Source organism: Anarhichas minor, unplaced genomic scaffold (assembly GCF_050575085.1).
Source record: "Anarhichas minor isolate MPS153535 unplaced genomic scaffold, ASM5057508v1 ptg000080l, whole genome shotgun sequence".
In the NCBI taxonomy this organism is placed as follows: domain Eukaryota; kingdom Metazoa; phylum Chordata; class Actinopteri; order Perciformes; family Anarhichadidae; genus Anarhichas; species Anarhichas minor.
Window position 1 is genome coordinate 2,091,851 of NW_027466526.1, and position 72,089 is coordinate 2,163,939.

The 72,089-nt window shown below is 42.4% G+C and overlaps 4 protein-coding genes across 6 annotated transcripts; 2 read left to right on the forward strand and 2 right to left on the reverse strand.

The window, feature by feature from the left end:
- The first annotated feature begins 31,020 nt into the window (after nt 1-31,020).
- rspo3 (R-spondin 3) lies at nt 31,021-44,179 on the forward strand. The gene is made up of 6 exons (XM_076081435.1): nt 31,021-31,879; nt 36,521-36,715; nt 37,272-37,415; nt 37,630-37,776; nt 37,916-38,101; nt 43,956-44,179. The coding sequence occupies exons 1-6, from the start codon at nt 31,780-31,782 to the stop codon at nt 44,177-44,179; spliced, it is 996 nt and encodes a 331-aa protein (XP_075937550.1). The 5' UTR covers nt 31,021-31,779.
- A 1,483-nt stretch (nt 44,180-45,662) lies between these two features.
- On the reverse strand, nt 45,663-47,206 carry mdh2 (malate dehydrogenase 2, NAD (mitochondrial)). The gene has a single exon (XM_076081359.1). The coding sequence runs from the start codon at nt 47,095-47,097 to the stop codon at nt 46,084-46,086; it is 1,014 nt and encodes a 337-aa protein (XP_075937474.1). The 5' UTR covers nt 47,098-47,206; the 3' UTR covers nt 45,663-46,083.
- A 59-nt stretch (nt 47,207-47,265) lies between these two features.
- Nucleotides 47,266-51,203, forward strand: LOC142938130 (E3 ubiquitin-protein ligase rnf146-like). Of its 2 annotated transcripts, none has more exons than XM_076081357.1 (3): nt 47,266-47,416; nt 48,107-48,169; nt 48,427-51,203. In XM_076081357.1, the coding sequence occupies exon 3, from the start codon at nt 48,439-48,441 to the stop codon at nt 49,579-49,581; it is 1,143 nt and encodes a 380-aa protein (XP_075937472.1). In that variant the 5' UTR covers nt 47,266-47,416; nt 48,107-48,169; nt 48,427-48,438; the 3' UTR covers nt 49,582-51,203. The 2 variants fall into 2 exon arrangements, with proteins under 2 accessions (XP_075937472.1, XP_075937473.1); XM_076081358.1 differs by having other exon boundaries at nt 47,273-47,334.
- Nucleotides 51,204-52,465: 1,262 nt separating this feature from the next.
- Nucleotides 52,466-56,324, reverse strand: echdc1 (enoyl CoA hydratase domain containing 1). Of its 2 annotated transcripts, XM_076081472.1 has the most exons (7): nt 56,294-56,324; nt 55,103-55,168; nt 54,472-54,650; nt 54,190-54,332; nt 53,451-53,503; nt 53,245-53,325; nt 52,466-53,144 (listed from the first exon to the last, which is right to left on the reverse strand). In XM_076081472.1, the coding sequence occupies exons 2-7, from the start codon at nt 55,162-55,164 to the stop codon at nt 52,727-52,729; spliced, it is 936 nt and encodes a 311-aa protein (XP_075937587.1). In that variant the 5' UTR covers nt 55,165-55,168; nt 56,294-56,324; the 3' UTR covers nt 52,466-52,726. The 2 variants fall into 2 exon arrangements, with proteins under 2 accessions (XP_075937587.1, XP_075937586.1); XM_076081471.1 differs by lacking the exon at nt 56,294-56,324 and having other exon boundaries at nt 55,103-56,284.
- Nucleotides 56,325-72,089: the final 15,765 nt, after the last annotated feature.

The window sequence follows — 72,089 nt, forward strand, 5'->3', positions numbered from 1 at the left end:
ATAATTTATAAAGCAAACTCAAAAAGAAGTCACTGGCAACACACAACACTGAAGGATTTATCCCGAGCTAAAAACACCCAGCAGGGGATTGTTTTTCAAGATTTTGGCTGACCTTCCAGACCAAAGAGCTGTTTATCTTAAATGTTAGGAAATGAAATCATTTGTGTTTGCTAGAATTATCCATGATTGGAGCCAGACATACCAAATTAGATGCTAGAAAAATGTTTCTCATTCAAGGTGAAATAACATATTAGATAAAGTTCCATTGTTTTTCCCCTCTATCTCCGTTTAGCGATAACAATCTTCTAGAGCAATTTGATATACCTGTCAAAGCAAACAAAACACATTAACATCATTCACAATTACTCTCATTATATTGATGTTTTCCTTTTAGGGGTCAAGCTGACTGAGACAAATATGTGAGTATGATTTTTTACTGCCCGTTTAAGAGAACAAGGGAAGCTGGAGAGATGGCATATATATATATATATATATATATATATATATATATATATATATATATATATATATATATGTCTATCTCCATGTAGAATTGAACATATGTTTGTGGGGCTGGCATTGTTACAACAAAGAAAAACTGGAAACACACAGGATCAAATAGCAATAATCAAGTTTGAGAAAAGTCAAATTATTTGATGTAGTGTACACAAAGAATATTCGGTAACAAGACAGATGAGAGGAAAAAATGTTTCAGGAAAATCTACACGAATCCAAAAATCAGTCAGCTTTGCTTGAGTTATGAAAGCCAGGGAAAGCCCCAGGAATTTCTCCCCACAAAGATAAACAAAGAACAGTATGTATGGGATTCCGGCAAATTATCTGGGAGCTGCGTCTACAACATATTGGAGCCGTTTCCCATTTATCATCAATTAGGCTGGTCTCGCTAACCACCTCTTACATTCCTGTCTCTTCATTCCAGGGCGTAATGAATCTCGAATATACTGCAAAATTATGTATCGGTTAATAATTCAACGCAATCGTTCATGTCACGCCGAGAGAATGATATCTGTCTAAACATTTCGCTAATGATCTACTTCACACTTTCACTTGATGGCAGTAATGCTGATGATGCCCTCTAATCTTCTTTGATTGATTGATTGATTCAGTTTGACATCGTGCATTTATTTTAAAGAATATTTAAAACAGCTTGAACATCGCTGTGAAACCAACATTTTAAGGATATGATTGTTTAGGGCTGCTTTGGCTGAGAAAGTACACTGTTGTACAGCTTTTTGTAGCTGGTAGGAATTTTGTAGGCAATCATCAAAAGCGTTCCTGCACTAAGCAAAACTAAGCTGGTTATATGAAATATTTTAGACGTTCTGTGTGTCATACTTTTTTTAATAATCTATGTGGCAGCCAAACAGGTTCCGGGCAACAACCTTACGTGATGGGAGCCAATATCACTACAATGTGTGAGTGTAAACTTCATAGTATTTTGAGGAGAAACCTGCCAATGTTTAGTTCATACACAAAGCCTGTGGTTTCTATAAATACCATACCAAAAAACCCACAGTAAAAACAGATCACTGCAGATTTTTACACTACAATATGGAAAATGTTCTCCTGTGGTACCGTCAAAACAACCTGATGTTAATTCTTATTCAACAAAGAATGCTTGTTTATTAACTTAAGGCTCTTCCCCTGCGTCTCGGTTGTTTTGCATCTTTGTTTTGTTGTCTTGTTGGCTTCAACTGCTTTGTCCTTTACTGGAATCCATTGTTCTCCATAATCCATTTTGTGGTAGTGTAACTTTCTGTGTCTACCTTGTGACCAATTGGAGGACTGAGAGAGAGAAAGGAGACACAGTTTGACTGGAGCGGCCAATGCCTGCAACATGTGCGAAGAACGGTCCTCAGAAAGCCCCACACACTCCGTTTCCCTAAGACTATTGTATATAAACCTTTGAGGCTAGCTATACAGTGAGCTCCGATTGCTATGTCAAACAAACATAAACTGATATAATGTCTGACAGAAGAAGTTTACCCTTTGAGGAAGTGTTGCAGGCCGAGTACAATATGTCCTACAGAGTGAGGGCTGCACACTGAGACAAACCTCCCATCCCAATATTGCACCATCTAATGATCACAAACTCAAATTGGCACACTATCGCTTCCTGTTAGAATGATCAGCGAGCCTGGCAATAGTTAGATCTTATCACAAGTGAAGTCGAGTTTGGACTGCATTTTAGGAAGAAACAGATGAGTGACCATTTACTGTAAAAAAAAGTTCCAGATTATTGGTGTTGCAAAACTTCAGAGGTATACAATCCAGAATGTACCTATCCTGGACGACCACAGCTGAGGGGCATAACTCTGTCAGAGGAAGTGGTTTTCAAGCCTACACACTGAGGTTAATGCCTTCAAACCTCTACATGTGTCAGTGATTGTGGTTTAACAGGGTGACGGCCCAGTTGGCTCTGAACAAACGCTCAACGATGTTGCCACACTTTAGCCTCCTACTTGACATGACACTGGGATTATTAACATGCCGAGGAGGAGGACCCAATGCTGGTGGTGAGCATGGTGAGAAACTAAGAAAGTATAGGGTAACACCATTTCTTTCAGTTCTTCTCCACACATCTTTAAAGCAAAAACACAAAGACTCATTTGTCCACCCCATACATCTGTCCTCCTGCCTATCTATTCAACATATGTTACCTGGGATAACCTTTTGACTTCCGTGCCCCTTGGACAGAGATTTACATCCTGTTGTTGTGGTAATATGGCCAATTACTCATCCATGTCCAACAGGTAAAAGGCCACACATGCAGACATTCTCTCACGTCTCCCTCGTTTAAGGCGAGGACTTCATGGTAGACAATTGTTACAGTCCGTTCAGAGGGAACCTAATGTTTGTTTGGGGGCAGTAACTGTGCAGTTGTGCCTAAATTAATCCGACGAGTTGATGTGTTTGAAACGGAGAAACATGAACACACAGAACACTGTATATTGGCCAATAAATCTGTTATTTGAATGTATAAGTATACCGTTTAAAGAGTTGGTCTCTAAAGCAGATCAGACCATACAACCATAGATGATTAGATTCCAACCAAAAGGCAGACAGACAGAGAGAGACAGGGGGGGAGGGGGAGTGAGAGAGAGGGAGAAAGTGAAACTCAACCAGGCCAATTACTGCAAAAGAGGACAACAAGTTGACCCTGTAAAACACGAGACCAACAACAAAGCTTTTAGTCAACAGCAAAACTGTCAAACACATGGAAGTCCTCATCAGAAAACAGAGAAAATATGCGTGTTTCTTTGTGCGTTTCACATTTTTGAAGAAGTAGCTTAAAAGCAGATATCCCTGCTGGCAGAGGTTGGAAGGGACCTGTCCCCCTGGATTTCCTGGTCAGACAGTAGAAGCTGTAGATATGGTTACTCCCGCAGAAAGCTGGAGGGGACTACACTGCAATTAGACTGTGCCGCTGCTGGCCTCGATAGCTCTCAATTGGAGAGGCAGATGGAATTGATATATGTATGTGTGTATTCCCATACGTGTGTGTGCATTTAACAAACCTCAACCTAGACATTGCCACAGCTTTCCAACAATGCTAAAAGCCTACATCCGTAGAAATCTAATAAAATCCATAAATTGTTCTGGTGGAATGCTGCGGTGCAATGTATGCTGAGCAGGCCACAGGAAGCAAATGAAAACCACCCACTAAAGACAGAGTGTTTGTGTGTGTGTGTGTGTGTGTGTGTGAGTGTGTGTGTGTGTGTGTGTGTGTGTGTGTGTGTGTGTGTACTTAATATGAGCACATGTATGTGATTAAGGTGCCAAAGTAAATAAACCAATTTTAATCTGTAGATAAAAGCAACACAAGTGAACACACTGCAAAAGAGGACAACAAGTTGACCCCAAGTTGTGTGTGAACACACAAGTGAACACACTGTGTTCACTTGTGAACACACTGTGTTCACAAGTGAACACACTGTGTTCACTTGTGCTCTAAAGTGTGTTGATAAAAACCTATAATGGATGTATGAGAGGAAATAACTCACCATTATCATTAATGCGTTTTACACATATTTTGTTCTTCCCAAATTTATTAAGTTTATTTTGTATTCGTGATGAAGAAAACATTGAAATGCAGCACACAATAACCATCACTTTAACACAGAAAAGTCAGATGACAGATTAAGAAAACTAAATTTGTAACCAATGAGAATAATGTGCAGCAGGTGCTGGTTCCACGATGACCTTAGTCTGTCAAAAATTTCAAATAAATATTAAATGCAGATAAAACTCAACCCTATCAGAATAAAAGAGTAAATCACTACTGTGAATGGAAACTGTAGGAACAGGAACACTAGGACAAGCTTTGCAAACGCAGTATGAACGGAGGGGAAGTGCAACTATATTGGAATACAGCCAGTACCTGAAACATTCACAGTGTTGTGCACACTGTTTTGGAATGCGTGCTGTGGTTGAAGGGATTCCATTCGTAATTCATGTGTCGAATCCATAAATTACACTGTGTAGTGCAAGCCTGGCGTAACTTTAGCGAGCGTCCGGTCAAGAGAGAGAGCATGCGAGTGTGTGACGGTAATGAAGTCAGCAGTAACGTTATAGCCGTGGACGTTGCAGCTCAGTGTGTGTACAGTTTATTTGTCAGTGAATAAATGCTACAACTCATCAAGACATTGAGGAGACCATGATCAAAGTGAAGTGGATTAGCACCGAAGTAAGCAACAACTCTGGCACACTTAAGGTGGGCCAGCTATATTCCTTCATGTGACAAGCCGCTCTTCTGAGTTTTGCTCAGTTTTTTTCTTTCATCTGTTTAACTGTTTATTCAGCACAGTATAGAAATCAACTGCAGACTCAAAACTTTTCCGAGCCAGGTAATCAATTACAGCGAATATAATGCATTTCCTTTTGTTTAAGTATTGCATGTTAAGGCACATTTACTCCAGCAATTTAGTATTGCTCTTCTAAAAATCCTCACAAGAGAAAGGTTCTCTGATGTTCCTCCTGCCGGATCATTCCTACAATTCCTATAATGCACCCTGACATCATTAGGGTTATTTTTTCACAAAGCTCTCTACAGAGCAGCAGAAGAAAAGATAAAACTATTTTTAGAGGCATAAGACAAGTACACCGACGTTTGTGTGTGAAATCTGAATGTTAGGAGTTACATTTAAAAAGCTCTATCATTCCAACCGCCTCGTGGTTCCCTGTGAAGTTGACTGCAAAGGGTATTCAGTGATGTTATTTAAGATTCCAAAATGCTCAGTTCAAAAGGGAACTGTGAACTGTGTAGGGAAGAACTGAACAACGGGCTGAAGATAACGAGCAAGATTACCCATCAATCATTGCCCCTCACTGGAGCACAAGCTATGCTAGCCAGACTAATATTGAAGTAACGGCGCTGTGTGACTTCAACAGTGATAATGTCAGCTGCTGAAGTGGTGTCTGGGTTCTTGTTGCAGGGTGTTCTGAATGGAGGTATTTTTTAGAGGGAAGTTGCCTTAACCAACATTCCCTGAACAGGAAGCAGGGAGTACCGTTTATGTAACTGTGGAAAAGAATGCAGCCAACTACATCTTTGTGTTTCTGAAAAAAATGAAGGACAGTAAGGCCCTAACTTCAAGTTCAACATCCCACTGAAACAGAAACCACAGTCTCAACAGGGCAGGGGACTGTAACATGCAGTGATATCTTTGCCTGGGTAGCAGTGACCTATCAATGTGGCATATATATATATGTCTACATTACCCATGGATAGATGAAATTTAGTCAAAAACATAGTCTACATTTGTTCGGCACGCTGGGAAAGAGCTTGGTTGGTGTCAGCGCACCAGTAGGAAACAGCTTATTCTGTCCTACAAAATGCACACTAAGCGTCTGGTGACAGCGCACCTGGAGAAATAAAAGAAAGAGACAGAAAGCTTGGCATCAGCGCACCAATAGAAAAAAGCGTATTCCCTCCTACAACACACAATAAGCGTCTGGTGACGACGCACCATGATACAGAAAAAGAAGAGAGAAATATTGGTACCAGCGCACAGTAGCCTAACATCAGACACAAAGCCAAAATAAGTAAAGATAAATAAAGGAAAATAAATAAAGAATGAACAAAAGACTAAGTAAGTACATATATATATATATATATATATATATATAAATAAAGGAGGCACTTACATTATTTGTAGACTAAGTCCATGCGCCTATCCCTCTGGACAAAGATGTCAATGACTTTGTTGTGAAAGTCTTGATAGGAGTACCCCTCAGTTTCATAAATCTCTCCTTTGCAATGGAAATGTGAGAACAAGGTCGAAAGCCTGTTCTGTTCCATTCTGTTAGGGCTGTAGGTCTTTAGGCAATTTAATGGCCATCCCCACAGGTGCAGGCATAGATGCTATAGTCAAGACCAGCTTTTAAAGCTTTGTGGCCTCGGATACAGTCTCCAGCAGATTGATCAATTGTTATCGTCCATTGTAGCTGACATCTCGGCAAATTGCTTGCAGCAAAGCTAGAATATTGTGCGGGTCTCCTTATTTATCAATTTGAGTTAATTACATTTCTTTTCGAAATGATCAAAACATTGTCAAACTGCAAACTGATTGTTTCAGGTACGCATGGTGTCTCTGACGCGCACAGAGCATAGGCCAAAGTCAACAGCTTTGGTTTGTAGAAGATGTGAAAGCGCATCTGTCGGGTTAGAAATGCCATTGTATGCCATCAGGAGAACACAGATGTTTTTGAGAACCAGAGATCACATCCTGGGGCCAACAGCGAGGGTCTCGCCATCCCAGCCATTTTAGTTTTCCATCCTCATCTCCAGTAGGTGTTGGAGGACAGTTTGTACCAACCTACTGGACTTCCACCTGACAAATGATGCTCTGGACGCAGCCTGTCACAACTTCATCCAGTAAACGTGTGCCTACAGCAGACTTGTTGAAAAATGCTGCAAGCCTTAACAGTCTTAAAAAAAATTACACTCTGGAGTGAATGTTGCTGATCGTGAAACTATTATATTCAATGTATGCACATAGCAATGATTTAATATGGCTTCAGGCACTTTCTCCATTTTTCCAAACTAGATATTTCCATGTGCACTCATCATTACTCACGTCATCAAATTTTAAAAAAGGCTTCTTTTACCTCACGTGCGGTGTTGACACTGATATTTGAACATTGTTTGTGACATCCGTGGCCTTATCCACTTCAAGAAAGGGGCTGCTTGAATGTATTTTTTTTAATATGACTCCTGATGACCTCGGTTACAGCTGCAATCAAATGTGTGGCTCGCTTGTCATCTTTTTCTGCCAACACATGCATCAGTTCCATGATTGGCAGAGCTAACGTTACTGCTCTCCCGGAAGACTAACACCAGCACTTTCTCGACAAGGTGACAGGTCACATCGATGAGGATGTTTGTTACTTCCTGTTTTTATTTACCTTTGCATTGTGCGCGCGGATATGGAGCCTGCACTGCCCGTCCAGGGCCGTGAGAGTGCGACCCTTGCCGAAGGTTTTCAAGGCGATCTGCGAGTGAATATAGGCCCCTAGATATTTCATGCTTCAGCAGAGCTCATGATAAATTGTTCAGGTCACAGTATCCCTCTTTAATCCGCATGCAGTCACTGCTGGAGGAGAAGAGTGGGCACAGAAACCAAAACAAAGTTTTGCTAGTCAGGGGCACAGCCAGTCCCTTTTTTCCATACTACTCTGTTTGGAAAGTCCGTGTAATCTTTTGCCACTTCCGCTTGTAAGATCCTGCAGGTCGAGGTCTTTATAAGACAGTGTTGAACATCTTCTTAAGTAAGAAATATCCGTGCGGAACACAGCTGTTTATATATGCACGCTAGACGTAAGGCGCTACTGCAAAGGCCGGGGGGGAGTTTATGTCAGCTGACATGAGGCAGGGTGTTTTTCATTAGTTTTTATACTTTAGCCTATAATCAATGTTAGAGAACATTAGATATTACAATACAGCAATACAGGGAGTATTGGGGAAATCACACTCACAAAAAAATGATATATATATATAGTATATAAATCTGCAGACAGGCACAGATAGCCTCTGGGCCTAGCTATACTATTCTGACTAGTATTTCAAATCCTGAGACAAACAATGAATAATTGATAATTCAATTTAATTGATTAGATACAATTCTTAAAATTATGATTATGAAGAAATGATCATGTAATCTTAACATTTCTTTTTAGCTTTGGTGAGGCACTTCCTTCCTCGCTGACTCTGTTCGCACATCAGGGAACAGGGGAACGATTTACCAGGACGATTTAACTCAAAGGAAATGAGCCGGACAGCGCAGCACATTAATTCTCTTGCAGGCTCAATCTGCTCAGCAATTCATCACAAATTTGAGCCGCGCAGCTCAGCTCAACGCCAGTTTTCCAACAAAGAATGACGGTTGGGCTTGATGCTTAGACACACAAACATCCTGATGGCCTCTCCTGTGAAATGTAGCATCGGTCAGAACTACATTTAAGGGAGGAGATGAGTGAGGAGCTCGATTCTCTTAAATGCTATTTAATCACTTGAAGCAGCAGCAGTAACCATGCAGTCCAGCACTTAGACTCCCCGTTGCTGTTTATCTCATCTTAATAATTGAGAAGAAGGTTGATGGACGCGTTTACTAGCTGGGGAGAACAAGACCACTTACAGGGCCCATCAATCTCGACCTGCTAGGGATTTGGCTGCACCTTTTAAGGAGCTTTTTCCAGATACATCAAGACAAATTGAGAAGAAGAAGAATGAGAAGAAGAGGGAGGGGAGGTGAGGGGGCGGTAGAGGTGGTTGGGGGAATGAAGGGAGATGGAGAGAGAAGATGAAGACAGAGAGATATTAATTTAAGATGGTGAGAGCTCGCTGGATTTCTTTGTAGAGCAGAGAGTGCAGTGGATTTGAAAAGAAGCATCACATCCATTTCCTCACTATGCTGCTTTGAGGTCGGGGGTACAGTCGCATGGAAAACTGGGAACAGGCAGACAGGAGACAGGAGCCAAAGGAAGGAGGAGAGAAGTTACAACTAAAGTTACCACTATCATTTTGAGCTACTGTCAGATTTGAATTAAGGCGTGTGACACTGCAGCCACAAGAGAGAACCCAGAGTCCTGGTACATTTTGTTTACAGCACAGAGAACACACTGTGCATTTCCCACAGTGCTCGTGAAAGTTGAGATGTTTTTTTTACGTCATGGTCTAAAACACAAGCACATCAAATTAATTGATTTCAAGCTGAGGGAGCCATGAATGACCTCCTACCAAGCAGCGATAAAAACCTTTACAAAAAAAGTGTACAATTGATGGAACAAATATGCAATACAAAAAAGGTAAAAAATTGAATTCTAAGCTTGATGGGACTACATGAGGAAACCCGACTTGAACGTATAGCAGCTTCATTTTCAAGCTTTCTTTTTATTGTTCAAAGTTAATCTTTGAGATGAACTAAAGTTTGGGTTATGTAATTCGAGATAAAATTTTGAAATAAAATATGTCACATTCTATGCCACATAATATGCCACATTCTTACTCATAGAAATAAGAAGTTGAAAATACTGGCAGTAAAACACCCCCTTGCTCAATTCAATACACTGTTACAGACTTATTTGTTCTGGTATGACTTAGTTTATGGTGGCTAATGTAAATTAATGTCAGCAAACTTATGTGAGCAAACTACTGTTACACTGTATTTTAACATTGACTTCTATCCTTGTCATTAAAACAATTACCCCATAAGCCACAGTTTGGATTGCTATAAAATCTAACCTTAATCATAGCCTTAACCAACATGGTTTTACTTGTCTATAACTATCTGTTGGCTAAACATATCCATCTGGAAAAAGCTTGAAGATGGTGTGTCGAATTCACCCATTATTGTGTCACAAGGAATATTTTCATGCAATCTTGCAGTCATGAAAAGCAGAGCCTCTTTATGCCTCTTTCCCACTTCATGTTTTAAAATAAACACTCTGATATGCTTCCCTCACTCGCCGCATAAATGAACTGCATCTCGGTCTGGCTGGCCAACAAATTCCACATTACTCTGCTCATAGCTCCCCTGCTCGGCTTTGCTTAGTTAAGAAATATTATGACTGTGATGATATGAATGCGACTATTTAAGTGCTGAGGTACTGACAGAGAACGAGAGTGATCCTAATCTAATTTCCTGGTTGTGCATGCTCAGGTCAACATCTTAATGATACCTCTAGTTTTTAGTGAGGTTTTTGTACATTCTGAACTAATGTTACTCTTTTACACGCATGAAGTAGAGGGGATGGAGGAGGGGGGTTATGGGGGTAGCAGGAGGAGAGCAGGGACGAACACCTGCTTGCAATTTTACACAAAAGGAAAAAAAAGAATCTTCAATCTGGGCTTGAATGGCTGGCTGGCTGGCTGGCTGGCATAGGAACACGGCGTTGTTTTTCAGATCAATCCGATATCAAGCCTACATAAACGCCAACTTCTCTGGCGAACGAGCCAAGTGTTGACATTTTTGACACATGGCTAGAGGCCCGTGTAGGTAGATCTACTCTTGAGCAGAGAAATGTGATAAATGTCTTGAACAACTTTCGCACTCTTGGAAATTCATCTTGTCCATATGTACATTCCATGCACAGCTCAGAGTCATCAAATATCAAAAGAAGACAAGCTGTCTATGCCACTGTTCAGCAGTGAAAGTATTTGATGGGATTTAAATTGGGTGGGATAATTTGTCCTCTTTTAGTCGGTCCCGACAATAAAATAGTTGTTTAATTGTCCCAGTGGGACACTGAATCCATGGTATTAAATATTAAGAATCCATTGTCTCTGTGCATCATGTTGACACATTCTATAATTATAGAAATAACTTTGCTTAATGTTCTGCAACATGCCAGGTCTTAAAAAAGAAATGAGTTCTTCACATAAAAGGGTGATTACATTTCTAAATGACATGTCAACCACTAAACCTATGAAGGCGGTCTTTACATTCCCACATTAAATTTCCAACATTCCCTTTTGGTAAGATCTGAAAACCAGTTTTGCTTTCAAAACTGGTCCTCTGGTAAACTGGTAACTCGTCCTCTGAGCAAAAACATTTTCTTCAGCTGGATGTGGTTGAGTGTCTGTATGGGTCTGTTTATGTGCATGTGTGTATGGATACTGTAATTCTTGTGGGTGCATTCATGTATCTGTGTATGTACTGTACTGTACTCTGTATGCATTTGTTTATTCGAGCATGCAGAGCCTGCTGGAGATTTGGAGATTTGAAGCAACCCAAACCACAGTGATGTGGACATCGGAGTTTGTGCTGTCTCTGTGTTTCGGGCTGTATTCTGACTTTCTGGCCTCGTCGAGAGAGAAGATATCAAAGGACCGCCATCTGGTTCTCTCAACCGTTCCTCCCTCTGTTCCTCTGTCTCTGTCTGTTCCTCTGTCTCTGTCTCTGTCTCTGTTTCTCCACATGTAGTAAGAGTACAAGTTGAGGATTCGCTGAGTTGACTTGTGGGAAGCGATCTTGTCCTGAAGTGACGATTGAAAGGACTGACGTACGTCCCTCCCTCTCTGGCGAGACATTTCACACACCATGTGAGGAAGGCCAATATCAGAAACTAAATAACAAATCTCCAAAAATCAACCTTTTTTTCAAACTCCCTGTTGATTTTGCATCTAATTGAGATATTTTACAATGAATTTAAAAGGGCTTGGTTTTCTATGCAGTCACAGCAAATAAATGTCATCTGGGATATTCAGGGATTCAGTAAAGCAAAAGTAAAACTACTTACAACGCTCTAGCGTCACTAGAGAACATGAATGAATTTGAATGGCGTAGATATTACACACAATAGTGCAGATGCTGACATCTCACAGTGTTTATCCAGGCCTTATGACCCAGCGGCCTTGCCGCTGGTACACAAACATTTGAATTCACTGATGCATGCACACACTCACAAACACATACACAGCTGTCAGACACAAATACACGCCCACAGATCTCATCTCCACCTGGAAGCAGATCCTCCACCATCCACGTGCTGAACTATGTGCAAAGCTTTCATGGTGACTGCACTTAGTGTACATTTCTCTGGAGCTGGACCACGACCTGCCTGCCGCAGCTCTGCAGTTTAGCCTATCTTCAACTGATAAGAAGAATCTCCTAGAACAAAGCGTCCAATTATGTATGAACCGCAAGGCTCTGCAGGGTGACCGAGGAGCCGTGCAGATCTGCACACATCTGAAAACAAACAACTTTTTAGGACTATTTATGCATTCCTGTTTCACTAGTTTATTTGACAGCGTACGTGTCTCTCTAATAACACTTCAGAACTGCAGTACCATCAGAGGGCAGGAGAGAGTATTCTCTGATGCTTAAGCTGATAAGAGGAATATTTTGAGCTAAAAGAAAGCTAAAAGTACTGTTTCAGTGCCAGCCAAGGATCACACAAGTTACTTTGAGAAAACAAATATGGTTTCAGGACAGACATGTTATTGAAACCACTTAATGCATTCATGACAATGTCAATGAGATGCAATCTCATGACAAATATTGGTCTCTCTTTTCTCTAATATCAGGTATATACCCTATTAGCACATAATTCAGCACCCTGGACAGCGAATATACGACTTACAACACATAATAAAAGCTAATTAAAAAGCACCCATGAAACCCATTGGAATTCATTTAAACGTACATGCATGGGCTGCACGGTGCAGTGTGGCGACTGTGGCTCAGGAGGTAGAGCAGGTCTTCTGCTAATCGGAAGATCAATGTCCCAAATTGCTCCCGAAGGTATGAATGAACACTTACATTGGTATCTTACAGATTGGCCTCTGCCATCAGTGTGTGAAAGTGTGTGTGTTATATGTTACATGTAGTGTAAAGCGCTTTGAGTGGCCCCCCAGACAACACCACCTGATATCATGATTGACGGCCCGAAACAATGACAGCAAGGAAAGTATGAGAGAGCATTGTTAAGGTTTGTTATTCATATTGTTTCATATATTTTGAAGGGCTGCCCCAGGTGGTTAATATGCAGAGGTAAGTTAACATGAAAATATAAGAAGAATACAGACAATCTTGTGTACAATTTTAGATGTTTAGGACAAGAAGGGCAGTTTATCTTTATCTTTAATAAGGTTGAGTATAAGTCACTGCTGTGCACAATATTATCTGAAACCCGACGCGCTGCACAACGTGGAGTTTTTGCTACAATCTCATCTCTGACATGAGTTGCTGTGTACGGGTCTCCACACATCTCGTCGCAGACAGAGATCTCTAAAGGCGTTATCAGTCAGAGCACTTAAACACTTGGGTCCGGGAACACTAGGTCTCCTCATAATTCTCTGCAAATCTCTACATACGGATAAACCTGTGCTAGCTTCTCTGTGTGTGTGTTGACAGACACCAGTATATGAGTAGAGATGGAAGGATAGTCTTTCAACACTAAACAGAAACAAACAGGCTGAAGAGCCAAAGCATACTTCCAAACCGCTCCTCCCTCTCTCTCCTCTCCCCTCTCTCCTCTCTCCTCTCTCCTTTCTCCTCTCTCCTTTCTCCTCTCTCCTCTCTCCACTTCCCTCCTCTCCTCTTTCCATCAGTTATGGAAGAGTCCTCCAAATCATCAGTCAGGCATGCACAGGGTTGATGCGAGGGTGTTAGCTGTTACTCAGAGGGCTTTATTTATTAACCTGGATGTACAGGATTTCCTGAATCTAGTGTAGCGCTAAATTGTTGTGTTTTTGTTTTGTTTCTTTGTGTTTGGCGTTTACGAAATAAATGGCATTTTTATTCAGTTTCACACTCAATTATTATGACTATAAAATGAAGGGAAAGCAACCATACCACCATCTAATGCACACTATCGTGTATGGATATGATTGTTGGTATATAATATAAATTTATAGTCATGTCAGGAAAAAATAGCAGGACCTAAATAACCCATAATATATCTGTGACGTTCCTGGTATGTGTTGCAGCACATGAATACAGATACAGTAGTTTTGCCGTTTTCCAGAAATGTTGGCTGCCAACAGTAGCTGACACACAATACAGCCAATAACACATTCTCCAATTGTTACTCACTGCACTTACTCATCCTGCTGGAAATAATGTCCATTTGGTTGAAGAATGTTTTTGTCTAGGGTTTTAAGAAATCTGCGTTAGGGTTAGTTTACGATGTGGCTGGTATTTCTGTTTCAATTTTTTTTCTTGGCATTTTCTAACCAATTTGGTATCGCCAATTCCCTAGAGTCTTGGTCACTGCTAACTCCTCTGTTGGCCCGGGGAGGATGAAGACACTCATGTCCCCTCTGTGACAAATGGACACAGCAACCTCTTCTTATCACCTGTCAGCAAATAAGCTTCACTGGTAGAGTGAGCAGAGGTTCACAATATTTTCCTTAGCTATCCCACCTCTACTTTGTGCAGGCTGCAAAGCCCAGCAAACCAATAAGACTCACCAGTGCAGTGCCCCACAGTTAGTGCAAGGTCATGATCCCACACTGGCCTCCCACCCACAAAGTCAGCCAAGTTTGATAGATTGCACATGGCGGGGGAGTGTGCTTTGTTTGTTTTGCTGTTGATCTAAGTTTTGCTCTTGCTGGTTAATGAGTTAACCACAAACCATTACATTCAGTTCCATACTAAATCTGAGTTTTAATTGGAATGGCATGTTTTTTGCCTGTTCATTTCCCTAAGCTCACAGTTGCAACAGTAAAAGTCACAAAACATGGATACTGGGACTGCTGGAATAAGATGGACCAGCCTTTATTACCAGATATGTATGTTGTGTTTCAGTGTAACATTTTGGATATTGTGAAGAACTGTTTAGAGGAGAGTGTCACCGGTTGGTGGGGTTTTGATGGAGGAGTTAAAATCAGATGTACATGCACAATGTTTGAACAAGGGCCTCACATGACATACACAAACATTCATAAAGACCAGTTTCTGGAGTAAGGAGTGACATACCTTAAGATGGCTTAGACATGCAGCTTTAACATCCCAGTTTCCTGTGATGCATTCAGTACAATATAGATGTGTAATAAAACAATGTTCTCTGTGGTTCATATAAAAAAGAAAACGGTAAAGAAATAATCTAATTAAACACATTTCTAAAGAATATCTAACCCTTTGCCATATTTAAGGCCTGGTCACACCAGAAAGTGTCAAAGTGAACTTCCTCCATGTGTCGTCATGTTATACGTGACTCTAGAAGCTTGGTGAGCTACTGTACACCATATTGGCTTACCCTTATATTTTTACCCTAAACCTAACTAATCTCACTAATCATGTCTGAACCTAACCAACCCAAACAGAGTCTTCCACTAAAGGCAATGAGTATACTAGCCAATCAGAGGCAGAGTAGGGCGGATGGTGACTTCGCCATCCTAGGAAAAACGATTTGGCCGACTGTTGAGCTAACCAATAACATGCTAGCCAGCCAGGAACATGCTACTTGTTCTTTGGATTCTCAAATCGTTTTAAACAAAAAAACGTTAAATTGAAGAGGAATAAAAAGCTTTCAGAGCTCAGAAACTTGCTGACTGCTCGCTAACTGTCAGTTATCAGGCTTCTTAGCTCGGTTGCCAAGAGTACAATAAGCTCACAGTTGAATTCCAAAGACGTATTTCTACCATGGACCTGTCTCATAACTGTCTGCAAAACATTCCACATTTTATGGAGCAGTTTGTACTCTGACAGACCAGGTTGAATAAAAGTGGCTCAACAAAGCTGTTCAGCCACAATAGCTTCATCCATTTTAGAATCTCTAGTCCATTAAACTTGCTTTTAATAAGCTGTGAAATTTCTGCTGAACTTTTCCTTTGGAAAATGTTGCCGCTTTAGATGCTGGTGTGATGCAGGATTCATGCAGGACAAAACCCTTAGATGCATGAGTGACTGGACCCTACACTCTTCCATAAGTGGGTCAAAAATGACCCATATTAGAATCAATGTGTTTTTATGCCATTTTTGTCATTTTGGTTAAGAATAATCACTTGTATAATATTTAGTATTATATTTAGGACCACACAAGAATGATTTCATGTTTGAAATATCTTTATTTTTCACTTTTTAACATTTTTGAAAATGTGTGTGTGTGTGTGTGTGTGTGTGTCTGTGTGTGTGTGTGTGTGTGTGTGTGTGTGTGTGTGTGTGTGTGTGTCTGTCTGTGTGTGTGTTTGTGTGTATGTATGTGTGTAACTGTCCAGTCATTGACAGTTCCTCTCTCTTTTCCCTGTTTTGCCTTCTTGTCTCATCACTGTAAGCAGTTCAGACAAACTACCTGTTTCTGGCTGTGATCATTGCACACAGGTACATTGCATTTCCCACACCTATTGTTGACTTTGCGACAATAGTCTGGGTCCTCATCATCAGAAATTTCAGACTCGGAGTCCAACCCCGTTACTGCCTCTCCATCATCCAGCATCTGTAGGACCATTTCAGCTGTGTATCTAGCAGCCATGACACCTTGGATGAGGAAACATAACAGTAATGTTTTCAATAGATCAATATGTAGCTATATAAATAAATACACACACACACACACTTACACACACTACATATAGTAATGTTAGCTAACTTAGTTAGCTAGCTAGTGTTAGCTAGTTATAAAGTAGGCTAATTTGTTGATAAATAATAATAACATACTCTTTCACACAACAATCATGAATGACACGCACACACACAATACATATAGTAATGTTAGCTATCTTAGTTAGCTAGTGTTAGCTAGTTATAAAGTAGGCTAATTTATTGATAAATAATAATAACAACAGTCATGAAAGACACACACACAATATTATATGAAGATAATACTTACACGTATCAGCTCTTGCTGTGTAAAATAATCTTCCTGAGGGGTGACACTTCTGATATAGTCTGTGTGGTCCACAGTTAATTTATTCCTGACAGCCACAGTTGATAAGAATCGAAGGTTCCCATTGGATTCCATAGAAAATGCATGCGGGTCATTTTTGACCCACTTATGGAAGCTTGGGGTAGTAATACAAAACCTACAATTTCTTAAAATGTATAAAAGGTAAGTTAAAAATGTAAATGGAAATATATCAAAAACATGTTTTTTGAGGAATACCTGGAATATGAAATGATAACAATTTTTCATTACGAAGATATTTCAAGAAAACAACCTCACCGGGTCATTTTTGACCCACTTATGCATCTAAGGGTTAAGGTATGCACTCATGGCAAGCTGTTAAAACACACCCTCTTCTCCCACCAGTTATTTCTCCTGTTAACCTAGCATTGTTCCCCATGACCTCAAAGACATTCCCACAACTTCTACACTGGCTTCATTCAGTGACTTAGACGGTCTCAAGCGCTGCTGTCATGAGGAAGCTATGAACATATGACAGAAACAAGGCAAAAGATGAAAGCGTGACACATCACTCCAGAGAGCTTCTCTTTGCTCTGTAACGCACTCCTGCTCATCAATGAATGGCTTTGACTTCAAACAGTCCCAGTCCAGCCAGAGAATGACACACAGGAAAACAAAGCACCACTTTTGATCCTGTCAGTCTCTCCAGTTCACCCAACAATAGCTTCAAAAAGGCCGCTTTTAACAACCGACATTTTTGTTTCAGTTTTGCCTGAACACTTCGTACCAAACATTTGCTGCTGTCATACAAAACACGTCTTGTATATGCAACTTTAAGTGCATATTATAGAGTAAATTTCCTTTTTAGAAGGGTCAGAGAGGGCCCTATTAAAACTGGAAGAATTATAATTATTTTTTTATAGAGTAAAATGTTTTTTTATGTTCACTTTTTTCAACAGCATGGGCATCTTTTTTACATTTTTAGGTATTACTTTAGTCGAGTCATACCTCTTGTCTGCAGGGGGAAAAGCATTTAGCATGCTTTGGTTAAAATCCAGCATGAATGAATGGAGATCTTGTTTGATTTCATTCCTAAGCAATTATCCTATTGGTACTGAAATTACGGCTTCTAATCACGGAGGAGAAAACAATTCAGACAGGATTACTACCTCCCTCCAGACAAGAACATTTCAACTGAAAGTCTATTAAATATCCGTCTGATCCTTACCATCCCCTGGCTGCTTATCTGTACTCATATTTTCCGCTGTCCAGCTTCATTTTCAACAAACTAAACCTCAGCACTAAAGCAAACCCACAGCAGTCGAAAAACAAACCACGGAACTATTTGGGTTGCACCCAAACACGGTTCAGGTTCAGGTGAGCATTTCCTCTGCGTTATCTCCTTCAGTTTGATTGTCATTTCTCTACAAAGCGAGAATCATCCCAGCAGCCAGCATGGAGGATTACTCCCTGCTTCCTAAATGTGGAACTGATTCAGGAAGCAGAGAGACATGGTGGTTGGCTGGTGGCGGCGTCACACTTGTGAGAAAGCCCATCGGTCTTATGTCTACCAACAGTAACCTAAATCAACTCCAGCAATCTCAAACCCAAACTATTGCTGAATATTAAAACTATTTTGACTTTATTTTGCATTAAACTGAGAAAGAAATTGCACAATTGCCTCCTCTGTCAGTAGTTGGTAGTCTTTTTCTCCCATTTTATCTGAAGGTAATGCATAAAACAGTCGACTGACTTAAGTTGTTGCATAAGTTTTAGCATTAGTAGTAGTGCGTGTAGTTTTGAGTTTTCAACATAGCAGTTAGTGTTGCCTTAACAGTCATGTCCCACCTTGTAACACAATACCAACACCTTGCCTGATCTTTTTTTTATCTCCTTCCACTTTTGCACCATGCAGACAGAGTCAACTTGTATTTGAATGGTTTTGTGTAAATAAGACATGTCTAACTGATTACACAAGTATCCACATCCACATCACTGCACATCATCTTTTGTGATGTTTCCCTACAGAGTTGTGCAGTCCCTCCCTGGCAACCTGCAATATAAACCAAAATGTATTTAGGGAGTGATTTGAATCATTCCGTGTCCGTGTTGACCAAGGATCCCTTGGTCAATAAAAAACACAACCCTTGCTGCCACTGAGATGTCAGGGATTCTCAGGCTCAGCAAGGGGGCCATACTACTGATTCCATGCATGCCTTCTCTGCAGGACACCTCATTTCCACATCACAGCCGCAACCACACAACAACTGCCGCTAATTTTATGTTGTGTTTGGTTTTTTCTTGCCCTCTAAGAGCTTGTCTAAATGGCTGACACTGATGAATGCATGTAAAGGATATGCTGCAGGTAGGATATGGTTACAAGCTAAGCTGGGAGGGAGGGAGGGATGAGGGGATAAGAGGGAGGAATAGAGGGAGGCATAGTTTATAGATGGGCCTGGGGGAGTGGTGGGGGTGTGTGGAGGGTCAGGATGTTTGTCTTCCAATGAGCCGTGACTCTGAGAGAAAGAGGAGGGGAGAGTGGGATGAGAGAGGAGAGGAGGGTGAGAAGAGATGAAGGGAGGGAGATTAGCGGAGAGTGCCACAGCATCTTTATCGACAAGGCAGGGGTAGAAAGGCATCAGTTTTTATGTATCGAGTATTATTCCTGATTATGTAACAATTCTGAATACTCTCTTTTTCAATCTTTATTCAATTGTGTGTCTTTGAATTGAAATGTTTCTTTGAGCATATTTTTTTTGTATAGTGTGTATTGTGTAGTGATTGATAATAATCAATAGAGAGCGAGAGATACACAGACAGCTGGAGAGAAAGTGTATGCCTGTGTTGGAGTACATGTGCCATTGCTCAGTGGGATTGTGAAGTTTGTTTATTTGTTTTTCTAGTTGGGTCATAAAATGTGAGCGTATGCCTGTGTTTGTCTGTTTATGTGTTTGAGTCTGTGCTGTGCATGTTTCCCTTAGGGCACGTACAGGGCAAAGGGAGTGTTTCCATGTAGGTGTGTAAACAGAGCATGTAGTGTACATACACACACACACCCATGGCCCCGCGCTAAGGTGTTTATAAGTCCTGAGAGTTGAGATTCCCTTTGCACCCAGAGGGCAATCTCATTCCAAACCAATTAAATGTATACCCACACACACACACACACACACACACACACACACACACACACACAAACATACAAGCCCACACAAGAGCACACAGGAATGCCGACTTAAAAAGTCTCTGATCATGTAAACACATTTACCTAAACATGATAAGAATGTGACAAACTTCGTGTCATTTTGACTTTGAGGAAAATCCCTGAATTAATTTTCACAAATAAGACACAGTAAGGCTAAGATATTGTGTCACAGAAAGTGAAATCTTTCAGGTTTTTTATGAAAACAATTGAAAGAAAATATTAAAAAAGACACAACTGAAATTGAAATATGAAAAAATATGAAATATGAAAGAAAAATAAATCTAAATCTATAATCATCAAATAAAGTACCATGTGACACACCAGCTTTTTCAAGAGTTAACCTGCCCAAGGATCAGAACTTATTTTTACCGGCCTGTCATGATATGCTTTGTTTTAGCACCTAACAGGTGCTTGCTGACTGTATCTAAGTCATGCTCTTCTTTGCTGAGAATGGTACAATGTATTAAAATGGTTATGTGCATCTGATGATCATCAATCTTGTTTCTTCACCATTCTACATAATAAGATGACTCTGTATATGAAAAACCTTATATCGTAAATATAATTTAGCTTTTTCCCGGCTTCATTTGTTTAATTGTTCTAAAATCAGTTGAAAAACAAATCTCTGCAAGTTTTGTTTTGTGCACTTTATTACATTAAGCTTAAGCTTATAACATTGTGTGTCTGTTCTGTTTGCATGTGTCATCACTATGGTGGTCATGCTAAATAAGTACATTGAGTGGTTTTGCCAAGCCGCCCTGGCACCTGTTATCCACTAACTGCACTTGGTTCAGTGTATTTGTTTACACAGTTGCTGATGAAAACACTACTGGGATGTGTTGCTGCGTAACCACTCCAGACATATTTACTGCAGCGGGTATTCCTCCAAAAGTGTATACATTCTCTGTGTGTGTTCTCGCGTACACACACCGACTTGTCTGCATAGCCGTAGGTGTTCAGGATCAAATTTATGGGCTAATATTTCTGTTCAGAGTCGTTATGACACAGCTGTAAATGAGGTGACAGATGATGAATAGATGCAAATACAGATACAGGAAGAATGGAGCTTGATAGAGAGAATGAGATCCAGAGGGAGGAAAAGCTCGACCCAAACCTGTCAGTCTCATCAACACTGCTCTGCTTTACGCAGCAAGGACTGATTTTCCGTTCTCATGCAACGCCTCTCTACACACCCATAACTCTCCGTTACTTAACTACCAGCACTAAAACATCTCTGATTAAATAGCTGGACGACAACTCCTTAAACTGCAGACTGAGAGAGAGTATCCGTCTTTAAGGCCAGTCTCCTCTCAGATTGTTATCCAGCGGGGTCGGGCTTTGTGGGATTTGATGTGCGGTTGCTAAATGTTTACTTCTCATAAATACGTGCTCTGTAATAACTGAACTTAAGTCAGTTGCTATGTGACTTATGCTATGTTGTCATCACTCACATTGGCACAAAAGGATGTTGTGGGTGTTTCATTCATTTGCGGACAGATATCATCTTTCCCCGGCCCTCTGTGTCTCTTTGTGCATTCCTCTTCTCTTTCTCATCTTTCCGTTCTGTCTCCCGCTCTTTCTCTTTCTCTTTCTCTTCGCTTGTGTCTTTCATTAGACATCGTTCAGTTGTGGTTGTGGAATTCAGAATGATTCAGAAATTGTGAAGTAATGTAAACAGTATGAATGTAAGTGCAGGGAAACTACTTTTTATGACGTCAAAAATGTTCCAGAGCTGAAAGCTTCCAGCAGTCTAATATGGAGGTATTTCTAAAATAACATTACATCCAGTTTTTTGTGTGTAATCCACCTTTTCTCAGAGGAACCAGGTAATTTTCTTCACCATCTCTGGTGTCAAGCAGTGGTTTTTCCTGGTGTAAATAATTCCAAGACCATGTTGCTCTAAAGCTGTTTTGAAGCCGATAAAGGCAAAAGACCATAGAGACCATAAATTCTTCTCAGCGCAGAGCACAGATGGAGAAAATGTTTTTACCTCCCAGAACCAAACATACACAAAGCGACAGCAGCGGGGAATTGAGCCACAAGTCTTATCTTGTAAAAAATGATTATAGCCCCTAATAACTTTGATTTAACACCTTATAACAAACACATCAATCAACTAATTCACTCTCGGGCCACAGCTGCTTCCAGCCATTTGTTCCACCATTTGTTTTTGTTAAATGACAGATTGTTTCACCGCAAAATACTGTTCACCGCTAGTCAGGCTTAAGATAAGTTATATGGTGGGCTTAGAGAGGTGCAAATGGCAAATGGAGAAGGCAGTAGAAAAGCAAAGCAATGATTCATGTGACAGAGCATACAAGAAGTTCTGTTTGGTTTAAGCTTCAGTGACTATAATCCCTCTGAGACTGAGCAAGCTGTTGTTAACCATGACTACTGCAAGAACAGCATCAATTCTCTGTCAACTGTTAATCTAGTGTGTGTGTGTGTGTGTGTGTGTGTGTGTGTGTGTGTGTGTGTGTGTGTGTGTGTGTGTGTGTGTGTGTGTGTGTGTTTTCAGTGTGAGCATATGATTTAAAATATTACATATGACATAATATAATTTCATCGTTGCATTGTATGCTATAGCAGGCGTACACACACACACACCGTCTCTGTGTGTGCCACCTGTTGATAATTTGAAAATTCCAGTAAATTCCACACGGAAATGACAATGAGTCATCTATTATGACGATTAGTGATATGCACCATATCCTGTGTGTGTGAGCGTGTGTGTGTGTTGCGAATGCAACCCTCCCCGAGCTTTTGGTAGCTCACCACAGTTTGTTTTCAGTTCAATCAGTTTCTATTTCCCAAGATAATTTTGAAGCATGATTATAATACACATACATTAGTACTAAAAGTAAGGTAAGTGGTATTTCCTGGTGTGAACCATCGGAGCCAACTCATTTCAGTCACGATCAAGGATGGGAATATCTACTGCCAAACAAATCATCCAAGAACAACAAACCTGCCCGTATCACTCGCATCCAATCACAGTCCCTCAGCGCCCCCAGATCTGTGCTGCATTAGCCCTCCCCAGCAGCCAATCCCACGCCACATGTCTGTCTATGTCCAGAGAAATTTGCGCTTTGACCTGGATGAGAGTTCTTCTGAGTACACAGAGATCTGCTGATTGAAAAAAATGGTCTATGCCAGATTTCCTGAACACTTTTTGCAGTCAGGTTCCAATCAGAGTCAATTCAGCGTCATCCAGGATCTCAGGCTTATTCAAATACATAAGGACACGTGTCTTTTGGGGACTGTGCAGAAACCATTTTAGGCTCCAACCCAAAGGGTTAAGACACTGATATAAGCACATTCAAATGAATGAATGAAAAATGAATGACTGTGGACACTGAACCCTCAGCGATGATTGTAATAGCAATTTTTGTCATGTTGTCAGCAAAACGCCCTACAAAATGAAAACCTCTCTACCATTTGGACCTGACTGCAATGAGATTCTCTAGCGTGATTCTGCCATTCTTCCACTAATACATACTTTTATTGCATCTATATGTGGTTATGCAAAATGGTGGAAAGAATGACAACCATGACCATGACCATGTTCCTATCATTATACCAGTGGTTTTAATTTCCTGACCACAACCATACTTTAGACATGCTTTAATTGCCAATATGGGGAACATTTTGAAAAAAACTGTTGACAGTCAGAATGAATGTTTTGTCTCATATGTCAATTTTTTTTAAAAGCACTTTGCAGCATGCAACAAAACAACTGCCCTATCTCACAAACTCACGAGCATAATTAGCCTACTGTTGCTTTTATGTGGAGGCCATTATCGCTGGCTATAAACAGCCACTGTAGTCAGTCGCCCCTCTCTTTTGGTCAGATGCAGAATCAGTCATGTTTTACTGGCCTCATGTGCTTCACATACGTCGAGCATGTGTGCCGTCCAGCTCCACTCAAGTTCTCTGTGGGTAAATATTGTTGGTATTTCACATCGACTCAGGGATCTCAGTCAGGAGGAATACCATTACCAATGCGGTCAATGATTATGATCTGAAACAAGATTACTTTCTGGGAAACATCACAAACAACAGAGTTTTACTTCACCATAATTGTCGTGGTTCGTATTGCTGATGTTGTGTAAAAACACATTGCAAACATTGGTGATGATTTTCTATACTTTCATAACCATTGAACCATAATATGCTTGCCTTTGTGTTCAAAAAGATTTTCCAACTTACTAACATCAGAGGTTTTTGGAACTTTTTTTGAGAATGTCACAACTTTTATTTGACTGAGGTGAAACAAGGTTGTTATTCTTGTTTCTCAAAAGTTACCGATGTTAAATATTTTCAGTACACAGTACAACAACTCATATAGTATTATTAATACATTAACATATAAGAATGTATCATATAATACTCATTGCTTTCTAATGCTTCATCATTACGTACAGTATGGCACTTATTTCTTTTCTTTGTAAATTTTCTGGAAAACTTTGGTTACGGCTCCAGTGCTTATAAACCCTGTTTGAGTTGGTCCGTGAGACCAAACCAAACACAATGCCAAATTACAATCAGACCAGCTCTGCACTTACAGGCTTGGCTCAACAACATACAGAGACACTGTGCCCTACCATATGCTCATATTTTCACCTCCAAGTTGTTCTAGTTTCTTTTTTTTTTAGTTTATCTGACTTTATTTTACTTTCTACGCATCAGCTGGATTTGCCCTGTGGAGAGTTCACATGTACTGTCCCTGCTAAACACTCCAACTCTGGTCATTAGCAAGAGCTATGGCTGTAATTATAAAACACCAGCCCTTGAATCCTGCTGTTTTATGGGTCCTGGGTATTTTTATATGACTGGTTTTCAAACATGAAATGGATTTGCTTGTGTGCGAATAATCAAAACTTGTTAATTTTCAGTGCCTCCGGCCTCTGTTGGGAGAGATCTCGTCTCCTTGCTTGGTGAACCCAACAATATGTGACTAAAATTAAACAGAATGAGAGCTGGCAGATAATTTATGTTATTTTCTTCATAAACATCACAACCTGCTTGTATTTAGGTTTCTGATTTACACAAAGATATTATGTAATATCTTACATAACGCCATAACGTAGAAACCATCTGGAAAATACTGCATGTTGTTTTTTTCACTAGCTCTGAGGCTATGTCAGTCGGTGCAGACTGAACTATCTCAACATTTCTGGGATGCATTGCCATGACATTTTGCACAAGTCCCCAGTGGATGAATCCTACTGACTTTATGATTCCCTTGCACACCATGAGGCTGACATTTTTAGTTTTTGGATGAACAACTATTGCATAGATTGCCAGTGGCTTGGTACACACACAGGGATGAATTGTAATAACTTTGGTGATTCCTTCATTTTTCGCCAAGCACCATCATCAACTCAAGATTGTGTCCAATACTTTGTTTTGTTACCAAATACCTGCAAAACTAATGACATTCTGCTTCAGCTTCAGATGCTAACTCACTAAAGATGTTGGACATGGTATACGTTATTCGTGTTAAACATCAGCATGTTAGCATTGTCATTGGGAGCATGTTAGCACGCTGACACTATTATTTAGCACTGCTGTTCACAGAGTTGCTAGCGTGTAGACTCTTAATCTTGTTCAGAAGAAGTCTGGTGGAAACTGTCTGGATAACTGCTCTTGGCTCAATATGGAAGTTAGTTTTTGTGGATCCAATTATATGGGCAATTTTGTCGTACGGTAAATTATACTTTCTTTGCAATAAGATCCTTGAATCGGCTCAAAACAATGTGGACAGAGGCAAAATCCCGGAGTTATCCCTCCAAAGTGTTCCGAGTGCCGCAGCATGATAATATGCGGTGCATTTGAGAGAGGAGCGGCATCACTCCAGCGTCTCAATGTTTGGAACATCGGAGCAGCTATTTGTTGACTGTTAAAACCACACTCTCACCAGTCTCAACAGTTCTTGAAATCAACAAGCTAACATTAGCCACCGGTAACTCCAGCAGAGCAGATTTGGCCAACGCTCAGATTTGCTGGAAGAGTCCTAATTTTTTTTCACTGGATGGAAAAATGTCTGCATTAATTTACTTCATAAAAAGACAAGTTCTCTTTCTCAGCGTGGTTCGCTGGGGTTGTTCTGCCTGGGTGAGAAACCAAGGGGTAAATTGTACTTTCACACATGTTTTAATTCAGGGTCTTTCCATTAGAGCTCCTTAGATTGAGAGGAAATTGTTCACTAGAAAAATAAAGCTCAGGCCATCTGCCTTCTTTCAACTTTCTATAGCGAGTAATGTTGAAGTTTCTCGAGGGCTGTTTCTGGACCATATGTTCAGAAAAAGTCAACAAAAATGATTTACAGTATTTGCATTTCAAACAAGATTTTCTTGAGAGATTCCGCTTTGCAAACTTTCCATAATGATAACAGTGTTCTGTATCTCTCACACATACCCATAATTCAGTACACCTACTCTCAAAGGCTCTCTTTCAGGGGGATGCCTGACACGGGTCCCCGCGGAGCTGAATGATCACAGGACAAAAGTCGAGGGCAGACGGGCCACCTGCCATAAAGAAAGAGCTGAAAGGGTTCTATCAAGGAGAAAGAAAATAGACTCCCCATGCAGATTAATAAAATAACCCCAAGGTTCCTCCACACCCTGATCTGCACTGCCGCCCACTGCCCCACCAGAAATATACCACACACACACACACATATGGAATATCTGGGGCATGCCTCACCTGTTGCCTGGCAACAACTGATGGGGGGGGGGGAGCTAGTGGTGCGCCGATGATTAAAATTTCCTGGGTAGCAGTGTTTGATCCCCAGTACGCTGCCATTGTCTCTCCACAGCTTCATAAGAGACCCAACGCTGGGGTTGCAAGAGGGAAGAGAATATATAAACTTTCTCACTCTTGTCAAGAGGTGGCTGGCTTTGCTCACTGACTTTTCCTCTGCTTTTTGGAGGGTAAAGAAGCCAACCCCCCCCCTCCACGACTCAAGTGAACTCAGGACTTTCTTTACTTTTCCCCCCTCCTGTCATACTAGTCCCTTTGACAATTCACCGGTCAGTCACATTTTTCAGAGAGAGGCTAAAAAGAGGAAATACATCAATTGAGGTCATACTAAGGGTCAGACACAGAAAGCGGTGGCCTTTCCTAACAGTCCTGGGCTCAGTTTATTTAAAGTGTTGCTGTCGAGGGGGAGAGGGAAGTGGAGACACCGCTTCGGAAGGAATGTGTAGTTAATGCCACGCTCATGGCCAAATTAGTCAGGCCTGCTGAGGGGATTCCTCCTGGGGTCACTGCCACAGTAAAGCAAAAAAAAAGTACACTTGAGTACATCACGCCCATATGAAGCAGATATCTCCACACTTACATGTGCACATACGTATTCATAATTTATAAACAAACACATATACAGGGAATACTCTGTAAAAACAGTTCCCTTCTCTTTTGACCTTCTCTATGCAAACCTCTGAGCTGCTTTCCCTCTGTGTGTACAGCTGACAGCTCTTGCTGACAGTGATTATCTGTCCTTGACTACCTTCTCAATCCCTCTTACTATGAAATGATCCCCTCAATCACCCTGGTACACTCACAAAAATGCAGCCTCACAAACATGCACACACACATTTAAGATGAGTTTGCCTCACCTGCTTCCCCAAAACATGCACCTGTCTTATCCTTGCTTATATTTATCTAATCCTGCCAGGCTCTGTGCATAATAGAATTTCAAGAATCAATGATTATTTATTAGAACTTCTAGATCCTGTAAGAATGTGTGTGTGTGTGTGTGTGTGTGTGTGCGTGTGTGTGTGTGTGTGTGTGTGTGTGTGTGTGTGTGTGTGTGTGAGTGTGTGTGTGTGTGTGTGTGTGTGTGTGTGTGCTTGTCTATTTTCATAACTTTGCACCGCCTCTGCTGCCCCGTGTCACTGTCTCTCTCTACTTGCTTCATGCTGAGAGAATGCACAGGATTGCCACCGGGCTATTTGCAGCGCTAATAGATGCAACGTCAGAAAAAAACCTGCATATAAGGCCACAGACTGCACCACTATGTTTTCACAGACCCCAGCGAGACACGCGCCATCAATTGCTGTCCACACTGAGCCCGGCCTAATTCATTAACCGATGACAGGACAGCGGATCAACATTGTCACTGACATCTGGGAATTTTATGAGTCATAGGCCGGGGCATAAAGAGTTTGGACATCACAGGCATGAGCTTTGCAAGTGTGGTGGTATGTTTGCTACTCTCATGCGTCTGAGGATTAAGAGCGTAAATGGATTTGTGCAATGTCATTTGAATATTAGAAAGTGGGCTTGTTAGCCTATGCTTGTAACCTCTGATTGTAGCTTATGCTAGGGGATTGTTAAGTGTCTGATACACTTTGAACTTCAGCCTCTCATAACAAAAGTTATGTTTGCATTAATTATTACTCACCAAAGAGCATTGTGTGTAACCTAACAAACATGTTGAACAAAGCAGGGACCCACTCGTATAAAAACTGTGCCACTGTGCTACAGTACCACCTACCCAACACCAATAGGGAGACAGACAAAGTGAAGCATTTAGCAGCTAAAGAGTCAGATAGTCCTCTGTACTTTCAGAAATTTTGAAAATGTAAAGAGTTAGTAGTTTAACTGCTTGGCCAAACTTTATGTCAAGATGATGCCGTGCACTCTTATGCCCCTCTCGTAGCTCAAGGCCTAATTAAGAGTAAGGCTAAAATAGGAATAAACGTGGTATTTAAAAAAGAAAAAAGTTGTAGTGTGCATCCATCCTTGGTCGGGAGGGTCTATGCACCTGCCCGACTTCATTTGCAGGTGTCGACTGATTCTCTCACTGGACGGTCACAGGGACTGACCAAGTGACCTTAACCTTGCGCACCCCAATGCCACATACATATACACACACACACCAACACACGCAAACACACACACACACACACACACAAAACACACACACACACACACACACAAAACACACACACACACATATTCCTACCCCCAGGGGATGGTGGGGCTAGTTCAGACTGGGATACAAAGACAAGCATTATTCTTCGACATCCCTTGCGCCAAACTGCTGGGACGGAGGAGAGAGAGGAGGGAGATTTCATAATTTCATCATAATATTTTACCATTTTTCCAATCTTTTTGCAAAAACAATTCAATTGAACACACATGAGCTTATATGTGACACTAAATGTCTCTGTCTAATACAATCTGTGCTTTTGTTCAAATATAAAGATCTTTGAAAAATGACATGACATTTTAATTTTGCATAGTCACATGCCTAACTATAATGCATCACTTAATGTCCTGGGTAACGTTTGGATTCAGCAGTCTGCCTCAGTGAAGGTGAAATGGTTTAAAACAATGCATCCATCTCTGTTACGTCTCACTGTCCTGGTCCTGAGCTAGTACAGGGCAAACAAGGAAGTATTCCCATAAAGAAAGAGCCCACACTGTGTTTGCATTGCTTTCCTAAGCACAGTGACTGATGAAAGACCAGAAGCCACAGCGAGGAGAGGCACTGGACTTGTGCATATTGTCCCCCCCCCCTAAACATCAACACACCAGTTAGACAAATGAAGCTTCAACCCCCCTTTACACTGCTCTGCTCCAATCTCCAGAGGCCGCAATTCACTAAACCTGGATGTATACAACAACGTCTCTGCATCTCTGACCAATTATCAGGAAAACTCCCAAACTGAGAAGTGACAACTGAATGATGATGGGCAATGTATTATCAATGCACTAAATAGTCCTGAATGGGCCTTCCATGTGATTTATAAGATATGCATTCTAATTGTTTTGTGGATATTTTTTATCTTAGTCAGCCTAGCAATACAAACATTTGCAAGGAAAAGGTCAAGTGTAACAGTTTACCATAACTCACTGACACCAATGCTGGTCTGTTATGACAATGTGCCTCAAGCTTTTATGGAGCTAACTCCCTCTAGAGGTAATAAGATGAGATGCTGCTGCTTCTTTGGCTGGTGTCAACTGGGGGGGTTTTCTCCCTCCACACCAAACATTCACTGTGGCTTGAATAAAAAGGTTTTTTTTTAAGTCATTGCACAGGAATAGAAAGGGATTATCCCACACAGTATCCGATAAACTACTGGTACATGAATAAATTACTCTCTGGTACACTGGCTCATCTTTAGGTGCATTTCTGCAGATCAATTTCAAATGTCATAATTGAAATTGAATATTGAAAATAAATATAATTCCAATTTCTCAATCCTTTGAAAGAACCATTTTCCTGGAGTAATATTAGAACAGTATCATACACGCACAGATGTATCCTTAAAAATCCATATAATTATAAACTCACTGTAAAGTCAGTAATATTTGTGCTAATCTTACATTGTGGATAAATCACAGTCTCAGTCAGGATAAGGAAACGACATTTGGTCACCTCTCTCTCTTTGGAGGGAAAAAGTCAAACATCAAAAGGCACAAAATGACATCAAGTTACAACACCTGCTGTCATAACGGAGCTCTTCTTTTTCCTCATTCTGCACTCATGTAATCTGGCTGCTGGGATTGTGACCAGAATCTGTTGAGCCAAATAAAAAATATTTTTAAAGTACTTTAAAAAATAACATTTCTTCTGTTAACTTTCAAAAAATACTTTTCAAACACATACCAATTTTAACTATATTGGCTATTTTTTCAGTTCAAAAAAGAAGCTGGGTAGCAGGTGAGTGCATTCTCTTCAATCATGTAATTTTTACATTCAGTTCATGTTAAAAGATGCAAATTTAAAGCATCACTGGGAACACAACGTCAGACAGGAATCACGGAGAAGCAACAGTACACAACCCTCGTTGAAATAACTTAACCTCTCTCTCTCTCTCTCTCTCTCTCTCTCTCTCTGACGCGGTGGTGCTTGCCCTCTAAATAAACTTTGGAGCTCATAGGAGAGAGAGAGAGAGAGAGAGAGAGAGAGAGAGAGAGAGAGAGAGAGAGAGAGAGAGCAGAGGGCTGAAGTCATCAGCCGGCCGGCAGAAAGGGGAGTGAATGGGTCCTGCACGCAAAGCAGAAAAGCGCTGAAACTGCGGAGATTTACTTTTGTTCAGTTGCCTGCCGCCGACAGCGAGGGAGAGGAGGTGTGTGTTTGACAGCCAACAACGAAACTTCAACTTAGATATTTCTTTGTAATACCAGTGTTGGTCCTGTGATGGCTTTTACTTTTTGCGCTTTAGCTGATGCTGAGATGAAGCAGAGACCCTCACCGCGCCTGGCACGTTAGGGTGTCCGCACACGCACCGGGACGCGCGGCGCATCTCCACTGAGAGAGACGCGGAGAAGAGGAAGGTCAATTTGGAGTCCTGCACATGGAAATGTTATCTCAAACTTTTTGATAATCATTTTAATCATAAATACTAATTCTAATTATCTTCTTGACCTACGCCAATGAGTGATTTTGCTTTCCTCCTGCGCACACCGGATGAGAATCGAGCTTTTTGGCGTGTTTTCTTTTTTTTTTCTCGAAGGGATGTTCTTTAACACAGCACGGATAGCGGATCCCTGACTCACTCTGGCTTTCTTGGCACATATGAAGATCCTATCCAGGATGTTACATGCTAAGCGGCCCAGGCATCATTGGGCCACAGTACACTACCATCACCACATATCACCACATAGCTGGGGGTCCTGCTGTGTCTAGGAATTGCCTATACCCTGCACACTCTGCCTCCGTCTGGGGGGAAGAAAACGGAATCTTGTTCCATTAGTGACTTGGTGAACATTGACATTGGCTTTACGAGTCTCATCTCTGGGCTACTATGCAATTACAACTGATTTCCTTTGTTTTGATCATCTTGCACTGCATGGATTACACTGGTTGTCAGCAGCACAGCAGCCCCAGGCACCGGCAACATAAACGTGAGTAGGTCAAAGTGCGGTTCCCAGTGTGCGCACACACTAAGCATATTCTTTTTAATTTTCTTATATATTTTTTCAGCATTTATTGGCCTGTTTTACTCACAGAGCCGTTAAGTCACAACGGTCTCCCGCCGACATTCTACATATTTTACCAACGAAAAACTGTAAATTATATATTCAGTCTATTCTAGATATTTAAATTAATGTTATTTGGAAGGTTAAAAAAATGGACTTTTTTCTCTCTGTCTCTCTCTCTCTCTATTTTATCATTTAAGATTTAAAAAAATCAACACATTTTGGCAAATTGTAAGAGTGATTGTACTGATCTTCCAGATTATTAGGAATTACCTACAATTCCTAATAATTGTACATTACCAGCCACCCTACACTTCTCCATCATGGTTTAAGCACTTCAACGCACTAAATTGCTGCTATAAAACGGGGGAGCGATTCTTCATAAAATTCCAGCGCAAACTCCAGCGCTATTAGCTCTTTGGTTGTGTAGTCCATCCATGGTATACCTTCAGTAATGTCACCATTTTTAGTCCACTTTTACGATGTTTCCTCTGAGCCTTAGTTTGATGAATGAATTGTTCTGCCTGGCTGTCACCTGAAGCTTGCAGCGGCTGCTCTTTGCGCACAGTATCTGGTTCACTTCGCTCTCTAGCGGCCAGAGCAGCAGACTTCATGCACACAGTGTGCTGCCCGGTTGTCCGGCCTGATCAATATTCAAGTGTATGTTCACAGCTTTAGATAAGTAACCGCCATGTTCAGATCACATATTCACATTTATGAAAATTGAACTCAGTATTGTAATTTGAAATCATGCCCCATCTTCTTCTTATTACTGTATCTGAGTTCGTGCACATTTGACAGTAGGCTCCATGAAACCACCAGAGATGCTCCACACTGAAAACACTTAGTGAAGGTATTTCATTTCCCATATATCTCCCCAAGGTCCAACATTATGTCTCCTCTCTTGAGCTATGGCAAGCCAATTTCCATGACACCATGAAATAAGTATTAATAAAGTATATTTTTCTACTCTTCCTACGCTCACTTTATCATTGAGGGTCTCCAGATGTGCTCTGTGACTAAGCTGTTAGAGAAGAGCATTGAAAACTGGAATAGTTGCTTGCCAGCGTGGCCGAAGACTGACTGTGATATACAACAATAGATCTCGAAGTGATGTTTTATCCCTGCCACCTGGCTGAAACGTCTCTCTATCTTTACATTTAATCATTGAGCGCAGATCTGTAGTCCGGACCAGGACGGGTTTTGCTGTCATTTCTTCCCTTGTGACCACCAAAGTGGAAATTTAAAAAAAGAGCAGGGACTTGCAGCATCCGGGGTTAACTGTGTGTTTATTATGTAGTTTCAAAGGGGTCCTGGGGTTACTTGCTCTTGGCAGCTCTGTTCAATGTAGTTTAGGTCAGACCTGAATAACTGAGTGAGGATTGTTTTACTGCTCATCAGAGAGAAACAGCCAATATAGATCTTATTTAAACTGCAGCAAACAGACATATAAATGACACCAGACAGACGTTTTTACAATAAAGGACAAGGAACAATTCCTACTGTATTAATAGGTTGATTATTCTCAGATGTTTGTGCTGTGCTAATGTAGGATATATATAGATGTTGTAGTCAGCTTTATACCCTACACAGATTCTCCCTTTTAAATGTTTATTTCCCCCTAAACAATTTTAAAGAGCCTCTTAACACAGTGTAAGAGAGGGGGGCAGGAGGGTCTATTAAGAGTTCTCAAACACTTGGTTTCTTGAATCCTGAGACTGAAAAAAAGTCTCAACAATGTGCTTTATATGAAATTACAATTTTTTAAATAAGTATATATTTGTTTTTATTCAAAAATATATGCTGAAAATGTGTTTTAAGGGCTGAAAAAGATCAAACATTGTACGATACAGCATATGCACATATACTCAGCCATGATGCAATGCTGTTGTTGGACGGCAGCACCAAAGCATTAATTAATTACTGTTCAAGCTGAAGGTTTAGTTCACGAGGAGACTCCTGCCTTTCCAGACTGACTCAGTACCCATTAATTGACATGTGCTAAGAATCCAAACTTCCTCCAAGGATGCAGATAGCTAACACTTGCAGAGATATCAGGGAGGATGGAAGGATTAGTTGGTGAAGGGTGAATGAGTTCACACTTCAGAAGGAAAGACGCGGGTAAAGACTGAGCTGGGAGTCAATGACCATTGAGTCAACTAGCCAAAATTACGATGCAGGGACTGAACCCGAGCTCCAAGCTTCCTGTCTGTGATGATGCATCCAAAAGTGAAGGCATGTGGGTGCCTGGGTATTAACAGTGGAAACCACGTATACTGGATAGTTTATCAGGTCGGTTCGGGGCAGGATGAAGATGGGATGATTTAGATCTTGAACGTAGAATTATAAAAATGTGTCACATGATGGAATCCTATAAAGTGTTAACCATCCAATACTTATGGCACATTTTTTCACGATATTTCTATTTGTTTGCACAGTTCTATTTTCTCCATGAACCATCTGTGTTTGCGTGTGTGCAGGCACGTGAATGTGTTTGTTCATATGTGACTTTGTTGGTATGTTATGCAAGTCCAACTGAGGTTTTGTTGGTGCGAGTGTGAGGGCAAGGCCAAATCCCTGTGTGTTAAGACTTCTGTGAATCAGGGCATCTTGGCAGGAACACATCTGGGCAAATGGACAGCAGTTGTAAAGATTGTCGAGATATTTCAAACAAAGTATCCATGATCTATGGTAAACTGTCAGCCAAACCCTGAACTTAGAGGGCCAGCTTAATGCAGTGGCATGAGATGCCAAGGCTGGAGAGGAAAATCAATTCCTTGGACGCTTACAGGGATTGCATTCAATTTGCCTACCATGTGTGACTACTGCAACATTTTCCAATCAGTGCCTTTGAGAATGGAGAACCAATGTGCCCTGGGTGCACAAGTATGTAAAACATAGAACTTCTGTCATGTCTATTGACTACATATTGACTCTATGTCACAGGTGTCGCTCCTATAGTATATATATATATTTAATTAAAGGCTGTAACATGCCCGTCCCTAAAGCCCAGTACAACTTTCTGGATTTAACTCTACAATAGTATTTCTAACAGAGGAGAGATTTAAACTAATTTCCTCATAACAACTGTTATACTGTTACTTAAACATCGGGACCAGAAGCTAAAAACATCCTCTCTGAACTGCCCAACATCATGGAATCTGTCAAGCCACCATCCAACCACCCAAAACCTCTTTATTACTGTTTTTGTCAACTAAGTGCAATCACAACCTGAAAAGGATGATATACAACCGTTTCCCGGAAACTGACTGCAAGAAATCACCCTGAATTGAATTCTTCTTTAATACAATTAGTTCTTTAAGACTTTAAGCCCTTAGTGTTGATCCTTTTAAGATTTATTTTAACACAGAGGCTGTAAGTTGGAAGAAATTAAACAGGTCTGTGACAAACTGTCAACATACAATTAAAATGATTAAAACTTATATTCCGAGCTTTCATCCAGGGCAGACAACGTTTGGTGAATCATCCCACAAAAAAGTGAAGAGTGGGGGATGAAAACCCCACTGTAAAATATATCAACATGAAGTAAACACTACAGTACTTATGTACATATAAACAGGGTTGTAGACAAAGTGCAATCAGCTGTCATTGGCACTGTGCTAATAAGGCAGTAGGTGATTATTCCTCCGATACTGGAAATAACCATTCATGATACAGATGACAATACTTGAACTAAACTTGACTGAAAGATTTCAATACGTAAAACAATAAACTTACATTTTTGCCAAATGTTAACAAAAAATAGATTTCTTTGTTTTTAAATTATCAAGTCATTGTTACTGATTGTTTTTATTTTGAATTTACTGAAACTGGTTATGGAACTCGATACACACACTGATACCATAATGCAACAGTGTTGCTCCACAAACATTAAAGCTATCGCATCTCATTGATGTACTTATTGTGGTATTGTAGAGTCAAGCAAACATAGCATGCACAGTGGTGCCACAGGACAGTCTGACACCTGCACTGTTTTGAAATGTATAAACCCTCATAACAGTCTGGGTTGTAGTTTGTACGTTATGTTATCAGCCTAATCCTGATTAGTGCATGGCAACCTAACAAAAAAGACCACTTTAACAACAACACAAAATGAGATTTTCCATTGTACTCTGCACAAATGACATTCATATCATATGGCAGACATCAATAGGAGGGACTTTATTTTTCAAGTAGTTGCAAGTACATGGGAGGAAATTCTCTGTTCATTGGCTGTGTTAGGTAGCAAGATAAATATTTTAAAACCTGCAGGTATATGTGTTAAATAGGCTGGTATGAATGGGATGAAAAGCTAGAGCAGTTTAATATAGTAGGGCTCAATAAGGTTCTGAATTTTACCACTTGGTGACTTATTGTCAAGGACTAAAAATGGGACTCGTTGGACTGCATTGGGTCCTTGGCTAAAAAAAAATAGTGGTGCATATTTAGCAAGCTATCCATTAAGATCAATTCAACTTTCATTGTTTAATATGCCCCAAATAGTAATTGTATATGATGTGAAATTCATACTTAACCTAACCCCCCCATCACTGCTCCTGTCAACAGAGATCTCTGGTGTGAGCTCAGGGTGCCAGCAGGGTGGCTGTCTGACCTGCTCTGACTACAATGGCTGCCTGTCCTGCAAGCCGCGCTTCTTCATGCATCTGGAGAGGATTGGGATGAAGCAGATCGGGGTGTGCATGACTTCCTGTCCTCCGGGCTTTTATGGCACGCGCTCCCCAGAGAGAAACACCTGCACGAGTAAGTAACAAACTGCATTTGTAGTAGCCAGGCTTTTGTGTAATTAGGTTCTCCCTGAATGGATGGGCAGAAGTATTCAGCATAATCCTCACTTTTCTGTGTCTAACAAGCACACATAGAAAAGTATCTCAGCCTTGTCCTGAGTTAAATGTGGCCTCTTAACAGTGTGTTTTACTTAGATGTGACAGGCACAAGAAGTCTAGTCGGCTCCAAGACATTGTCAAAATACATGTCCTCCCTTCTTTACAAACAACAGTTTCATAACCTGCTTGTGAAAGATGGCATTATTTATACTTACAGTATGAACTCATATAACTTGATACCTGTTAAGTACGTTTCCTTTTGGCGACTTTAAATGAAACCAAGTGTTGCTTTACTTAAAATCATAAATCCATCTGACTGCGGTGGCCTATATATTCCTGACTGTATTCCCAGTGAGACATGCACACACAAATGCACACACACACACACATTGACACCCTGTATATTTAACACCAGGACACACACGATAACTTGTACAGTTTAAATAAACGCTGGCGGTGGGTCTGTGTTTCAGAGTGCAGGTCGGAGTGCGACTCCTGCTTCAACAAGAACTTCTGCACACGCTGCCGAGCAGGATTCTACCTTCACCTGGGCAAGTGCCAGGAGAACTGCCCTGAGGGGCTGGTCCGCAGCGACACACAGAGGGAGTGTGTTCCCAGTGAGTGTTTAGAGTTCACATTCATCAGGGACAGGGATACAATGTGGGGTTTGCCCCTTATTCTACTCTATTTACCTCATATTTATCCTACATTCATCATGCAGAGTTTACCGAACAATTCTGACTTTGGAATGAAGCGCACATAAAAACATGTTTCGGTGTTATATTTGGCCCCTCTATTCAGAGATGCATAACTGTGCTTTTGTCTTTACAGGGTGCCCTGTGGAGTGCGAGGCGTGTGTGAACAGTGAGACATGCGCGCGGTGCCGGCCAGGCCTGTACCAGCTCACCGGGAGGTGCCACCATGTCTGTCCAGAGGACTACGAGCCCAGTGACAAACTCATGGAGTGCACACTACAAGGTCAGTCCAGTGTGTGGTTGTGTCAGAAGAAAAGACTATCGCGATGGCAGGGGAAGGGGGGGGGGGGGGGGGGGCTTGTTGTATAATGGCTAAGCACTTTCTCACCCTCACTTCTCTGTCTCACTTTTTCCCCTGTCAGTGCACTGCGAGGTGGGTGAGTGGAGCGAGTGGAGCCCCTGCTCTCGGTCCGGGAGAACCTGTGGGTTCAAGCGGGGCCAGGAGACCCGCACACGGCAGGTCCTCCAGTACCCATCACCCTTTGGCAATCCCTGCCCCGAGATCTCAGAGATGAAAGAGTGCCTGGTCAAGAGGAGGAAATGTCCAGGTAAAGACAACAGTAGTTGATAATAAATAAAACAGATTTAGTTTCAAAAGGCCACATTCTAGACATTGTCTATTGTAGCTGCTGTTGACCCATCCCACTCACTGCCAGCAGCGTATTTGTGACACATGGCACAGTTTCTATGAATTCCAGACCGTGCTGCTTCAGCTTGTACAATCAAAGCTGGTCGGTCTTCCGCTCAGGACTACGACTGTTTACTCAGAGGATTGTCATTGTGGTTAGAGTGAGGACAGTGGGGGGAACACACATGTGTGATGTTGCAATGGGTATGTTGTGTGTGTTCCCACGAGACCTCTTTGGATATTTGAACAGTAAAAACTGCTTTCCTTGCTCCTTGTAAACAGGGGAAAACGATCTAATGAAGAGAGTTAAAACTGCTCTCAGACGGACTCGTCTCTTTGTAAAAACCCAATGCTGCGGTGCATTTACGACCGCTTCGTGTTATGTATGTACTGCGTGTGTCTGGTTACTGAGCTGGTTGGCGGCTAAGGCTGGTTGTTTTTTAGCCTGGCCTCTGTAGTGTTAAATGACAGATTGTAGCCAGGCTAGGAGGCTGAGATCCAGCCCCCTGGGGCCTCACACTTACAGAACAAACAGTGTGCGTGTATATTTGTGTGTGCATGTTTCTGTGCATGCGTGTGTCTGTGTGTGTGTGTGTGTGTGTGTGTGTGTGTGTGTGTGTGTGTGAGATGCAGCAGAAAAGCAGTTGACTCTGGAGCAGAAACAGCCAGCTCAACATCAACATCCTCCCCCTGGGAGGCACGCGGCGACCAGGGGATCAGTATTGGTTTATCCTCACAGCTGCCAATACACACACACGCACGCAAAAAAACACATGCACACACCCAAGTCCAGATACAGATACACCCACTCGCTTGTGCACCCCAAACACACACACACGCACACACAGATACACACACATACCATCTTTGTCTCACTAAAATAACTAAACAGCCGTTGCTCTTGGTGGTAATTTGTGAAGAGAGTCAACTGGGTCGACGTGATTTGTAAGGCAGACTGTGAAATGTGCCCTCTGTCACCCCTGCTATCCCTCTCTCCCTCACTTTCTATCTGTATCTCTCTACTGATCCATTCCCCCTTCCTCGTCCCCTCCACACACACAGGCACACACACAGGCACACACACACACACACACACACACAAACACACTCTCTACCACACCAAAGAAAACACAGACCCCCATATAAGCTCCCTGTTGGCGCTCCCAGTCAGTCGGGTCGGGGCCGAGACTTTAGTGCGGAGTCGACGGCTCTGTTGATCTAGTTTGAGCCTGGTGGGAGGAGGGGGCTCAGAGAGAAGGGAGGTGAATGAAGAAAGAAAGAAAGAAAGCTGTCTGTAGTCTCACACCCAGTCTCACAGACTCACAGACCCAGTTTGTCGATGTTGCCCCTGCTTGTGATTACCCGGTTGCCCTCACTCCAAGAGCATCCGCAGTGAATGAAGAGCTAATTATCTGCTTCGACGCTTCCTCCCCTCGCTGTTTACGTTCTGCACACGCTAGGGGGTCAGTGGTCCGACCTCAGAGAGCCCCCTGTAATCCTCCAGCAGCCCTCAGACACTGATACATCCGCCTCCTTTTCCTTTCCTCCTCTTTTGCACTCTCTCCTTTTTGCCTCCTCCTCCCTCTCTGTCCCACCTCTCCTCCCATTATGTTCCTTGCTACATCATTTTACTCCTCCACATGAGTCTACTGAGTGTTTGCTCATTTCATCCTCTTTCGCCATTGGTCTGTTCTAACTCATTATTCAATCTTTCTTAACAGCACCTTAAAAACCCAATAATGAACATGTGTCTTCTTAGTTTAATCCATTCTCAAACAAAAAAATAACAAGTTGTTGTTTGGGACTTACACAATCAAACTATTAATTGTTGTTGGTGGGTGAATTCTCTGGCAGGTAAAAGAAACTAGCTTGTTTCCACTGCTTGAGGTCGTTAGGCTACAGTAATCTTCTCCTGGCTCCAGTTTCATATTCAATGCACAGATATGAGAGTTGTATCAATAATCCTTGACAGAAGATGTTGATCTATTGCTCCAGTTCTATAGAAACACTGCAAAATCTCAACTTGGTTGGTGTTGACCCCCCCCCCCCCCCTCCCTCCAAACAATGTTTTAAATTACAGATATCACGTCAGAAAAGTTGTAAAACTGTAGGAAACACACTGACATATTCTGGCTTATAGTCAGAGAAACTTGGCTCTGTTCCCTCGTTATCTGCAGTTAGAGATTGTGAATGTTTAGACATGCATCCTCATCCGCCGCTGTCTCTCTCAAGTTAACGCTGGCTAATTTGTCCTTCGATCGACCTGCCGTTCACCTCTCTATCTCTGTGGCCAGATAGACTGCGTGCCCTCTGCAAACATTAGCCTCCTTTAATAACTCATACACACAGACCTGGCTATTACACAAGCCAGTCAATGAGGCGGGGGGGGGGGACTGACACACACACACCCCCAGAACCCCCCCCATGACATCCTGGCGGCCATGCGGCAGGCATTCCACTTGTGGGACAGCCCATAGCCTTTAATCCCGGCCTGGCTCCCGCCAAAAGCTCCCCGGACGACAGAGCGCCTGCCACGGAGGATGTGCCACCATAAAACACACAGTGCTCCTCCAACCGCACACACACGTGCGCACACACACACACACACACACACACACCTCCCCTTACCCTCAGTGCCCCTCTCTCCCATTTCATCTGTCTGTTTCCTACTCTCATCTGTTTTTTTTTTTAGTTCAATAAATACCATGAAAAGGATTAGCTAGACGTTATAGCAAATGTTCTTCAGTTGTACTGATGACAAATACTTGTCATCTCTGTCCTGAATGCGGCACTAATTATACGTGGAACCTAAGAGAAGTTACAGACCAGTCTTTAATTGGATCCAGATTCACCATAATTTGAAATGAATGTCAATATTTGTCCAGTGTTGGTCATAAAAAATCTTTTACAGAGTATCTAGTCTTACTACAAACGACAACATCTAGTGGAGCATGTATATTAGAGTATACATGAGTGACCACAGAGATTTACGAGTGCTCTCTTATATTACACCATTATTCGTGTTGTATATTTGTACTCACTTTTATGAGCTTTTGCTACACAACAAAATAGACAGTGGTCAAGGGCTTGAAATTAAATAAGTGTTTCAGTAGCTTTAGAGTTGTGGCGGTTACGGCGAATGAAACCACATTAAAAGGAGTAGTTTGACATTTTGGGAGATGTGTTTTTTTGCAATCTTGCAAGAATTAGATTAAAACGATAGACTCGATTCTCACATACGTCTGTTCGGTACTGAGCTAGAGCCAGGAGACTAAGACTAAGAGCCTTGATTTAGCACAAAAAATAGTTTAAAAGCCCATCTAGCACTTCTAAAGCTCTATTTAACACATTGTGCCTCTGTTGCTTATTCTGAACACAAACACAAACGTAACAGCAACATTTTGTGGATTCACGGGGAGTTACTTGCTGCAGCTATTCCCAGGCAACCAGTGGAGACATTAGGAAGTCACTGCACCCGGCTGCTGGTCGCAGAGAAACGGTCACAGTCTTAACGTGATGATGCATTATTTCTCTTTTACTGCATTTTCAGTAATTCAACTTGTACCAACAGGAAGCCCTTACAGCATACATGTAATAGTCCAAACACAACCATTTCACTTGATAAAAACAGTGTTTACATAATTAGTCACTACAGTGACTTTTGAATTTATATAACACAGTATCAATGCATTTCTTCATTACTCATGCAATTACCTAACATCAAACACTGAATACAGCCTGTACAAATGCAATATCCTACTACGCCTACTTCCAGTACCCCAAGTGTAAGTGATAAGTAATGGTTTAAAACATGTGTCTGTACAAAGCAAACTGTGCCAAATATTTAGATTCCTGAGCAATTGGAAGACGCATTTGTTCCCCTAAAAACAATTTTACCAAGTGTTGTTAGAACAATCTATTAAATAAATCTATGTGTAGTACTTTTGCATTCTCACAACATATAGCACACGTCTTGGCCAAAACAGGACTAATAGGTGATCTCCTCCACTTTTTATGAAGGCAAACAAAGAAGCTTTTTCGAATGATGCTATATCACCGCAGGTACAGGTCCCAGTTCATAAAATCACTGGAGGATTTTCATGTGTTGTCCCTAAAGCCAACCTCTCACTAACTGCCAGTCCAACATTATTCATTAAAACTTGGCTCTTGGGAATGTGCTTAATGTCAAAAACCTCCTAAGGTGTCTCATTTGGGGACCATTACACACATGTCACTAAACAGTTTACAAAAAGTCCATCGGAAACAGTTCCAACTAACCAAACGCGGCTTGGTTTGATAAACACTCTCCTAATCATCTCAACACTGGCATGGATTAGGTTTCTCCTCTGGCTCGACAAAAGCACGGGGGCTACAGTATGACTAATCCACTGAACTTGTAAATAGTTGTAAATGGTGTCTGGACAGAGAAAACAATGAGAGCGAAGGGGACTTCCTGTGTTTATAGAGGACGGGGGGCAGACCCTGAATGAGTCAATGCACCAGATTACCCCATCCATCCATCCATCCCTCCCTGGACCCACCGATCCTTGCAATCTTTGATTTTGATTCTTTTTCAGTAACTTTTCACCGTCTTGCAATCAAACTATGCCGTCCATACCGTGTTTGAGCACATTGTTCACACATGCACAAGTCCATCCCCTGACCTCCTGTCCTCTTTCATTATTTCTAGAGGAAGATTAAACACAGTGGCCAGGTAGAGCTCGTTATCTTTAGCCCAGAATGTGTGGGTCAGGCATGGCCCATGGTCCAACCCGAGCCCTGGCTTGATTAATGAAAAGACAGAGAGCGAGAGGATGAGCGTAGGGGGCTAAACGGGAGAGACACAGAGAGATCTCTTTCTCTCCCTCCCTTTATCTCTCTCTCCCTCTCTCCCTGTGTCTGTGCCTACTGCCTACTTCAGCAGTTTCACAATCCCCGACTAGCCAGCCACCCAGCCAAGCAGGCCGTGCTGCTCCGTTCCACTCACACATGAACAGCAGCAGTACAAAAACAGGAAAGGGCCTCCTCTGCTTTCACTTGCAGGTCCCGTCTCCAACCTCCCTGGGGGTTGATCTTGTTATTATCATTAATAACTGTAGCCCGAGCAGAGATAAACCTTCAGCATTCCAAAACTCTTGGTTTTGTTTATGAGATGATGTTGCAAGAACAGATAAATTGGGGGCTTATTTAAAGGTTTTCTATTTTGGACAAAGGTCCGCTCGTCACAGGGAGAGGGGCCGCTGTCTGTGGGTAAAGACTGGCATCTAGTGGTGAACACCGAGCATTGCGACAACCAGTGGTTTTCATTACTCACAGGCGATGAATCGATTATTTAAGGCTATGAACCCCAGTAACTACAGTTAGCCAGACAAAAATCAACAGCAGCTTTAGTCTTTTTAGCCACAGCAAAATACTGTAAGAAGTCATCTTGGAACATGTGTGTTTGAGGCTCCTAAGCTGAAATATTGCATACATTCATTACTACATTACCATATATGCCACTTGTACACTGACTTCTTAAGTGGCAAACGCATAATAATTGTGACTACTTGACTTGTAAACCTGTATTTTGGATGTTTCTATGGCTGTGTTAATTGCATTATATGATACAACATTCTTATTGAAACATATGGATAAGCAGTATGAAAATGATGCAAAGTAAAACGTTTATTCACTGAATACTACCTTGTGACGTTGTTGGGGGAGGGAGATGACGAGCTTCACCCTCTCCCCTGCTTTACTAATCTTTGTTACGTCATTTTCTTAACTTCCAGGAGGACGGAAGAAGAATGAGCGAAGGGAACGGAGGAATCGCAACAACCGGAAAGATAAGGAGAACCAAGAGGGGCGACGGGAGCGGAAGAGAGAAAGGGAGCAAGAGAGGGAGAGAGACACAGGTGAACGCGAAGACTTGGATAACAGGAACAAAACTGAGCACAGACATCGCAGAGGCCATGACACAGACCCAGTCTCCCCCGAAGACAGTCTTGTACAGTAGTGCTCTGGACAGAAAGTCCAGCACCTCCCCAACCTCCGCCTGTTATCCTCCTCATTCCTCCTTCTCCACAAACTCCCCATCCTCACCCACTGTTCACCCCCCCTCGACCCCTCTCTGCAGGGGTGTTGCTGCTACCTGTATGATTTGAATATAATGTTTATGCACAAGCGGGATAGGGCACATTCAGCCACAAGGCTTGGGCCACTATGGACTTTAAAAAAAAAGTATGTTTTTTTTCTACCCTGTAGCTCCTACTCCTTCACTTCCACCACTGAGAGAGTGGCTCTGTTGAAAAGTGCAGGAGACACTGCTGACGGTACTGAAGAACAAAGTGAGAAATGTCTGACTGTGTGGAGGACTGGCGTACAGACGGACAGAGCGACAAAGACGTTATACTATGTGCTTGTTGATATGGTTATTTAATGGGGCCCTGGTACAACATTGCGCATCTTGATTTTTTGAATGTAGATTTTGCAACATTATGTAGAACAATTGTTTATTATTGTTGTTCCTGTTCTTTAGATCTTTTTACCTTATTTTATTTGGTGCAGAATTTGTAAAGAAAAAAAATGTAAAAGTGAATTTGTTATTGTCATCTTGTGACATCTTCATAATCACGGCAAGTGACAGATGTAGGAGAACCTGCTGAGAATCAAAGCAGTACGGTCACAAACTGAAAACCATTAACATGTGTTCTGTCTCGGACAAAAGCTAGTTTTATCCAGATAAGTGAGGAATCTAATCTACCATTGGTTTTTCTTTTTGTGTAAATGGAATCTGTGCTTTCAGTAAAGCTCCTCGACTAGGAACCAAAAGCACCTGTATGTCAAATAAAACTATAATGGGTTTGTACCGGAGTCTGTTTTCTCATCCAACTGCCATCTTGTGCGATCCACTTGAACTTGCCTAAAACCTTCAGAGTAAATGCAAAGTGAAACTCACGACAGTGTGCAGCTATCGATTGTTGATGGAGAAGTTGCCACGGGCTGTTTCGTCTATGGCAGCAAGGAAGCCTGCCACTTTTTCCATAACAATTATAATACACCAATAATGAGTTGTTCCACAGCACATAATGTGAATCATAAAGCATGCAGACTAAAGAAATGAGTAGTGCTGCCTGCCGTCATTATGAAAGTCAAAATGAAGTGATTATTGTTTTGTTTTTGCAGGGACAATAGCCCCGTTTCCTTTTTCACCAAAAAAGCAACTACAACAATTACCTAACCTGTAGCTCAAACTTCCCTCAACTATAATTCCAAGTGTAAAATGACTTTGAATCGCTTCCCTATTAGGTTTTTATTTTAACAACCCATATCTATACTATTTGAGTGCCAATGAACCAGATTTGACATAAGAAATGAAGGCGATCCCTTTTATCTGGATTAGTTTCATGAAAAATTAACAGCCCTAAAAATGTGGTCAGTGTTTCAGCTGTACAGTCAAACTATTTGTGTAAGAAAAAACAAGAAATAAAGAATCCGGGTTTTTTTAAGCTAAACTGTTTATTGGTGGAGTATTTTGCTTATCAGTTTCTCAACATCTATTTGCATCAACAGGCATGACAGTATTTCCTCCTCAGTCATTAAGCAGATAAATCCCTGTTAATACAGGCTTTACATGAAAATATATGAAATTTTGTTTAAATTTGACATTTGCAAAATATATATATAAGTCACAGTACAGTAATCATAGTGCAAGATAAAGCCATGTTTGAAAAGGTAAGGAGATGATATACAGGACCTTGGTTAAAACCAGGATTTCTGAATAAAGATGACCAAACAAAAACAAAAGGGGAAACACTGTGACAGATCTTGAGATTTACCCAGATGCCGTTTAAGTTAAGACAGAAAAAAAAATATCATTCACAACAGCTCTTTGTTTTCAACTAACTTAATGCCCCCTGTTCACTTCATATTAGCCACAAAATCCTCGCCCTTCTTGATGGAAGACTTCAGCTCAGTCATGGCATCGGCAACCAGCTTCTCCTCGAAGGCAGTCAGCTTGCCCAGCCCGAGGTTCTTCTCAATGCCGTTCTTCCCCAGGAGAAGAGGTGTGGAGAAGTACTTGCACTCTGTCTCCTCAGATCTGACATACCCACATTCCACCACACCCTCCTTTCCGTTCATGGCGTCCAGGATAGAGAAGGTGAATCGGGCACCAGCATAGGCCATGGAGAGGGTAGCAGATCCAGCGCCGGCCTTGGCCTTGACCACCTCTGTGCCGGCCTCCTGGATCCTGCTGGTCAGAGCAGCCAACTGGTCAGCAGGGAACTCCACTTTTGGTGTGCACTGGGAAATGAGGGGAATGATGGTAATCCCAGCATGACCTCCAATGACCGGTACATTGACACGAGCTGGGTCAAGGCCTTTAAGCTCTGCCACGAAGGCGTTTGCTCTGACAATGTCCAGGGTCGTGACACCAAACACCTTGTTGGGGTTGTACACCCCATGCTTCTTCATGACCTCTGATGTAATAGGTATGGTGGAGTTGACAGGATTGGCGATGACGCAGATCATAGCCTCGGGACAGTTGCGGGCGCAGGCATCGGCCAAGGTGGCTACAATGGTGGCGTTGGTTTTGAAGAGATCATCGCGGGTCATGCCGGGTTTTCTGGGCACACCGGCGGGGATGACCACAACCTCGCAGCCCTGCAGAGCAGCGTCTAACTGATCGAGACCCATGTAGCCGGTCACATGGGCCCTTGTTTCGATGTGGCTGAGGTCTGCAGCCACCCCGGGGGTGTGGGCAATATCATACAGGGAGAGTTGACTCACCAAAGGGCTATTCTTGAGGAGCAGAGAAAGCGGCTGGCCTATGCCGCCTGACGCTCCAAGCACCGCAACCTTGGCGTTGTTCTGTGACGAGGTGGATAGGCTTCGAGCCAGGCTCACGGTCGGTCTCACGGTACGGGCAAACATTTTTGTTTGTTGCTTCTTTTCTTGCTTTAGTGGAAAGTAAAAACGCTTGCTGAGCCCCTCTCGTCTGTGACACCAACGTCCTCTAGCCACGAGCCAACAGGAAATCAAGCTAACTGTCATGCGCAGAATATAAGGGTCGCGTGATTTTACGTCAGACTGCGTCAGCGCGTACTCTTACGTCGTCGTCTTTATCTTAGCTCCTTTTTCGGAGGAAAACAAAGCCTGCTAACATTGGAGGTCGGTGAACTAGCATTAGAAACCAGCGCCGTTACACGAATACTTGTAACTGCGCACAAGACTAACACAGCTACATTTAACGGTACGGTACCCACGCAGTCGTTGCATTGTCTCTGTCGTGAGAAAATACTTGCAGTTTGTGTCGCCCTGTTAAAATAAGCTAGCGCCGTCATATGAACTCCGTCTATTTGCTGGAGTCAGAGTGCTACCATAGCCTAGCCAGCGTTAGCCACAACAGGTCGTATTGTTATGATCCCGCTGTTGTGTTGTGTTTATACTGAAGGTTAACAACAAACTGCTCGGCTTTTCGTAGCTGTTTTGTATCTAACATTAGCTAAACTAGTTTGCTAATAGACTGTCACCAATTACCTGTTGGTGTCAATACTAGATCGTTAGCAGTGGGTTTTTACTCGAGTATCGTTAGCTGTGTCCATAAGCCAGCTGGGTATGCACAAACGTATAACAGTTAGCTAGCTAGTTAGCTGACACAGTTCACTTGTAGTGGTCAGACAGTTGACAGAGCAGCCCTTTTGTTCCACAGACTTAAGTAACATTTCAGTCATAGCTAGCGTTAAGTTAATTAACGCTTATTAGTAGCTAATGGTAATCCGTTTTAGCATCTGGTTAAAAGTCCAGCTTGTTTGTCACATAAGCTTCCGTTGTCGGATAACGTTTACATAAGAAATGGCTTGATACTGTTTATCATAATTGTACTTACTTTCAGTCTGAAAACAAATGACTACATTTTCACCACCTGCTCCTTTCCCTTTAGGCAGTTGCAAGCTTGAAGGTCCATCAGCTCTCCTCATGATAAATCAGTGTTAAGGCACTTCTGGTAAGTATCAAATGTCAGCCTTGTTTGAGGTTAAAGATGACATATAGATTATAGTATCGTTTGATATTTAGAATTCTTAGTTTGTTCATCCTTGGACTGTTTACTATTTAGTGACCGTGACCTACAGTTGAGTGTTAAATGTGATCATGACACCAGCAGTAAAATAGTGCTATCATTGCAGATTATTTATCTAACTATACTTTATAATCCTAACATGCTCACTATAAAACATATTTACAATTGTCCCCTTTCCTCAGTACTTCCTAAGGATGGCTAGTTGTGGAGAGGTAGACCACTCTGTCAGCTCGCTTCCATCCAGTAAGAAAGGCAACAACAGTGGCGGTGGAAGTGGGAACAGTGCAGAATCCTCATGCTCTGGCTCCAGTAACTCATCCCCAGCCCTGCCTGTACCGGAGTGTGCCATCTGTCTGCAGAGCTGCTCCCACCCAGTCCAACTGCCATGCCATCACGTCTTCTGTTTCCTGTGTGTGAAAGGAGCATCCTGGCAGAGCAAACGCTGTGCTCTCTGTAGACAGGAAGTACCGGACGACTTCCTGGAAAGGCCTACACTTCTCTCTCCGGAGGAGCTGAAGGCATCGGCGGGAGGTCGGGGTGGGGCAGCAAGTGATCACGCCTGGTATTATGAGGGCCGTAATGGTTGGTGGCAGTACGATGAGCGAACCAGCCGCGAGCTGGAGGACGCTTTTTCCAAGGGCAAGAAAACCGCTGAAATGCTGATTGCTGGGTTTTTGTATGTAGCTGACTTGGAGAACATGGTGCAGTACAGGCGCAATGAGCACGGTCGTAGGCGCAAGATGAAGAGGGATGTTTTGGATATCCCCAAGAAGGGAGTGGCGGGTCTGCGCCTCGACACTGATGGTGTTACTGCGGCCATTGGGGCAGCCGGTCGAGAAAACTCTGCTGATGGGGCGGATATGACAGTGGCAGGTGTACAGCAGCAGGTTACAGGTATCCCCCCTACTGTTATAGCCCCTCCAGCCACTGCCAGACCTCCCACCTCCCTTGGTGGTCAGCCTGGCAACAGCAGCCCCACTCTCGAGGATACTCTCTCCCAACTGCAAATCAGCACTAGGCCCACACCTTCTCATGAGCGGTCTGAGGGTGGGGAAGGCGAGGAAGAAGATGAGGAAGAGGAGGCCTCACCCTCCAGGTCCTCTGACCCTCACACCTCTGTGGATGAGTCTGGCTCTGGAGACTGGAGCGATGATGAAGAAGACGAGGGGGGAGATGGAGAGCGTGTAGAGCCCTCTGAGGACAGGCCGCGGGGGCAAAGACTGAATCCAGAGGACAGATCCCCTCCTGGTGCCGAGTCTGCCTCGCCTCCTTCTTCATCCAGTAGCAGTGGAAGGTCCAGAATGCCCGATGGCCAGTGCACAGTGACTGAAGTGTGAAGTCATCAACGATGCCATCGACACCAAATTGCTATGTTCCATTTCATTAATTTATTCCTCACTGTATGCTGTCGTTTACTCTGTCACGGATCAGATGTGGGTAAGAAATTAAACATAACGTACTCGCATGTTGTTTCTTAGGTAAACAACAATATTTTAGCAATCAAATTTGGTGTCTCTATTTTGCTCACAATAATCTGGATGTATCTGTATGGTTTGTTTTCAGCCTCATCCACTATATAGAGCAGTAGAAGTATTGTTGCGTGTGCAAGTACTGACGGGAGGCACGGCTCGTTAATGAGTCGGGTGGATACAACATGTTGTTGTGAGCCGGGACATCTCATAATTGTCTATCCAGCACATCATGTGAGGTAGCATACTTATTGTGGTGTTCAGCTGCCATCAGTCTGCTCACTTTTTGCCATTTGGTTGCAGGCATATCACGTTTATTTGAAAAATTTCACAGAAGTGGAAGTTAAAAGTTTAAAAATGACTTTCCACTCTGCGTCTGCCTATCCAAGGTAGTCTGGTGTTGAAATTGATTCTCCTCCTACCCAGAGGGGTTTGTGGGAGTCCAGTCAGGTCTGTGACAGTCGAGGGAGAAAGCATAAATGGGGATGTTACTCCCGACAATGGATCTCTTTATCATGATCACGAACAGCTGCATTCTAATCATCTACACTTTAACTCTCTCAGCTAACATTGCACACAGAAATGGGCTCGTTAGAGCTCAAGTCATCCAACTACTCTTGCAAAGAATTTAATCCTTGATAATAGCTAGTTCCCAACCGCCACTCTACCCAACTGATTTCTCTTACTTCAGATTGAACTAATTATGAAGGCTTTCCTTCAGAATTCTGACATTTATCCGCTGACTTTGGCAATTGTGTTGTTTCAGAGCAGATTGTGGTTTGAAGAAAATCTTTCGGTCGTTTATCCAGATAAAGAAAGGAAACATAAAAGTACTTTGCTATTCAATTAATGTGCTACAACATTGTAACTCAAGAGCCCACAGGATTATCTGGCTACCTGCTGATGGTTTGTCTTTGATTTGATTGCAATTAACCTAAGGCTACTAAAATCTGTATTAATTACAAATCCTGTTTTAAATGAATGTGAATTATAAAAGTACATCTTGAATTGATTTTAGCCTTTCCCAGCTTTAAATAATTGGCATTTTAATGTGAAGTGTCAGTGTTTTCATTTTGAGAGCTGTTGAGGCCTCTGTAGCCTCATGAGTATTCTTATTGTCCCTGACTCAAGTATTCTCAATTGGTGTGTTTCTAAAGTTTTGTGATTTGTGCATGTTTGAAGAGAGAGTTACTTAATCACTACTGGTCAGCAGGATGATGATAATTGATATTTTTGTGTTGAGTTTATGTTTTTAATTTGTTTTTTTGTGTCTTATGGTTGTAAATCTGTATGATGTCTGAGGCAGTCAGAGAACAGTAACATGACGCTATTGGCCACACTGCAGAGATTTCAAGTTGTCCTTTTTATATTTCAGTCTTAGACTTTTCATTCTGAAGAATAAAGTTTGTGTAACAGTTTTTGCTTGGCAACTTTTTTGTTACATGGTTTGTAATTTAAGAATAAATTGTCATTTCATCATCCTAAAATTATGTTTGTGCTCTTGTCCGATTATTGGTATATTCTTTGTCATTTACCGTGTGATAGGGTACATGTCAGTTTTTTATATTTAGTATTAAGTGTTGCATAAGTAGAACTATCAATGGGCCCATTGTAAGTCAGATTTCACCCCTTTTTCTCCACAGTACCACCAGGATATTTTTATAGGGGAAAATAAATCATCCTTCCCACTGCATACAGGGCTGAAATATTCAACAGCTATTCTTTTAACAAAGCATCCAAAATAAGACTTTGATTAAGCACACATACTAAAACTGCTCAGTGCCGAATTAGGCAAAGTCATTGTGGTTTCCTCAAGTTGCTTTAAGCACATGATCAAAACGGGTGTAACAAGATACAGTTGGTAATCCAATCCATAGTGCCCACATTATGCAATACAGCCTCTCTTTATCTCATTGGACACCATATAAAGTGTTTATGTGCTGTACATGATAACGACGCCAACTCTTGATTTTCCCTCCCTCACCTTGAAGGTATTTGGTATTCTGACCACGGCAGCTATCAGCACTCCAGCTGGGTGTCTGCCCAGGAAACATGACCTCTGCAGGGGGAACAGGAGATAAAGGCCGGGCATCCTCCAGGGATCCGTCCTGTTCTTGACATTTCAGTCTGTGCAGTTTTGTGCTTTTGCAGTGTCTCACTTGCGGAATGGGCTAGTTTTAAGTGCGACATGAAAAATGTGCCAAACCTTACAAATAAATATTTGAACTGTCTAATGTATCCCTGTGCCTCAGCATCTTTCCACATGCATCGACAAGAGCCATTGTGCACGAGTACTGAAAATCAGCCAAATAATCCCTCTTACCTACAGCTACAGTAAGAACCTCCCATTAGAGCGGAGGGAGAGTGGGGATGATCAAGGCCACAAAGAAACGCCAACACTAACATACAAAACTGCAGTAAAGAGGAAAGAAGTGCAGCAGGATTACACTCACACGTGATGCCTCATGCTTGTTATTCCTCATCAGTATCTAACGGTCTGCTTCAGTTAGGCTCAGCCTGGCCATGATCTAATTATTACCATAATCACATTTTCTGCAGACCAGGAGTTAATTTGCTTGACTAATGAGGACAGAAGGGATTTAGATTGAGAACAGAGTTATTTGGGTCCTTGCTTTCATCCATACTGAAAATATAAAACATTAATACCCATTGAATCATATCAGCATATTCACAGTTATGTTGGTATGATGTCACTTGAAGAGAAAAAAAAATATCTCAAACGACGGATCTCTTATTATTGTATCAGAGGCAATGCCCCAGCTGATTTATTGAAATGATAAAGTTCGTAGTCCTTACCAACAAAGAAGAAACCTTTCATCACGCAACTCCTTATATTCCCAGAGTCCACATTACATGAGCAGCATTGTTACTGTCTTCAGCACATCAAAGGACTAAGTTTGTTGATGTAAATTAAGAGTCAGTCTGTAGCAGTTCTCAACACAATTTTGACCTGAACGGGGCTTCTTAGCTGATCTGAGAAGCTCTTAGGAGCTCATCTGTGTTTGGACTTGTTAGCCAGAGCCTGCAGGTTAGCCTGACCGCCCCACACCGTCCCAAAAACATCCTTCTCAGTCCTCAGAGCCTCATACAGAGGGAGCTCTCTCCCTGACAACACTACCTTCTTCACAGCCTGGATCACTGGGGCAGCTCCTTCCGTATAGTGGCTGAGCCAGTTCTCAGCCTGCTGTAGGACAACCCCTGCACCTTCCTCTGCCCGGGGGACCTCCAGCACTCCATCCACCAGACCAATCTGCAGGCCAAGTTCGGGATCCACTTTTAGAGAACCACCAAGCAGCTTCAGGGCGTTCTGGCTTCCGACAATGCGGCTAAGTCGAGCGGCGCCGCCCCAGCCTGGGACCAGGCCCATGTGTTTATGGACAAACTGGATCACACTGCCAGATGCCATTAACCTGTGAGACGCAGATGACAGACGTAAGTCAGATCATTAGAAAACCTTTGGATGAAAGGTGAAGGTGTGAAAGAGATCCTCGGGTGTATTCTTTTATTTACCTGAAATCACAGGCAGTGGTGAGTTCTGCACCTCCTCCCAGCGCCTTCCCCTCCACCAGAGCGACAGAGATCAGAGGCAGCCTGCACTGAGGAGACTATTCTGTCAGCATACCGTAGTGCACATCATGTAACAGCTACACGCTAACTCCTTTAAGCTCAAACTGGTTGCTGCTGATTTAGTTGAGAGGAAAATGAGAGCCCAATACCTGAGTAGTCTTGTGAGAGCATTCTGCATGAACATACACATCTTCATCCCATCCTACAAGGCAAAAGCAGAGAGAGAGAGAGATGCAGGCAGACAGACTGACTGCATCAGTATGCAGATAGCAACAGCAAAAAGATACTTTAATTAAAGCAGTGATTCTCACAGTGGGCCTCTGCCAGGGGGTCAGCCAAATAATTAGCTATAAATTCATAAATTGTGCTGTGTCATTAAAAAACGCATATCTACAGATGATGACAATAAAACAAGAATATTGTGTCCCACCCACATTAGCCACGGTAGCTTTGCACCGTTCCTGCTGCTGCTTAGCTTGCGGCAGTCCACATCGTGAAGTGACACTAAGCCCAAACTGGCCACATTGAGGAAATATGATGACAGTTAAATAGAGTTTAGTTTTTTTGGGAACAGCGAAGGTGGACCAAAATATGTCATGAACGAAGCCATGAAGCCAGCCAGGCCAAAGCAGCATCTGACTACAAAGCACCCGGAACATGAGGGCAAAACAAAGTGGCATTAACCTGATTTAAATTGAGATGGCGCTCTTTTAATCAGTATGAAAAAGGTTTGAATTATTTAGATTGAGAAGCATTAGAATACAAATAGTTCCAATGGCATCTAAGAGTACAAACGGTAGTAAGCATACCCTTAGGTCTTTGGAGAATGTTCTCCCCCCCAACATGTTTGAGAACCCTCTGCTTTAAAGAATAGCTCTGCTTTGCTACCTGTGGGTTAGATATCGCCCTGACAGCAGTGAGGTCCGATCCAGAGCAGAAAGTTCCAGCAGCGCCCTGAACAATGACGCCTTTACCCTCCATCCATCTCTCCAGCTGGCTCACCCTCTCCTCCAGTTCCACCATCATACTGCCTGGGGAGGAAGGAAAAATACAACTGGGCTGTAATGTGTTTATGTTTGTGATTGTGCACAAATTAGTTTCATACTGAGAATACTATTTCTGCACTAATCAATGGGGAAATATACAGTGTTAAATGTACCGTCGCCTTACCGGAGACGGCATTCATGCGGGAGGGGTAGTTGATGGTCAGCACAGCGATGCCAGACTCCTGTTTGAGCAGGTCAACGGAGCCTCCAGGAAAGGCCTGCAGCTTCCCTGTGATCTCCTCCTGGTTGAAGCCATCGGCGCTGGAGTACACACAACCACCGCTCTGTCTCTGCAGCAGCAGCCTTCGAGGAACAACATGTATAAAGTTCATCAATATACAGATCCAGCTCTTACAGATGGTAATAGACACACAGGAGCAGTTTGTGGATGATTCATTTAACTGCTACAACAACATACTTATGGTACATTACCAGGAGGTTTAGACAGCATAAATGTCCTCTGTCTTTACATGATCAGATGGCATGGTACACAGTCACACAAAGAAATTAACCATCTGATTATGACTCATTTTAGTCATGAGTCAGAATGAGAGAAAGTATTACTTTCATATACTGGCATTTTGCATATCCAAGCACCTTAGAAATGCATTTTGGTTGTTAGACTTGTCCCTGTTTGTGATTTGTGAACAAATAATGTGGGTTCAACTCAGTAGACTTGATGTTCTTGTATTCATGACTTTGTTTACTGCCACAGTCCGGCATGGTGGTAAACAACGCTGGTTCGTCTCCCTTACCTGGCCCAGACTGCACAGCTGCTGCTCCTCAGGAGCTGCCGCCTCATTGCACAGAGTACCATCCTGCTGCAGCATGGAGACGGAGAAATGTGGGAGACAATACTCACTTTCAACTCCACTGCTTCACACATTTTACTCTATTAAAAAAAGGTGGCGGGCATATATGAGGAGGATCAACGTTTGAGGACAGGGATCATTGCCAAGATACTCTGCTGACTGGCCAAAAACAAATCAGAATCAAATAAATCCCAACAAGCTTTGACAGAATTGGGACAGTTATAGATTTTTTTCTTTTCACCGCAGACCTTTTGACTCGTAATAATGGGAGAAGTGTTACTAATAACATTAATGACGGTTCCATTGTCCGTAAGCCACGACAGCGTGACAGTGAGTCAGCATGCACAACACCAAGACCCTGGCACTGACGCAGTTAAATAGAATTCAAACACTTTTATTAGCACCTGTGTGCTGCTGTGATGCATCTGTTCGCTCACAATATCTACAGGATAAACAACCGGTGTTTTATAAAGACGCGCTTACTGTGAACAATATGCTCATTGCAGCATTTCATGCTATGAATGGGAATTATGATTCATCCACTACACACAGGTGTTTTCACTTAACGTTAATTGTGTCGCCTACTTAGGCCTCTTAACCATAGACTGTATCTTAACACACAGTTTGGTGACATCACGCAATTACCAGTATAGCTCCACCCAACTTCAACCTGACTCACTGAACCACAGTGATGAACCACAGTTATTGAGGGGCCAGTGAGACCATGACCTCTGACATCTAGAAAGTTAAGTATGTACGTAAATATTTAAGGTAGCTAGCTTTCCTTAAATATGACAAACTACTGTACTGTACTGCTATAACGTTACATTCATCTTAAATGGAAAACATCCATCATTCATGTCTTAATACGTTGCTGGTGAAACTACGGCTATAAGGAAGCAATCTTACAAAATCCATTCATAAGTAGCCTTTCATCTAAGTTTTCAACAATTTTACAATTTCTTGTTTTGCAGTAACGTTACACCGTTGAATGTTGTTTGGAAAAAAAATGGATGTCATGCGATGTTTAAGTGTCCATTTGATCCGTAGAAAAATAATGCATTTCATAAAATGTTTTCAATTTGACGCTACAACAATTTCAAACCATTTAGCAACAAAAATGCAAGCACCAACCTTGCTAAATGACGGTCGTGTGGTGTTACTCTGAAATTCGTCCGTCTGGAAATTGGAGCTCTTCGGAAGTAGACAATGGCAACGCACACATGTAGTTCCACAACGTTCCCACGGGGGGGCGGAGTAATACCGTCACGCAGCAAATGTGATTTGGGATTAATTTGTATTCTGCCAATTCTTGCATAAAGGCAGATATATCAATTAAAATGATGTAATTGTGATATTGTGTCACATACATTTGACACAACACTCTTCAAGCTATAATTTATTGTCAGCATGCAATCTTATTTATCATGGGCCAATGCACTGCACAGAGAGATCTGCTCTTTGTCTGTCACAAGTCTGTAAACACAGAATACTGAGGAACTGGCTCTACAGACATGTCCTTATTCAGTAGTATTGACAGAGGGCTTTAAATAACACCTACGAGTTATAATAAAGCATTGGCAGAGGCAGCTGACAGTAATATTAACATAGCCTATTGTCAACTGAAGTTTTCCTTCTGTGTCTGTGTGAAGGTAAAACAGCAAAATAGCAGGTTTTGTTTGCTTGACACCAGTGAGCTGATTGAATCTTAAAGGTGATACATTTTCAAGTCTAACACTGTGTTGACATCCAGTCAAAGAAAATATATATGTGTGCTATCAAATATTGGGTTTGGAATTATATCAAAATGAGATTAGGATTTGTTTGTTATAGCTTTCCACTTTTGCCATTAAAAAGCATCCTTCGAAGATGCAACTCATCTTTGACAAATGGTCTTGTTCAACTCTTCCTAGAAACATATATATCATATGAGAGATTACCACCTTTCCCGAAGGCAGTAAAAAGTGTGAATTGCTCTGGGATCACATTTCGCCTACTGTGCAAACAGAGATACATAAACTACCACAGACTTGTGTTATTGAAATAATTTGTCTGAGTATAACCAAAGCCTCCGTGTGAATACTGAGGTTTGTAAAGATCTGTACAAGTATAGGTGGAAAGTGAGATACGAGATAAGTGTAATGCTCAGTGAGTGAGAGTAAGAAATGAGAGCATTCAGACAGTGAGACCAACTTAAACTCACATGAACAAGAGGATGATTTATAGACCAAGAGATGTGCAGGAAAAGGAAGGGAAATGTGCCAAAAAAGAGGGACGTTGAGACACTTCCTGTCCTGTGATCTGATCGATGGTTACTGGGAGCATAAATGCTTCTCTTCAATCCACACATCCTCTGCTGCTATTCACAGCCCTAAATATATATGTGAAAACAAACTTTGACGATTCCAGAGACATGCTGAGAAAGTCTAAAATATATTTAATGGTGACATATACAAATACAAATGCAAAATGCACTTTTTCTTGGTTTTTCAAAATAAATATGTGTCTAGAGACCCTGAAAGTATGAGAAAAGACCATTTTCTCTCTGTTTCTCCTTTGCTAACTATCAGAAAATGTTTGTAATAAGTGAGACTAGCAGTCAGTTGTGATCCAAGACACAATAGGGGCCCAGACAAAGAAGCTCATCGAGGCCCATTGTGTGTGGACGTGTATGTGTATGAGAACAGTGTATGTATGGTTGAGGTAACTAACTGACTGTCCTAATGGTATCCAGCTGCCATACAGTAGCTATAAGGGGCCCCAGATAGTGGCTTTATGGGAGCTTTAAGGGGGTTTATAGCACAAGGCTTTGAAGCAAATTATTACACAGAGGCCAAACTGTGGAATTACAGCTTCAGGGTTTATACATCCATGGGAAGACTGGAAAAACTGACCAATCAGAGCAGACTGGGATTTTCGGCAGGGGGGCCTTAAAGAGACAGGCACTCAAACGTTGTTTATCAGACAGAGGAAGAATACAGGCGCTGTAGCAATGGGCAGTATGAGAAATATATATATATATATATATATATATATATTTTAACATTTAAGCATGTAATCATGTTCTTGTAGAACCCCTAAATTAAATGCATGAAGCTGGAAATGAGCATTGTATCTCTCCTTTAAGTGTAGCAAAAGTGATTGTGTCTTGTACTGTATTCATATACCATTATTAACTGGGATTAGACACAGTGGCACCATTGTAAGTGATTTGATCATATACAATATATATTTGTCAAACCAATTTGATTCATGACTGTACCACAAACATGAAAGGACACGGTTTACTGCATCCAAGACTGCGATAGACTCAAAAGTACCTCTCTGTTCTATTTAAAAGTGGGGAAGGAATTCAAAAAGGTCGGTGTGAATCATCCCAGGCAGGCATTCCAGACACGCTGACTCTCCTTCTTGCTCTGAACAGTACTTTAAGCTACGTCAGCTAGCCTGCAACCTGTCTCTAAATATCACTCTGACAAGTGCAGCACCTGGAAGACATGGTGGCTTAGCGGAATTTGCATACATAGTAGTCTTTAATGTGTGGTAGGTGTGTGATGGAATGGCTTTCTGTCCAGACAGTTTATTATTTTATAAAAGTTCATTCTTAAACCATTATCTCACTGTGCCTGTCCACTTCCATTCATCCTCCGCTCAGCATTGTCTGTTTGATTAAAGTCAGCCCTGCTGTTTTATGATCTGTCTGGATATCAGTGATGCAGCCGCAGACTCCAGCTGATAATGGAGGCCTGTCTGAAATTACAAAGTGACTAATGGTTAGAGGGAGAGAGAGAGAGATGCATGCACAAATGTCGTTGCTTGTATCTCTCTCTGTGTGTGTTTCTGTGTGTGACTGTGTGTGTACTGTATGTGGCCTCTAAAGTGATGCATCAGTGTACTGATCGATATGCAGCTGTCTGGGGCTCCACAGGAAGTCAGGAAATGCGCTGCGGTCAGCATGGCTCTATACCAATTTACCGAGATAAGAAAACACACACACACACACGCAGATGAGTGCCAGTAAGGATCTATTTCAGGGCAGGAAGAATGGCAGGTTGGCAGGGGCCACAGACTCTCAGGGGCCTGGAGGTTTCCTTTGAGGAGTGTAGGGAGCTAGGTCAGGGGAGGTGGAGGGCCAATGAACACTTTTCCACCGCGACATGGTTGTGTCGGTAGCAACTCACATTGCATAACCATTGAACCACAAAATGTGACTATTTACTGTAATATGTGTTGTGTATTTGAAACCAAGCCAAAACTTTGAAAACATCACCATAATATGGTGTAATACACCAAAAGAGGTATGTGCTTATTCATTAACAACTCAAAAACCTCAAAACCCTTCTTAAATAATCTAACATGATCCTAATCTCGGTTGACATTAGAGGGAAATAATCTGCAAGGATACACCCGATGACCAAATATAACTTGCTAGTCATGTTTGTCTATGCACTGCAGGGGACAGAGGGCTAATGAGCTTCCTTGCAGGCTAGTCAAGCTTTACCATTATATTGTTTGGGGAGAAAACAAACAAGGCTGTGGACACGCAGAAAGCTGCAGGCCAAAATGTAGGCTTGACACTAGTCAACAAGCAAAAGGGCACAACTGCTCATTAGAATTATTATGCATACCATAGTGAGTGAAAATTGTATCTCAGTTCTTTTGAATCAGGCTGTAAAAGGATGAGGACTACAGAAAGGACCTGTTTTGGGCTACACCAATCAAATCAGATCAAACCGTGTACGTGGCCAATGAGTGTTGTGTGTCTGTTTGGATTTGGAATTTTATTGGGGGCGTCAATGGCTGTATGTATACAACAGTCTGGTTTAGACCCCTGTCTCTGGTTGGACCTGTGTTCTATGTTTTGCATGCTAAAATATTGTTCCATATACACTTTCCATTGTGTTTTCAGCCACATTAGAATCAAAACAGTTTGTACTGGTTATATAATGGTTTCAGCATCTGGAAACCTCCAGACTTGAGCACAGGCCAGCACTGGGAATCCACGCTCCGGGCCAGCCTTGACACAGGAAAACAGTGTGAAGCAGCCAACACAGCGCAAAGCTACAGGCATCAGGAAAGGATGACAATATTTATATTTATATCAGCGCCAGGGTAGGATTTCTGGCACCATAACATTGTTGCACCTGTTATTTCAGTCAGCCTGGGGGTGCCAGGTTTCAGGGTGAGGGGTTAGGTGTCCATGCCTCTCAGGGTAAGGATGTGTATGGTTGTGTGTGTGTGCCTGTCCCTTAATGTTTATGTAAGGCGATGGGCATGTACAGTATGTGTGTGTGTGAAGTGCAAAAACAGTGCAGTAAAGTAGTGTTTTCATGTTGTAGACAGAAACACAAATACACCATCTGACGCAAACAAAAATCACACACATTTAGAAAAAGGAATGCAGAAGGATTTATGGAGGAGTGCATGCATACTGAACACACACCCACACTATCAAAGAGATAGGCGCTCCCTCTGCTCCCGTCACGTAGCTCTGCAGCCATCACTCAAAGGCAGAGATCACAGTGTCACCAGAGATGTCCGCCAACAAGATTGAAGCAGCCAGACAGTCGTTTGGTTCTGGTGCTTCATCTTTGTGAGTCCAACAGTCACCTAGGACTCCTCCCGATGCAAAGATATTACTGTGCCATGTTTGATTGATGTTGAGGACTTATTGGTCCTATTGTGGGATTGAAGAGCACTGTACTGGGGCAAGGCAACTGCACAGTGGCAAGGTCGGCTTAACCTGTAGTGTGTCAATTCAATCATTGAAGATTATTTGAGAAAATCAAAACACACAAGTTAGATAAGACTAAACTGGTTTGTCTAAAGGGTCATTCAACTTCTTAAATACTACTTTATAATAATGCTCCTTGCACAGCATGACAACACCACATACAGTATTGTTCAAGTATGGTGCAACTGTAGGTATTTTGGTATGTGATGTGAAAAGAGAGGAGAAATATGTAAGTCCTTATGTTTATTACACAAAAAGAACAGCAAAGGTATCACCTTCATCATATGGTTCACCACTTTCACCCACAAAACTGACTGTACTACTCAGCTGAGTAATGTCCTGATATGTGACCATTCAGAATTAGTAAAAGTAGAAAAAGGCCTTTTAATCTGTTTTACATAAGCATCATTATTTATGTTAAGCACAAAAGCAGGCTCTCGTGAACAGTGTTTAACATACATTTTGATTGGAAAACATAAGCAATGGGTGGGACAGCAAAAATAAATGCCGTCACAAACAATGTATTTCATTTTCAAATCAGGAAAATGCAGAAAAAAAAACCAGCCTTTGGTACAAAGTTATAAAAAAGGACCTCACGTTCACATTTTCGTGTTACTGTAATGAAAAATGTAAAGCCAGTCATGAATGTAAAGCAAAGTGTTTTAGTCACAGGCAAGGTACAGTCCAGGCATGTACTGTAGGACATATTCAAGAAGGCAGAAACTAACACGGCTTAATTCAGCACAGAGTGATGCCACGGGGAACTCTCTGCTCCACTGCCTTTATCTCTATCCATGAATCCATGATGCTGCATATTGTGTATGAAACATGATAGTTTGTGCAAAAGGTACACAAAACATGTTGCGCACAAAATACAGGACGTATTTAATACATCATTCTGGATTTCATTTTGTCTGGAAGTATTTGGATCATTTGAATATGACCAAGTATGACTTTAAAGGTGTAAATGCAGTATATAGAACTAAGCAGTAGCAGAAGGTCTGTTGGCAGATCTGCAAGGCTACACTAGTCCAGGCTAGAATCCAGACCAGAGCAAAGGACATCCATTCCGATGGTTGGCATGAATGAATGACGCGTTTTCATTGTCCTCTGAGGCTACGCATGATGCCTGGTTCATCAGGCGGGTTCATCGGAGCACACTGCTGAATAAGTGAAGCTGCTTCAGATCCTTTCCTTGCATCCTTGGTCAGTTAGTCTCTGCTGGATGCCACATACATTCTAAAAGGTGAGTTGGTGAACTAAAGCACTTCTGAGTCTGTAGGAGTGGAGAAGCAGTCTGGGTGTGGTATGTACAATAGCAATGAAAAGGAACGTTCAGTGTTCTGAGGTTGTCGCTGAGGGCTTCTCGTTGGTTCAATCATACGGGGAGGTGGAGGTCAAATAATGACAGTCTCCATGTGAAAGGCGTGCGAGTAGGTAAAAGAGGAACTGTGTTTCTGGAGGGCGAAGGATGGAGGCACAACAGGGGTGGTAGAGGGAGAGGAGGAGGAGGAGGAAGAGGAAGTGGGGGAGCGGCTGACCCATCGGGAGGGGAGGCGTCGGTTGGCTGGACGGGCAGGCCTGGAGAAGTTCTTCTGAGCTGAGGAGGAGACGGAGGTCACGTCGTTCTCCTGTGGAGAAACAAATGAATTACCATTTAGGATTATCACACCGTTCCATCAACATTGAAACTCACACACTCAAGATACTTTACATTTTGTCACGTGTTCCATCTGAAGTCTTCTTGACCCTGGAGGAAACAACAGGCATATTTCAAACAGGAACACGCTCATGTGGAAAGGTCACACAAGTAGATCCTATTCTTTTAAGTCGAGAGAAAAGCATCTGAAGTGGAATACCGTACTCGGTACAGCATTGTATTTTGGACAGTACTCCTCGGTTAAGGTTAAACTAAAGCGGTGCCTCTAATTAAATTATTTTCATGAAGTCAAATGGGCTTGATAATCGCTCCCCCGATTTCTTTACCATTTGCATGACTTTAAAGCAGCGTGATCACTTCAGCTCTGCCAAGGGCATTTAGTCAGCTGGCTTCTTGCAGATACTTCTATAATTACTACACAAAGGCCAGAAAAACACTTCCACTACGAGGCCCCATGGAAGGACTGGAAGATGAAAGACAAGTATGTTGTTGAGGGTGATAAATCTCCTGTGGCAAGTACTTTATATGCCACACCGCCAGTTCCTTTTGTCACGAGCCTTTAAGCAATAGAATGGCCCAGATGCCCAGATTATAATGGAGGCTTTGGCCTGCTTCTGTCTCTTAGCACATACCAGAAATAAACAACATTCCCACCGGAGCCGTCCCCAGTCAAGGGCAATCGCTTAGTGTTTCAGAATGGAATGAGACAGAACGAAATGTGCGAGTTCACCCAGGTCTACTGGTGTAATGACCTAAAAAAATGCATTCAACTCTTTTCATTCCAAATGTTAACATCTGTACGGTGAATAGCACACCTGCTGAGCAGCAAGGCGGGTGCTTACATGTGAAAGTGTGTATACAGACTGTATTTTTCAGACTCTACCCACCTGCACTGTTAGATGTACCTCTTTCACACCCATGGCACTGTGGCTGCTGAACTGTGCATGTGTGGTGTGCTTCTGTGAGGAGCTTGAAGTCTGTGTGTGTCTCAGAGTGGGAGGTAAGGGCAGAGGGTCAATGTCCAGCATGTCCAGTTCGGTCACGTTCTCCTCCTGCCTGACACTGGCGTTGGGACTAGAATCCATCTCGTTGGGTTGGCTCTGGTTCTGGTGAGCCCGGGCTGCACTCTCATAATTCTTCAGAATCCTCTCCACTGCCCCGTAGTTGGATCTGGATCCCTCGGGCCGTGGGTACGCAGCCAGAGTGAGGGCCTTCCAGGGATGGTCGTTCATCATTCGAGGCCCGGGTCTGGAGGAGTCCGGCTGGGAAGGAAAAGCCGACGCATGCCGTAGCTGTGCCTGCTGCCCTGGCTGTGTCATCTGTCTTTGTTTGTTCTCAGCAGACGGCTGCTGGAGTGAGACACCAACTGACTTCGCTCCGTGGGGATTCTCATTCTCGGAGCTGGAACCATCCACACTCTGACCTGGCTGGGTATTTGCAGGCAAGACAGGCTCAGAAAACAGAGCCTCTGTGGCCGCTCTGTGTTGTGCTTTCCTGGAAGGACCGCATGCTGTTTGAACTTTGTGCTTGACCTCCCAATGGTGCGTTGTCTCCACGCTGTGTCCAAGCCTTGGCTGCTCAGATGAAAGGTCAGAAGGGATTCCTTGCTTCATTCTTACCCCTTGGCCTTCAGCACCACATCTCATTCGCCTTGATTGGACCTCGGGGTTCTGAATTGTGGAATTCGAGGTTGAAAGAGACAACGCGATTTCAGGATGCACACCCATGACGCTAGTGGTGACATCAGTACAAAGTGGCTGAAATGTTGTCTCCCCGGGAGGTAATATCTCATCTGATGCACAAGTTGGAGAACCCACAGAGCAGGCATCCGTTACTGTAAAACTGTCTCGTCCCTCTACGCCTCTACGGCCCATCTCAGCCTGAAACAAAGTTCTGTTGAACTCAGCTGTTTTTTGTTCCAGCATTATGTTTCTCTTGGAGCCGTGGAGGTTGGGGCCAGCAGGTGGTATTTCAAGAGAGGACAAGAGCAAATCTAAAGGTAATTCTTTGACAATCTGAGGTATTTGTAGCTCAGGGCTTTTTAGGCTCCCAACACCAGGGCAGTAATCTGAGCGCAGGTTCTTGCCAGCAGTCAATATGTTGACTTCAGAGAAGCTTTTCTGGACAGTCCCGTATGTCGACAGCTTACTGCTTGTGAACTTGCTTGCGTCACAGGACCAGCGATTGTGGCAGCAGCCCTTATTAATACATTCAGATTTAGCAGGTACGGGGCTTGATGCTACAACACCGTCTATCAAAACCTTTCCTTCATTTTCCTGTAGCATAGCCTCAAACTTCCTCACAATAGATGGGCTGCTACATTTTTTGTCAACTGGAACACAGGGACTATGGCACTTCCTCACTGTCATCATGGGGGATTCTGGGATGTAAAGTTCTGTGTCAGGAAAAGTGGGGGAGCTCAGATTCCAGGAGGAGGTGCGGGGAGGGACGGCTGGACATTCTGTATCAATCTCTGAGAGTAATCCAGGGCTTGTCTTTGCTTCTCCGTGGCTTTCTGGATCAGCAGTGTTTGCTATCCAGGATTTGCTTGGCCCTCTGTCTGCCCTCCAGGTGCTTTCTGGTGACAAGGTGATCCAGTTTTCCCTCTCCAAGGCCCGGAGGTCATCGTAAATCTGGCTGAGGTCGCAGGGAGCTTCATCGACCTCCAGCCGGGTTTTATCGCGGCCGAACAACATCTCGCTCTCCTCAGGAAGACACAGGGATTCAGATCGATTCCTGAAGAGAATGAAACAGTGAAATGCATTTACCCTTATTGTATCAAGACATAACAGGTACAGTGATTATCATAGTTCCATGTTGACGCCAGGAAGTTAACATAGTAAAGGGGATTTATTTACCTCTTATCCCCACTTTTCCTTCTGATCTCGTCCTGGTAGCTGCAAAGTTCCTCGCTTACACGGGCGATCTCCTTCAGAGCCTGAGACACAAAGATGGGGAGACAGAGATACAATGAGACATGCTGGATACTATGTATTGTTGAAAAACTAAAACTAAAAAAAACTAAAAACTTAAACCTGAGGATGTGGTAGATAAGGAGGATCATCTATTCAAAGAAACAAAGGAATGACAGAGAGGAGAATACAGGAACACCGATGATCAAACAAGTTTGTGTCAGCAGAGCAAAAAGCAAAGATAAGGAATGACGACAAGACCGATGTGTCTAAACTGTGTATAAATACAGTGTTTCCTTTGAATCACTCACAGCATTGAGAGCAGTGGTGTTCCTCTTCTTGTCGCTGCCGTAGCTCAGCTCTGCCCAGAGAGGCTTTTCTTCAGGATGAACATGGATATTGTTTTCATTACTGTTTGAGACATTTTTCTGTGGCACTCCACATCCAGGCGCTCCATGAAACATAGCCTCCAGCTCTATTGTATCCACAGCTTGCTTGCCATCGGTGGCTGAGTCTTGCTGCCAAGTGCCTCTAGAACTTAACTCATCCACCAGCTCAGGTTGTGAATGAGTGAACTGACCCCCAATATCATATCCAAAGAGGCTGTCTGCTTGGAAGCAGCTGGAGTGGTGACCATCTCTGCCAACACAATCCCTGCCACTGAGGTCTCTGTTGTGACCAAAACCAGGTAAAGGTGGATGTCTGCTTGGTTCTGACTGACTGCTGCTGCTGAGCGGCTCGTTGTCACTGAGCAGACTGGAGCCGGAGGTGGTTGAGCGAATGCTGAGCCTGTGCACATCATCGTTGTCGTCCTGCCTCCCACTGCCCTGCACTTCTCGCTTGGTTCTCACGTCACAGTACAGCTAGAAATAGGAAGAAGAACAACAGAGGTCATCATTTCTTTCACCTATACTGGATTAGTCCGATGTGGAATGGAACATTGTACTTTTGTAATTTAAAGTGTATTCTTTTAAGATGAATTTCAACATTTGATTTTGCAAATATTGAGCATAAACAATATAACACTAAACAAATCAACAATTATGTCAATCAGAAACACATTTTATCTAACGATACTATTCTTTTATATTATCTATTAGATCAAAAATGTACACCTAAGTCAGTGTATGGCATATATATTGACTCTACTCTCAGTGAATGCCTATGACAACATAGAGGATGGCATATGATTATACTAACAGTACAATACTGCATCTGCACACAGTCCCTCACAAACTAATTTGGGGTGATGTGAAGTCGAGACAGCATAGCAACGAATCTTGTGACATTTTTAGATTTAAAAAAAACATTCAAAGAATTCTTTCAAATTAAATTGGATAACCTCTGGCCTCCTCCAGTGGAATCCCAAAATAGTAACTATTGCATGTTGACTGGGCTCCCTTCCCATCACGCTATGTCTAGATGGGACTACTGCCTTTTAGCCCACTTTATTCCTCTGCTGCTTTGCTCTCTCATTTTCTGGTCTCGGACGGGCAAATGAGAGAGCCACATGTTCTTTTCTTAGCAAGCTGTTCCCGTGCTTTAGGACTCTCTCCAGCTACTTTTGTGTGGCTTCCCTCATTCAAAACACTAAGCTGCTCCTCTGGGCATGTCAGATTTGGACTCTGGCTTTGTCACCTACACTATCTCATTCTTTACCTTTGTCCCTCTCTCTGGGCCATTCATTTGCTATAATTCCCTCTTTGACCAGTCTTATCAAGTTATACTTTCTTGCTTAATTATTCTCATCCAACTCCACCATTCAACTTTTATATTAGGGCAGCGACTAACAAGTCATCTCCCTATAAAATAAATCTGCTGAATACATGGTTGATTGTTTGGTTTATCACATAATGGGAAATGCGTATAACAAGCAATTTGAAGACTTCTCCTGGAGCTTCAGGAACTTGTTTTGTCAAGACATCCAAGAGATATTTACTGTCATGTAACACAGGAAGGTTTATTATCATGTTGCTTCTCGGTTTACATCACTCCAGGTCATGGCTTGCTCAATCACTGCCTCTGTCTAATTACACAGAGATATCAGAGAAATAGCAGAACCCTCGCACTCCTCCTTCCACTCCTTCCTTGCCTCAAACCCTGCAGCTGCACTGATCGGGGATATTGTTTTGACAGTGTTGATGGTGAACAGGATGTGTAGGAGGGAAGCGTTACGCACTGTAGGCCGCTCATTGCATAGGAAGCCACATCTCATGCACAAGTCTCATAAGTTGGGAATTGGCATCACATACTTCTCAGAGTTTTCCTTTATCCAGTCATTCATGACTTACTTTTACCTAAATCCAACTGTAACTCAAAATTAAATGAATTAAACCAAGACAAAACGCAGAAATATTATCATTCAGACACACTCGGAGCACCTTACCACTTCTATTTTCCTCTGCATATCCTTCAGCTGGCAATCCCATTCCCTCCTCTCCACGTCAAACCTCTCCAGCAGCTCTGCTTTCTCTCTTAACCAGTCCCTCTCATTGTGCTCCAGGCGGCAGCGCAGGTCCATGGCCGTCGAATGCGTGTCCGCCAGGAGCCTCCGCTGCTCTTCCCTCTCTCGGCGGAGTGTGGATGTCTCGCCGTGCTGTCTTCGTGACGCCACAGAGCCGGGACCTGCTGCTGACTGGACCCCACCGCTGATAAACCCAGCACCGTCTCTATCCTCCAACTGAAGAGAAGGAAACAGACAGGGAGTGCAGAGGGCACAGAGGAGGAGAGAGAAAAGCAGCAGGGAGATAGATGGAAGGGGAAAGAGTGGGAGAGACGGTGGAGAAAAAAAGTCAGTGGTGATAAGCCAGATGAAGAGACAAGCAAGGCATGAGTGAAAGGATTTGTTAAAAGCGGAATGAAGAGAATGCAGGAGTGGCAGGAAGAGAAGGCGGAGGATGTGGGGGGATAATGCACCATGGGGACGAGTGTGAGTGGGTTCAGAGGATGGAAGAGGGAGAAAAGAGAGAGGATTGAAAGATGAAAATATCCTGTAAGAACTCACACAGAGGGCTCCTGGGTTCAGGGTTCAAGTCTCTTTTCTATGGTGCTTCCCTTACACAGGATGCAGTGCAGGATATGGCAGATTCATGCACAGCAAAATGCTCTATGTCTCCAAAGGATGCATGTGGCCTCAGTCAAATTATATTCATACAAAGAGGATCTCTCAACACAAATTAAACAGAACTCCTGATTCCTTTCAACAAATTACAAAAATGCCAATTGTATTAGGTTTAATTGGACAATTTTATTTCAATGAGAATATAACCGAATGAAATACCCTGGGCATTTCCCCTGAGAATGTCACTGTGTTGCAGCCAAAACCTTAAGTCAAAGGATGTTCTCATTTTTTTAAAAGGCTTAAAAACGGACTGAATTTCATAAGATCAAAGATTGAAGTCTTGGTGGTCTGATTTGTACCTCTAGATGAGATAATGGTGTTAGGAAAACTAATCCGAAATGTCCTCTACCAATGAGATAATACAAGGAAATGATCTGATTGAGAGGCTTTCCTCTTTTAAAGTATTTAACAATACGGGTGTGTTTCAGTACATAGATCTGTGCTTGAATATGTGCATTTTTGTTACTCGTAAAAAAATGTTGGCTTTGGAACTGGAAAGAGCCCAAGACAACGCCTGTACATGAGCATACATGTGCATGTCAATGTAGTGTGTGTGTGTGTTAGAAAGAGGGAGAGAATGCATACGAGCATTCCCGAGTGTGTTGTTTAAGTGTTCAGTCACAGACAGCCACCAAAGCCTTCATACAAGCCTGGGTCATGGTGCTATTTCTGCCTGTGGCCTGGGGTCATGAAATTATGGAGTAGAAAAACATGTCAACCCCTTTTCTGTCTGCCTGTGGCTCTTTTCTCCACAATTACAGACGGATGCTGATGGGTGCTGTCCACAGTCCATTCAAACATCCAAATGTAAACAAATAGTGAAAGTGCATAAATAAGAGGGTTGGAGTCAGAGCTGAAACGGTCTTCTTAAAAAGAAAACTCTGGAGGCCCTTTGCATGCAAACAGGGACATAGTTCAACATCATTAGACCCAGCTCAGGGAAAAAACACACCCATGCAAGCACACGTCTTTCTCAAGGAGCCAACTCCTGATACTCTTGGGCACCCTGTCTGTCGCTGTATGGAAAAGGGGATATAAAGGTAACCGTGTCACCACGGTGACCCACTATAAATAGCGGACACACAGCCTTGTACAATGTCACATTCCGAGGGGAGGTGGGGAGACGAGGTAAAAGGAGGAGGGGGGAGTTGGCCGCTAAGGCAGAATGAGATGTCTCCTATAGCTGCCAGCGGCATTCATAAATCAGTGGCGTGCGGAGAAATATGCAGGGAAATATCCGGCCTAAGACCACTGCCTTGGATGCGTACTTGGTATTTGGTGGTAGGAGTGCCCAAAAAAAGATTTGGAAACAACAAACAACAGTTACATTCACAGCCAGAGCCCGCTGTGGAGAAAGGTGTGTAATTAAAATCTCAAGAATAGAACAAGCATGCAACTGCTCATAAGCTACAACTGTGTTGATGCTTAATTATTTGCAGTTAGAACTCTGGTATAGCAAATAAATGAGAGTATCAACTAAGCCAAATTCAAAATGATATCATGATTTGGCTGAACTGTTTGTAGCTACAGAGCTTCAGTTTCTTGACCAATCAGATGACCAACAAAAGGGACCAAAACTAGCTGCTAACCACAGCTAACAATATGGAAAAATATGGAAAATGTGGGCATTTTATGCATAAAACTTCAATTATGAAGCAATTATGTAGCACTTAAGTCCATGGAGTTAAGCAGACTCTCACAGATAAGGACATCTTCACCGTGACAACGTGCAAATGCCATTTCACTTACGGCATTACTTAAAGTGACCTCAAAATTCAAACTTACTGGACCCAGGTCCCTAAGTATCCACCACTCGTTCCATACACTAACTTTAGGTTTCCATAATACACTTGGCTGCTTGGATAATCCTCCACAGTATTCCTCTGACACTCCTTCTACAGTCACTTTTCAAATCTGTTCTGGATTGTTATTGGTGTGATCAGTATCAGCATTCAAACCATTACCTTCTACATCCTCAACACCCTCCGTCTGAGCCAAAAATGGGATCTTCCCTGCACTGACACAGTGAAGCCAATGTGAGGAAAACGACAGGAGTTTGTCACTCATGCTGAAATTGTTCACATTTACTTCAAAGGGACATTAAGTCACACCCATTTTGCTCTACTGACCTCTACTGATGCTCCTTGCATTGATTTCCATGCATTCTAGCCTATTTCTGAGTCGCCCACATGATATTTGCTCAGCAATTTATAAAACAAAAGTGAAACGATTATCAGCTACACATTTTTGTGTTCTGTCTAAATATAGCAAGTGAATTACATGGATTACAGAAAATATGATGTCAACAACCTCGTCTATCAGCTGCATAATATCTAAACCTGCTGTCTTGAACTAAAAGCAGACCAAACTTTGTTTATAGACCTGTTACAAGTTCACTCTATACATCCCCATTAGGGATACAAGCTAGTTAAAGGTGTGTGAAGTCTGTAAATTAGTCATTTGATTTGTAAGCTGTGAATGATTTCAGAAAACTTGTCTTGATGCATCTTGAACCTGATGAGCAAGATTAGCACTTGGTAAACACGTACCAAAATTATAAACTGTGGCAGGATGTGGCATCAAGACAAAACAACTTTTACAATGGAGCTAACCCCGCCCAGCATGGCTTCACTCCAACACACGTTTCCCCTTGGTCTGTTTGTGCAATGAGTATAGAAATGTCTGCATGTGCGTGTGTGTGTGCGCATGATCCATTCAAAATGTTTGTACACTTTGGATGTTCACACACACACACACACACACACACATACAGTAAAACACACAAGATACTTCCATGTGCACTTTGCCAATATATAGAAGAAACAAAACATCAATGCATCTTCAGAGTGTCAAAGCTCTCAGAAGCAGCAACTCAACTGCCTCAAATAAAGATTCCTTACATGCACATCAGCATCTTAATATATAACATCAATGTGTGTGTGTGTGTGGCATCATGGCATAACCTCCTGCAATAGATTAGGCCGCTTTCTCCCACAGCCACAATGGGCTTTACAAAAGCAAAACAGAACAGTAAAAGTCTGTTTTTATAAGGCTCTCTGTCAACCACACTGTGAGAAGGCACCGAGCCAGCAGGACAAAGAGAAGAGCTGAACAGCAACCTTGTGCCATCTACTCACACAGAGAGAATGACATTATGGCGGTTAAACCATCTGTGCTGGGAAAACCATTTTACTATATTGCATTCCTGTGTCATCGTGTCAGCAGTGGTCTTGTCCAACTTTTCAAAAGTATCGTTGCGCCACCTTGTTAGTTTCCAGCACCACGTTTCTGTGCTTCATGGCTTCACTCAGAGGATCGTTAGATTTTTCTTGTAGCTTCTGAGGACGAAGGACTTGCGCTGTGTAACGGGTGAATGCGTGGCCAATCAGTTTTAAGTCTTTGATGGGAATCATATGGGGTTGAACTATCACAGAAAACTAGACATGTGACGAGTACCGAGACACACAAGTCAGCAGACAGAGAAATCTAAGTCTGAACAAACT

What these genes read in the sequence shown, in the direction of transcription:
- rspo3 (XM_076081435.1), top strand. Translation starts at nt 31,780, where the DNA reads ATGCAATTACAACTGATTTCCTTTGTTTTGATCATCTTGCACTGCATG. An exon ending in CATGGAGTGCACACTACAAG is followed by an intron (nt 37,777 to 37,915) that starts GTCAGTCCAGTG and finishes TTCCCCTGTCAG; the next exon opens with TGCACTGCGAGGTGGGTGAG. An exon ending in CAAGAGGAGGAAATGTCCAG is followed by an intron (nt 38,102 to 43,955) that starts GTAAAGACAACA and finishes CTTAACTTCCAG; the next exon opens with GAGGACGGAAGAAGAATGAG.
- mdh2 (XM_076081359.1), bottom strand. Translation starts at nt 47,097, where the DNA reads ATGTTTGCCCGTACCGTGAGACCGACCGTGAGCCTGGCTCGAAGCCTA.
- LOC142938130 (XM_076081357.1), top strand. Translation starts at nt 48,439, where the DNA reads ATGGCTAGTTGTGGAGAGGTAGACCACTCTGTCAGCTCGCTTCCATCC.
- echdc1 (XM_076081471.1), bottom strand. Translation starts at nt 55,233, where the DNA reads ATGTGTGAAGCAGTGGAGTTGAAAGTGAGTATTGTCTCCCACATTTCT. An exon ending in GCTCTCACAAGACTACTCAG is followed by an intron (nt 53,326 to 53,450) that starts GTATTGGGCTCT and finishes TCCTCAGTGCAG; the next exon opens with GCTGCCTCTGATCTCTGTCG. An exon ending in ACCACTGCCTGTGATTTCAG is followed by an intron (nt 53,145 to 53,244) that starts GTAAATAAAAGA and finishes TGCGTCTCACAG; the next exon opens with GTTAATGGCATCTGGCAGTG.